Source organism: Scomber japonicus, chromosome 15, assembly GCF_027409825.1.
Source record: "Scomber japonicus isolate fScoJap1 chromosome 15, fScoJap1.pri, whole genome shotgun sequence".
Taxonomy (NCBI): domain Eukaryota; kingdom Metazoa; phylum Chordata; class Actinopteri; order Scombriformes; family Scombridae; genus Scomber; species Scomber japonicus.
This window is the reverse complement of record NC_070592.1, coordinates 7595124-7667212: the sequence shown is the minus strand read 5'-3', so window position 1 is coordinate 7667212 and position 72089 is coordinate 7595124. Positions and strand designations below refer to the sequence as shown.

Genomic DNA, 72089 nt, shown 5'->3' with positions numbered 1-72089 from the left:
TCACATACAAATATGCAACTAGAATTATGCTCATATTCACTTAACATGTACTACTCTAAACTATAGCTGATAGTTGAGATACTTAATATTGGTCACTGTTATGACAAATAAAAATCTGATAATTTGCTTCAGTTTACTCTAAAAGTACAGATATTTGAGATGTTTCATATTGGATGCTGTCAAATACAAATATGCAATGCACTTGAAACTAGAATTATGTTCATTTTCACTTAACATTTTACATCATTAGTAAAAAGTGAAGGAACAGGGGTTATAAAAAATAAGTGACTCTCAGAGGAAGGAAGGAAGGAGAGAAGGAAGGAAGGAAGGAAGGAAAGGAGTAAGGACAAAAAGAGGAAGGAATTTAGGAGAGAAGGAAGGAAGGAAGGAAAGAAAGAAAGGAAGGAAAGAAAGGAGTAAGGAGGGAGGGAGGAAAGGAAGGAAGGAAAGGAAGGAAGGAAGGAAAGAAAGGAGGAAGGAGGAAGGAAAGGAAGGACGACAGGAGGGTTAATCACATAATTAGGAAGACAAAACAAGTAAAGAAGAAGTTTAATTTCAAACATAAACCTCAGTATACCTTCCTGAGGTCCAGTTTCCTGGAGGAAGGAAGGAAGGAAGGAAGCAAGGAAGGAAGGAAAGGAAGGAAGGAAGGAAAGGATTAAGGAGGGAGGGAGGAAAGGAGGAAGGAAGGAAGGAATGAGTGTCCTGTTGCCTGGGCCGGTCTGTGAGTGTGTGAGCAGGATTAGGTGCAGGCAGTTGAGCACCTGTGCAGCAGCGGCAGCAGCAGCAGGCTTGTGAGGGTATTTCTGGAGGCAGATTGTCCTCGTGGCTCAGTGAGCCGGCCGAGCAGCGACTTCAGTAATAAGGATTCATTATCTACCAGAGTCATGAGAGGAAGAGAGTCTCCTCTACTCGCTGCTGCTGCTGCTGCTCAGATCTGCTGTCTCATCATGCATCAGTTTCTAACCCCGAGGCTCCGGACCCTCGATGCTGCTCACCTGATCCTCAAATGACAGACTCTCAAATAATAATAAAAGGCCAGCTCGGAGGTTTCAACTCCTTTACTTTGAATTGTTCTTATGTGTCAAATTGACCACCGTCTCTCTTTTGACTGTTCCTTCTTTCCTTCCTTCTTCCGCTCCTCCCCTTTTTCTTTGCTCCCTCCTCCTTTCATCCTTTCCTTCCTTCCTTCCTTCCTTCCTCATTTCCTTCCTTCCTCCCTCCTTAATCCTTTCCATCCTCCCTTCCTTCCTCCCTCCCTCCCTCCTTACTCCTGTCCTTCCTTCCTTCCTTCCTTCCTTCCTTCCTCCTTTCCTTCCTTCCTCCCCCCTTAATCCTTTCCTTCCTTCCTTCCTTCCTTCCTCCTTTCCTCCCTCCCTCCCTCCTTACTCCCTTCTTTCCTTCCTTCTCTCCTAAATTCCTTCCTCTTTTTGTCCTTACTGCTTTCCTTCCTTCTTTCCTTCCTTCCTTCCTCCTTTCCTCCCTCCCTCCCTCCTTACTCCCTCCTTTCCTTCCTCCCTCTCTCCTTAATCCTTTCCTTCCTTCCTTCCTTCCTTCCTTCCTTCCTTCCTTCCTCCTTTCCTCTTTTAAGTAGATTAAGTTAAAGTATGCCGCTCATATTGATCTACACACAAACATTTAAAATCAGCTTATCGCTCATAACTCATTTTTTGTCCTAAATATAATTTTTCTCACCGTGAAGATATTAAATGTTGTATGTCCCAAGGTTTTCGGTGTGACTCGGTGGTGAAAGTGAAGGCGGAGTCCCAGCAGGAGCTCAGCAACAATGCATGATAATTAGCTCTCTGTTGTGATCTGCTTTCTGTCCCGGGCTCTCTGGACCGTGACCTTTGACCTCGTCCCACAAGACAGACAATCAATCTCCGCTGGAGGCCAAACAGCCCGTCAGTCAGTCGGCCCTCCTTTTAAACACGACCCGTCCCCTGTTGAGATCAGCAGCCGATGAATGCTTCAAAGAGAGATTGGAGGGGAGAGACGGAGAGATTGGAGGGGAGGATGAGAGCTGCTGGTCGGAGAGACTGAAACAAATGATAAAAATGATTAACAGGATACTTAAACTGAGAGGAGGGAGAGAGTAAAAGTTGGCTTTGTGGGGTGAAGTCTGTAAGATTAGATGCGTATGTGAAGAGAGAGGTTGTAGTTGCAGTCAGTTATTGGTAAAATACATCATTTAACCCAAAATTTAACCACAGAAAAGTAACTAAAAGTCAGATAGTCAACATTTTAGCTGCAGAAAGTCAGACTTAGCTGTGTTTGATGCAGGATTTTTAAAAAAACAAGTAAAATAAACACTTTAGGCCCTTTGAAATGGAGTTTTGGGAAATATACATAGGTGTTATCTGCTTCCTGGTGGAGTAACAGTTGCCTAGCAACAAGTAGAACCTCCAGGAAGTTACAGCTCCTAGCTATGAAATAGTTAAAAATATAACCTATAAACTCCTTTATTGTTTTTGTGCACTAAAATAGAGACATAACATATTTAGTGAGCTCTACAGGTGCTGCTAGGTGTATTTTGTGACCTTTGGACAGAGCCAGGCTAGTTGTTTCCCTCTGTTTCCTGTCTTTATGCTAAGCTAAGCTAAGCTAAACGAAGCTAAGAGGCAACTACCTGTGTCTCCATGCTGCACAAACACAACACAGGGGATTAAAAATAGAATAAATAGATGAAATAATACTAATAATAATGAAGAAATAAACTAATTAGGACTAAAATAAAACATTTTAAATTTAAAAGTCAGTTTAAGAGTAATCATGTTTTTTAAATGGGATGTCAAACTTGAAATGAAATACTGACAGTGTTGCAGACAAAGATGTGAAATGTATGAAATCTATGAAGGTGACAAGTGAGAAAAATGTATAATTATGTGCAATAAATTAAATATAATGATAAAATTATGTGGAATAAGTAATACAATGATGTAACAGTGGAGGTTAAATTAAATTTACAATGTAATAACCATAAAATAATAACCATAAACATGTGAGAGTGACATATAACTTAACTTTGTACTTCAATAATTTTTTAAAAATGTTTCTTTTCAGCAGATTAAACCCATGTAAGCAAATCTATTTGGACATAAATCAATGTTGGGGAGAAAATAAAGCCTAATTGTCTCTATAACTGTGAGAATATATCACATTATCTAAGATTTACCTCACTTAGAAATCAGTTTCATCCTGCAGATGTTTAAACAAACATTTAAGTATACAGTTTAATGTTTTAACCCTTTACATACTGTTCATATTCTGACTTATAATTAGTCTTTACACTATTTCACATTAATAAATCCCACATCGGTCATTAATATATGTTTGATTAATCCTTAATGAAGCTGTCAGAGAGTTAACTGAGTTCATTCTATTTATTCATTACTATTTTATGGTTCAGGAGAATATTTTATAGACTATAAAGAATAAAATATGTTTGAAATGTGTTGTTTTTAAAGATTTTGAACATTTGCATATATAAAAATGTGTATCAGCTGCACAAAATGTTTTTAAAAACATGCATTTTATTTCCATTTTTGTATATTTGGGGTCATATTAGGAAAAGTACAGCTTAAAGAAATGTTAATGGGTGTTTTTACAACTGTCAAATGTATAAAATGAGTCAAATTCAGTTAAAAGAAACATTCACCTTCCACTTTTTCCAACATTACAACCCTCCAGACGGACGACTCGATCAGTCTAGACAGAAATGTGTGTTTACATTTTTTTTCTGTAAACAATCCTCAGGGAAACACTCAATTATAAAACCATTACGGTCTCACACGCCAACCCCCCCTCCAACCAAACCCTGATGAGTCTCGCGAGAGTTTGCAGAGTCGGATCCTGAGCTGGTTTGTGTGGTGCCTCTTTACGCCAGCAGAGGGCGCCACAGTCTTAATGTAAAATAAGGTAGAAGTGAGTTGAAGGTTTTGACTCCAGCAGATTTTACTGGTTGTAAAGTGATGATTATATAGAAACAGGGTGGAGGAAAAGCAGCTCCTCAGGCTGTATGTTTGTTTTAATGAGCTTCAGTCTCTTTGTGGGCCTCAGACTGAAACATTAAAGCTAGTTTGGTCACATTTATGAGTTTGGACCATGTTGTAAATCTGTCCATTAATGACTGCAGAAGTATGGAGGCAGACTTGGGTTAAAAAATACCAACAAAAAAAAGGCTCGAAAAATGGGAAACAGTTTACATAAAAGATTTAATCTGTAAAAAAGCTGTGAGAAGTTATTAGTTTTAGAGCTTCAGTGGCGGAAGGAAGAAGGAAGGAAAGCAAGGAGGGAGGGAGGGAGGGAGGGAAGAAGATGGAAGGAAAGGAGGGAGGGAGGAAGGAAGATGGAAGGAAAGGAGGGAGGGAGGGAGGAAGGAAGAAGGAAGGAAGGGAGGGAGGGAGGAAGAGAGGAAGGAAGGAGGGAAGGACGGAGGAAAGAAGGAGTGGGAGGAAGGAAAGGAAGGAAGGAAACAAGGAAGGAAAGAAGGACAGAGGAAAGAAGGAAGGAGGGAAGGACGGAGGAAAGAAGGAGTGGGAGGAAGGAAAGGAAGGAAGGAAACAAGGAAGGAAAGAAGGACAGAGGAAAGAAGGAAGGACAGATGGAAGGAAAGGAGGGAGGAAGAAGGAAGGAAAGGAGCGAGGAAGAGAGGAAGGAAGAAGGAAGGAAATGAGGGAGGAAGGAAGGAAGAAGGAAGGGAGGGAGGAAGGAAGAAGGGAGGGAGGAAGAAGGAAGGGAGGGAGAAAGGAAGAAAGGAGGGAGGGAGAAAGGAAGAAAGAAGGAAGGAAAGAAGGGAGGAAGGAAGAAGGGAGGGAGGGAGAAAGGAAGAACGAAGGAAGGATGGAGGAAAGAGGGAGTGTGAGGAAGGAAAGGAAGGAAGGAAAGGAGGACAGAGGAAAGAAGGAAGAAGGAAGGAAAGGAGGGAGGGAGGGAGGGAGGGAGGAAGGAAGGAGGGAAGAACAGAGGAAAGAAGGAGTGGGAGGAAGGAAATGAAGGAAATTAGGGAGGGAGGGAGGGAGGAAGGAGAGGAAGGAAGGAAACAAGGAAGGAAAGAAGGACAGAGGAAAGAAGGAACAGTCAAAACAGACGGGGTCAATTTGACCCGGGAGGACGAAACAGGTTCATTCTGCTGGGAAACAGTTCACACAAAAGATTTAGTCTGTGAGAAGTGATTAGTTTCAGAGCTTCAGTGGCGGTTTCAAAAGATTTAAACTTGGAACTCGTCAGGTTTGGCATTATTTTAATCATCAATGAATCATTTCAGCCATTTTTTAAAAAGCAAAAATAGTCCAAACTTCTCTGGTTCCAGCCTCTCATATCGTCTCTCTGGCTGGTTTTTCTTAGTTTTCTGTGATCGTAGCTGAATCTCTTTGGAGTTTTGAGACTGTTGGCTTTAAAGCTGCAATAATAATTAAATGAATAACAGATAAATTGATTGACAGGAAATGAACTGGCAACTATTTTCATCATTGAATAATCGTTACAGTCTCTTTTCTATTTAAAGAAGAATGCCAAATACTTGCTGGATGTAGAGGATCAAACTTAAACATGATAATAAACTGAATATAGTTGGATGTTGGATTGTTGATCAGACAAAAAAAGGCATCTAAAGACATTAAAAGAGGAATTTTCTTCACATTTTACAGACAAAATGAATAACTGAGAAAGTAATTGGCAGAATAATCAATAACGGAAAATAATGGTTAGCTGCAGTTTTTGTTGGATGGACAAAAGAAATCAATTTGAAGATGTCACGAAGAGCTTTCAGAAGCCATGATTCATATTTCTCCCTTTATTTTCTGACATTTAAGAGACCAAATGATGAGTTAATGAATGGAGGAAATATCTCAAAGATGTTGAAAACCTGTTTTTTTTTTTTTTTTTGGTATGTGAAGAAAAAGAAAAAACCTTTTAAAAATGAGCCTTTATATAATAATAATAATAATAAAAAATGAAGGCTGGAGTCTCAGTGTCAAACACAAGGTCTGAATTTCTAGACAAACTCGAGCCGTAAAGAACAACAAGCAAAAAAAATGTAGTGTGGGGGCTCAAAAACACGCCTGTGATTCAAAGTCATGACGCAAAGCTAGAAGATAAACCCACATCACGAATGAAATGAGATTTGCCAGTCTGGTGAGTAATTCAAACTTCCATGTCGGCAGAAGTTACACACACACACACACAAAAAAAAAAAAAAACAGAAGAAGAAGAAGAAGAAAAAACTGGAGGTGGGTGGATCACGGAGGTGTCATCCCGGACGCAATTATCATAATTATTGAAAAGGTCTCAGGGATTTTGTCGGGGCACTCATGATGACTAATGCAGCAATCTAAGAAGGGAAGTATATTTACTCTGCTGCTGCTGCTGTAATCACACACAACAACCGAGCCCTTAAAACGGAGTAAAATGTGAATATTAAGAGCCACATTAACAAATTGGGAACCCTAAAGCTGAGTGATGTTTAAATTTATTAGGTTTTTATAAGTGTATGCACGAGAGAAGACAAAAAAGACTCCTGTAAGGCCTTTTTGTCACAACTGTCTCCAATCATGGGTAGTAAAATACAGATTTAACCCTCCTGTTGTCCTCGAGTCAAGGAAGGAAGGGAGGAAGGAGGGAGGAAAGGTGGGAGGAAGGGAGGAAGGAAGGAAGGAAGGAAGGAAGGAGGGAGGAAGGAAGGAAGAAGGAAGGGAGGGAGGGAGGAGGGAAGGATGGAGGAAAGAAGAAGTGGGAGGAAGGAAAAGAAGGAAGGAAAGGAGGGAGGGAGGAGGGAAGGAAGGGAGGAAGGAAGAAGGGAGGGAGGGAGGAAGGAAGGAAGGCAGGGAGGGAGGGAGGAGGGAAGGACGGAAGAAGAAGTGGGAGGAAGGAAAGGAAGGAAGAAGGGAAGGAGGGAGGAAGGAAGGAAGGAAGGAAGGGAGGGAAGGACAGAGAAAAGAAGGAGTGGGAGGAAGAAAAGGAAGGAAGGAAACAAGGAAGGAAAGAAGGACAGAGGAAAGAAGGAAGGACAGACGGAAGGAAGGAAGGAAGGAAGGAAGGAAGGAAGGAAGGAAGGAAGGAAGGAAGGAAGGAAGGAAGGAAGGAAGGGAGGAAAGAAGGAACAGTCAAAACAGACAGGGTCAATTTGACCCAGGAGGACGACGTCCATGAGAAAAGACAGAAAAGACTCCTGTAAGGCCTTTTTATCACAACTGTCTCCAATCATGGGTAGTAAAATACAAATTTAAAAAAGAGGAATACAATAAAACCTAAAACCCCTCCATGTGCCTGTTACGTGCAGAAGTGAGGATGTTTATCTCTGAGTGGCTTTTCTTTCATAAAATGTGCTTATGTGGACTTTGACAAGTGCAAAGTACTTGACATGCTGTTGAAGCGTTGATAAAGAGGCAGGACGAGGCTGCAGGCTGTCAGATACTAAAAACCTGCAGCATGAAAACAGATTTAACTTCAGCCGACATCTGTGTGTAGAAATGTCCTAACCAGTGGCGTGCACAGACTTCTTGAAGGGCTGGGGCGAGAAGAAAAAAAAGGGCCCATACAGCACGTTCTCGCCACTGAAGAGGGCACTTTAGTGTGTTTTGGCTCCCAAGAGGGCACCTTAGCACTCGTTTTGGCTCCCAAGAGGACACCTTAGCACTCGTTTGGGCTCTCAAGAGGGCACCTTAGCACTCGTTTTGGCTCTCGAGAGGGCACCTTAGCACCCGTTTTGGCTCCCAAGAGGGCACCTTAGCACTCGTTTTGGCTCCCAAGAGGGCACCTTAGCACCCGTTTTGGCTCCCAAGAGGGCACCTTAGCACTCGTTTTGGCTCCCAAGAGGGCACCTTAGCACGTTTTGGCTCCCACCTTAGCACTCGTTTTGGCTCCCAAGAGGGCACCTTAGTGTGTTTTGCCAACCAGGAGGGCACCTTAGCACTCGTTTTGGCTCCCAAGAGGGCACCTTAGCACTCGTTTTGGCTCCCAAGAGGGCACCTTAGCACTCGTTTCGGCTCCCAAGAGGGCACCTTAGCACTTGTTTTGGCTCCCAAGAGGGCACCTTAGCACTCGTTTTGGCTCCCAAGAGGGCACCTTAGCACTCGTTTTGGCTCCCAAGAGGGCACCTTAGCACGCATTTTGGCTCCCAAGAGGGCACCTTAGCACACGTTTTGGCTCCCAAGAGGGCACCTTAGCACTGGTTTTGGCTCCCAAGAGGGCACTTTAGCACTCGTTTTGGCTCCCAAGAGGGCAGTTTAGTACGCATTTTAGCTCCCAAGAGGGCACCTTAGCACACATTTTGGCTCCCAAGAGGGCACTTTAGCACTCGTTTTGGCTCCCAAGAGGGCAGTTTAGCACTCGTTTTGGCTCTCGAGAGGGCACCTTAGCACGCGTTTTGGCTCCCAAGAGGGCACCTTAGCACTCGTTTTGGCTCCCAAGAGGGCACCTTAGCACGTTTTGGCTCCCACCTTAGCACTCGTTTTGGCTCCCAAGAGGGCACCTTAGTGTGTTTTGCCAACCAGGAGGGCACCTTAGCACTCGTTTTGGCTCCCAAGAGGGCACCTTAGCACTCGTTTTGGCTCCCAAGAGGGCACCTTAGCACTCGTTTTGGCTCCCAAGAGGGCACCTTAGCACTCGTTTCGGCTCCCAAGAGGGCACCTTAGCACTTGTTTTGGCTCCCAAGAGGGCACCTTAGCACTCGTTTTGGCTCCCAAGAGGGCACCTTAGCACTTGTTTGGGCTCCCAAGAGGGCACCTTAGCACTTGTTTTGGCTCCCAAGAGGGCACCTTAGCACTCGTTTTGGCTCCCAAGAGGGCACCTTAGCACTTGTTTGGGCTCCCAAGAGGGCACCTTAGCACACGTTTTGGCTCCCAAGAGGGCACCTTAGTATGCGTTTTGGCTCCCAAGAGGGCACCTTAGCACTCGTTTGGGCTCCCAAGAGGACACCTTAGCACTCGTTTTGGCTCCCAGGAGGGCACCTTAGCATGCATTTTTCAACAATTGGGCACACCACTGGTCCTAACACCTTTTTTCCAGTAGGTGACTATTATTATTTGTCCACAGTCACACTTGCAGCTGTACTTTAACACAGTGGTTATTTGAGCTAAAGGTTAACGTTGCCGTGCCGACACATTCATTATGACAAATGGCAACATGCGGATATTTAGCAGGTGTAAAGTTCACCGTCATCATTGTAGTTTGGTGTTTGCGAGCTAATGGGTATGATAATGAGTAATAATGTGAGCTAATTAGCAGTAAACACTAATTACTTATGGGACTCATATCATTAGTTTAGCAAATATTTGGTCATAAAACAAACTACTTGGCACATTTTGACTTTATGTTTGCACTAATTAAAAATTCAAATCCACCCATTGTTGAGATATAGTTTAGGTTTGTCACTGTAACTACTTGCTGGACGACATATTGTCATTAGAAGATCATTTTTATAGCACTGATATAATGATAATATAATGGGATTGGAGAGTAGGAGCTCCTCTTACTGCCATTATGTTAGGGAACAAAGTTATTTACCTTTAACCCTGCTGTTGTCCTCGAGTAAAGGAAGGAAGGGAGGAAGGAAGGCAGGGAAGGAGGAAGGGAGGAAGGAAGAAGGAAGGGAAGGAGGAAGGAAGGAAAAGAGGAAGGGAGGGAGGAAGGAAGGAAAGGAGGGAGGAAGGAAGGAAGGAAGGAAGGAGGAAGGGAGGGAGGGAGGGAGGAAAGAAGGGAGGGAGGAAGGAAGGAAGGAAGGAAGGAAGGAAGGAGTGGGAGAGAGGAAGAAGGAAGGAAAGGAGGGAGGGAAGGAGGGAGGAAAGGATGAGTTATTTGCCTCCTCCCTCCCTCCCTTCTTCCTTCCTCCCTCCCTCCCTCCTTTCCTTCCATCTTCCATTGTCCCTCCCTCCTTTCCTTATTCCTTCCTTCCTTCCTTCTTTACATTTTGTTCATAAATCATGATAAATGGTGTTTTGACTTCTTCCCAAAATCTACATGAACTAATAAATACATTTTTAAATGAGAGATAAATGTTGCTTTATAAGAAATTATCTCTCTTATAAATCATGTCAGTATCCATGAGAAACACCTGAACTTAGACACTTACCCTAACAGCTGAAAACATTCATTAGAAAAGTCATCAAATGTAATGAGTTACATTACTTATTACATTTTAAATAGAGTAACTAGTAATATGTAACATAATACATTTCCAAAGTAACTTTCCTGGCCCTGTTTATACATAGAAGCGATTCAGTCTGAACCAAAGTGGTGAACTAATCAACTGACATCCCCAAAAATAACTTTTAAAACAGTGTTTGGTAAATTATTCCAACTTTAAGTCTTGATTTGTCAAATTATTCTCAAATAGCGTTGGAGAAGGTATAAACGAGTGAGTGGAAGAGAAACGACAAAAACCCGACGTCCATTTTTTACCTTTTTTAATGAACCCTGATTATTGTTTAATTACAAATGAAGATGAACAGATAGAAGAGAAAACAAAAGAAGTACAGGTGCTTTCCTCCATGATACAAACAAGAGTCTCCGTCTCTCCTGTGGAGTGACAGCTCACCGCTCAGGTGGACATGAGAGGAGAGACAAGACGACCGAAATAGAGGACACAAAGGGGGGGGGGGACGCGTTTCAAATAATACAATGGTTAAACAGTACAATGCTTTTTTTTCTTTCTTACAGAATCCTCCAAAATGAAAAAAAATATATATACAACATCCAAAAAAAAAAAAAAAAAAATGAAAACAATAGATTCCCCCTCTGCTGTATATCATGTGGGGATTATGTGACCCTCCTCTTGTCCATGGTTTAAAAAAAAATAAGCGTAATTTAAAAAAAAAAAGAAAAAAAACTGCCCTGAAGCTAGTTTGAAGTTCATGGGGGGAAAGAGTGCAAATAAAAAGAAAAAAAAAAAAAAAAAAAGGAGGGGGGACAAATTCACATAAAACCAGAAATTCATGGAGAAGAGGGCGGGCCGTGACAAAGAGTGTACAAAATAATCATGTTAATAATATAATAATTACAAGAGTAACAGTAATATGTCTGGAAAAATACAGAAGAAGAATGAAGAAGAGTAGCATCGATGAGAAATAAAAAAAAAAAAAGGGGTGAAAATATCAACCCGGCTGGGAAAACAGTTATTCTCTTGTTTTTCTTTTCTTTTTGTGTGTATGTGTGTGTGTGTTTTTTTTTAAACTGAAGCCACGACAGGTGAAGAGGAGGCGCAGGTGTAACAGTCGTCATCTTCATCTTCATCAGACACCTTTAAAACTTGACAGGGCTACATCTCGCTTTTAAAAAAGGTCCCTAAAGTGCTTTTTTCTGGTTGTTTTGTTTTAAAAAAAAGGACAAAAAGTAACTTTGACCCCCCTTTTTTTAAATTTAAATAAAAGAGAGGGATGCTGATAAAAGTTAAAATCCAGTTAAAGCACATAAAAGGGAGAGATGTAAAGTTTTTTTGTGTTTGATGAAGAAAAAAGAAAAAAGGAGCAGTTCAAAATGACAAGTGTGTACGTTAAAGACGCAGACTGGAGCTGGTTGATTCACTTTCTGTGTGTGTGTGTGTGTATGTGTGTGTGTGTGTGTGTGTGTGTGTGTAGCTGGCATAACCATAGAAACCGCACATTCACACACACACACACACACATTCACCGGTGCACGTACACACACCGAGCACAGAACAGGCGAGTCAGATTATGGGAAGTCCCTCTCTCTCCACTCCACTCTGAGGTTTTGTGATGCCATTTCCTCTCTTTCTCTATATGTGTGTGTGTGTGTGTGTGAGAAAGTGTGTGTGTGTGTGTGTGTAGTTTCTATGGTTATGCCGTCTATTCCAGAGAGACTGTGGGGGCGCCTGATGTCACGTGTGATGTCATGTTTCCCTTTATACTCGCCACAGTAAAGCTTCACTCTAACCAGGAGAGAGAGAGAGTGTGTGGTGTGTGTGTGTGTGTGTGTGTGTGTGTGTGTATGGGCAGGGTTCAGACCAGCCCATAGACACACACACACACACACACACACACACACACACACACGCTCGAGTCCACAGTCCACGCTCCAACCAAAGTCCAGCCACCATATCACCAGCTGTGGGTCCTTGAGAGGTGACGCAAACCTGCTGCTGCTGCTGCTCCACATCTGTGTCGCTCCAATCAGAATCCTCCCTCGTTACGACCTGCGCCTCCACTTTTTTTTTGTGTGTGTGTGTGTGTGTGTGTGTGTGTGTGTGTGTGTGTGTGTTTAAGCAGATCTGGGTCAAACAGCGGCTGCAAATAATTTAGGAGTTTAGTTTCCAGGCGGGTGGGTTTTCAAAGTAAAAGGAGAGCCAACATGTTTACAAAGTGAACTTAATTTACCTTTTGTGTGGCACCGACTCTTCTGTTCTTAAACACCCCCCCCCCACCCTCCTCCCCCTCACCCTCCCCTCTCTTTCTCTTACTCGAATTGTGGTAAACCCCACCCGGCTGATTTGACTCCAGTGAATTTTATAAAACAAACACGCCGACTAACTAGGTAAATACAGTTTGGACCCAGGTCTGGTTAAATGTTCACGCTTACTCATTTGTCCTGTCCCTTCCCTCCGTCCCTCCATCCCTCCGTCCCTCCGTCCCCCCTGAATACACAATAACTGTTGTTTTTTTTTTTTTTTTTTAAATGTGTGTGTTTTTTTTCCACTTTTTTTTTTTTTTTTTTTAACAATATAAATATAAAACTCTGATACCGGCGGGCTTGGTCATTGCAGCTCAACGGTCAAGAGAAGGCAAGGGGTGAGAAGGCAAAGGCTTGAATTATATAACTGGTAATAATAATAATTATAATAATAATAATAATATGCCCCATTTGAATATATACACATCTTTGTTTACCTTTAAAAATAGTAGGAGTTTTTTTTTCCTGATTTGTATCAAATGACCATATTGAAATATAATATTTGAATTCAATATATATTTGAATAAAATATATATATGTGTAGATTTACTTATTCTGTATCTCTTTATAAAAACAAAAAAACAGAAGGCATATATGTGTGTGTGTGCGTGTGTGTGTGTGATAAAACGTTTTGCTGTGTCGGGTCGGGGGGGGGTTAAATCAGGGACTTTTTGTTAAAAAAAGGCACAGGGTCTTATTTGGAATTGTTCATTAAAATGGGCGCAATGTCTTCTTTTTTTTTTTTCCTTTTTTTTTTTTTTACACTTTTAGAACTATTATGAATAAAATGTCATAAAAATAAGTTTGTTTCTTAATATCTCAGTGAAGATTTGCCTGAGTTAACCTTGATGTTTAACATTCATTAAATGGTTTCCTGCTCTCTTTCTTTCTCTTTCTCCCTCCCTCCCTCCCTCTCTCCCCTTCTTGACAAATCAGTTTGCTTCAATTGTTGCTTCTCAGAAAAAAAAAAAAAATCACATGAACAGATTCAGCTATTATCTCCAAAAAGGAAAAAGAAAAGAAATAAAAGCCCTCAGATCACTGCAAAATGCCCTAAAATACTGTCCACGTCCTTAAGAGGCACGAGTGTCCTTTGACAGAGAGAACACAGTCTTTTAAACACGAGGGGAATGCAGACGAGAGCCGTTGATCTTTAATGTTTGAGGGAGTAAAAAAAAAAAAAAGAACACTATAAATGCCCTCAAACCACCAAAAAAACAAACAAAAACCCCTCTAACCCCCCCCCGCCCCCCCCTCAAAGATTGTGCGAAGTCACCCAACGGACACTAATAGCTGAGAAACACCCCTCCTCTGTATCCGTGACCGTTTCACTCAGCTGAGGCCTGGCTTCGTGTCCACACACATCCAGAAAACGAACCTCTGTGTGTGTGTGTGTGTGTGTGCGTGTGTGTGTGTGTGTGTGTGTGTGTAATTACAGCCTTTGCTGGTTGCTGCTGCTGCTGTTGCTGCTTCCTCCTCATCTCCTCACCGAACGAGAGAAGAAGACAGAAAAAGGGAGAGAGAGAGGAAAAGATCTGGAGCGTTCCTTTTTTAAAGAGACCCCCAGAGAGGCGTTTGAGTTTTAAACTGTACAGTAGGAACTTTCTGCGTCCGATTCAATCCGCTGGTTTAACACATATCGATGCAGGTCAGAGAGGTCAAAGTCAGTTCTTCTCTCTCTTCTCTCTCCTCCTCCTCCTCCTCCTCTTCCTCCTTGGGGATTAAGAAAAGATGTACAAGTCCACCCCTCATTTCATTATACGTCTTTATACACTGTAGTGAGTGAAGGAGCTGAGGATGAAGAGTCCCACTCAGTCTGGCCCTGATGCAGCCTCATAGTGTCCGAGTTGCTTCCTGGAGAAAAGACTGTGATTGGAGAGGGGGTGGAGGGGATGTAGGGGGGGAGAAATCCCTCTTCAGTCTTTTAAGATCCATCAGTGAATCTGAATCTGTGTCTGAGGCTCTTTTTTTTTTCTCTTTTCTTTTTTTTTTTTTTAAGCTCATCGCCCCCTTCATCTTGTAAACGACTGCATGGTGATGGGTTGCAGACAAGAGAGGCACTTCTGTAAAATCTCTATCAGGGCTGTTTAAAAGTGTTTTTTTTGTATTTTCTATATGTTATTTTATTTTATTTTTTAGTAACATCAGGATCTTGTCTGTTATGTTGAGAACAAAAAAAGGAGAGGGGGGAGGGAGGAAAAAAAAAAAAGAGAGCCAGGAGTGGAGTGGGTCATTAAAACTCATTTCAATTTTTTTTTTACTTTACTGTACAATTCAGGCCGCCACATCTAATCCCATTAACAAAAAAAAAAAAAAAAAAAAAAAAGACACAATCTGGGCACAGGTGTGATTGTGAGGCGATCCCCCCCTGGCAGGCTTACTGGCACTATGAGGGTGAGGAGGCATTTAAAAAAAAAAAAAAAAAAAAAAAAAAAAAAGGAAAAAAGGCAGTGTGCAATTTCTAAGGCGATATTAAGAATACGCTCCCCTCTTTAAAAAAAGGGCTCTAATTTTTTTTATTTTTTAAAAAAGGGACAAAAGTTTCTATACAGGCTAAGTTTGGTTAATTTTTTAGTGTTTTAAGTCACAGCAGAGAGACTCTAGACTGTCTGCTGTGTTCATACCTTGCAGCACACTAGAGGCTAACACAGGCACATGTATGTTTTAGGATTTTTTTACATAGATCATGATGCCTTAATTTAGAAATGTAACATATGTAGGAAGATATCTGGTTTCTGTGGAGTAATTTAAGGAGCTAGTGGGGCTGTGAGGTCAGTAAAAAGTGTCCAATAACTCCTTTAATTAAAGCACAAAAAGCATCATTTCATACATATGATACATGAATGTGCTCAAACACACACTCGACAGTAAGATCAGAGTGTTTAGTTCATCGGCTGGTTTTCCCATCGAGCTCTTTCTCTGACGTCATGAGAGAAAACACTGCTGACGAGAACCCACAAAGGCATTATGGTCTATATAAAACTATTAAATCTGTTAACAAGACTCCCAGAGGTGTGTGTTTTGTGTCTAAGTAGGATCCCCTGTGTGTGTGTGTGTGTGTGTGTGTGTGTGTGTGTGTGTGTGTGTGTGTGTGTGTGAAGCTCAGCAGCCAGTGTTTTCCAGAGACAGCTGTGCCGTAGCTCTCTGCAGCTCGGAGCTCGCCCTGCGCTGGGTGGGAGGCGGTGGCAGCATCAACCCCAAAATAACACCTCTTCCTCCTCCTGCTCCTCCTCCGCTGCCGCCGTTCTCCACCTCCCCTCCTCTCTTCCCCTCCGCCTCTCCTCCCTCCTCTCCCTCGGCCCTCACTTTCTTATCCTCGGCCTCGTCCCTTTCGCCGTCCGCCTCCATCTTCTGGTCTTCGCTCCAGCGGCGTTTAAAGCGGAGTTTGAGCGGGATGCAGCGAGTGCCTCCGGGGCTGATGGGAGCCGCCTGACCCGGCTCGCTCTTCAGGTTGAGGAGCGGGAAGGCGAGGCTGCCGCTGCCGGGGGTGGCGGGTGTCTTGAAGACCTCCTCGTCATCGTCGGGGTCTTCTTCGGGGTTGCCGTGCGGCGGAGGTGCGGACGGGCTGCTGCCGGTGCCGTTAGCTTGGTAATGGTTGTTGAGCTGGTGACGATGGTGGAGAGCCGTCGGGGTGAAGATGCCACCCTCGTTGTGATTCATCTCGTCTTCCTCGCTTATGTCGGTCACCTCCACCTCCTCTTCTGACTCGATGTCTGATATAGGCTCCACCTGGAGAGGAAGAATAAATTACAACATGAGCGCAAGTTTAATTTAAGACTCTGGCCACTAGAGCTGAGCAATACATCGATATATCGTGATATTTTATATATATATCGTCTTAGATTTTGAATATCGTAATATCCTGATATGGAATAAATGTCTTTTCCTGCTTTTAAATGATGCATTATAGTAAAAATGTCATTTTCTGAGCTTAACCCCTCCTGTCGTCCTCCCGGGTCAAATTGACCCCGTCTGTTTTTTGATTGTTCCTTCTTTCTTTTTTTGCTTCCTTCCTTCCTTCCTTCCTTCCTCCCTCCCTCTCTCTTTCTTTATTTTTTCATTCATTCTTCCTCTCCTCCCCTCTTTCTTTGCTCCCTCCTCCTTCCACACTTCTTTCCTCACTTCCTTCCTTCCTTCTCTCCTTACTTCCTTCCTCTTTTCCTCCATCCCTCCTTACTCCTTTCCTTTCCTTCCCCCCTTCCTCATCCCTTCCTCCTGTCCTTCCTTGACTGCTTTTATCCATTTAGTCATTATATCCACATTACTGATACAAATCTCATCGTTTAAATAATTTATGAAAGCACCGATAAACATCCCCACAATATTCCCAATAGATCGATATCGAGATATTTGGTCAAAAACATGATGACATTTGATTCTGCTCATATCGCCCAGGTCTAGTGGCATGTAGAGATGCACCATCCTGCGTGTCAGATGTCTCACCTTGATTTTCGGCGGCCCTGCAGCCAAGCCAGATCCTGTAAACAAGGAGGACTGACCGGAGGAAGAGGAGGAAGAAGAAGAAGCCAGTGAGCTCCCCGTGTCCCTCTGCTTGCGCCCGAGTGGCGGCGGCTGCAGTTTGAACTTGAACGGCGACGGGTGCTGCTGCTGCTGCTGCTGCGCCTCCTCCCTGTCTGCCGCCTGCTGACTCAGCGAATGAGAGAGCGGCAGGCCGTGGAGGTGGTGGGCCGCCGGCTTCTCCGGAGTCGGGCGGTGGGGCTGAGGGATGACAATGTTGGGGTAGTGGAGGAAAGCTCGGGGGCTGAGGTGGTAGTTGTAGACGGACTGGGTGTGGGCCTGCAGGTAGTGCTTCATATCCTCCGGGTTGAAGGAGAAGTGGGAGCCCAACATGGGAGAGGACAGGGACGGGGAGGGGGTGTAGGACAGGTGGGGGGTAGGGGTCATGGAGAGGGCTGGGGACAGAGTGGGGGCCAGTAGACCTCCGGGGCCAGGCAGTGGGGAGACGGGGAATGGGGACAGAGGATCTGGGTGGACTCTGTGGCCTGGTCTGGGGAGCCCTGCTGGGTTAGGGCCTCCGCCGTAGACCCTGAAAAGAGAATCATGAGGCAGGCGGGGGGGCAGCAGACCCCTGAAGCCTCTATCGGGCCCTACGCCTCTTTCCTCTGCTCCGACAGCCTCTTCTAGCTCCGAGTTGGTGGAGGTGCCGTCACTGCAGTCGCTGACGGAGCCGCGGGCCATGCGGCGGGCGACGCTGCTGAACATGCCCGGGCTGCGCAGCTCCTCGCTGGATGAGAGCACGTCTGAAGGCGTGGAAGGGGGGAAACGGAAGTGGGTGCCTCCGCTGGGCACAGGAGGGGCACTCTGGGGAACACCTCGACCTGAGAGGGAGAGAAGGGATGAGTTAGTTTTAAATTGTTGGGGACTATTTTCAGCTGCGGATTAACACACTTTAAGTTCTGTAGTGAGTGTTTCTCGCTGCAGGAAGGTTTAAATAGGAGGTGTACGGCAAAGAGTGATATCTAACTATCAAATTTTGGCTGCATTAATAATACTTAAAAATAGCAATCTCATCAAATGCACAAAATATGACATTCAAACACTTACATACTGTTCATATTCTGACTCATTATTATTCTCGACACCAATTCACATTCATAAATTCTCCGTCAGTCATTATTAATAAATCTTATGAAGAAAAAAGACATTCAAAATCACTTTTTTTATGGTCCAGGAGAACATTTTTGTAGAACATAAGTCATATTTGTACATTTGCATATAGAGAAATGTGCAAAAAATTAAACCAAGATGCATTTTATTTCCATTTTTGTATACTGTTGGTCACATTAGGAAACATCAAGCTTAAAGGCAATGTGTATATGGTGTTTTTACAGCTCTCTAAAATGTAATAACATGTCAAATTTGACCCTGAACAGTATGTAAGGGTTAAAACCAACATCTATTTTGCAGAATCAAGTGTCCTTGTAGCTCATTATAATCCACAGAGCATGCTGTCAAGTTTTTAAATGGGTGATTTATCTGCTTTAACAGTGATATAACTGTGTGGATTACTGTTACTGACTATAAATGTGAGCACTAGAAAATAAATACCATTCACTGCTTCTGTATTTAGGGGTGCAGGAAGACATCTTGAAACACTTTTCTACTGTATACTAAATAAGTAAGACAATGTTTTTATATAAATATAGATTTAAATTTCCAAACTGACCCTTTAAACTGAAACTAAAAGGGAAACTTAACTAATGTTGTCTCTCTCTCTCTCTCTCTCTCTCTCTCTCTCTCTCTCTCTCTCTCTCTCTCTCTCTCTCTCTCTCTCTCTCTCTCTCTCTCTCTCTCTCTCTCCCTCTCTCCCTCTCTCCCTCCCTCCCTCCCTCCCTCCCTCTCCCTCTCTCTCCCTCCCTCTCCCTCTCTCTCCCCCCCCTCCCCCTCTCTCTCCCCCCCCCCCCCCCTCTCTCTCTCTCTCTGCCAGGGAGACTGTGGCACTGCAATAAATTCTTGGCATACGAGCACGTGCCAGAATTAAATACTGGAAAAGTCGCTCTTACTGCCATTACAAACATGGGTTGGGTTCCTCTGTTTTTTCCAGTGCCGCTCTGTGTGTGTGTGTGTGTGTGTGTGTGTGTGTGTGTGTGTGTCTCTCTCTCTCTTTTTAAAAAGCGCACATCTCACAGCCATGTGTGTCAGCAGCAATGACAAGAGAGTAGAGGAGAAAAATTGTGTGTCTCTGTGTGTGTGTGTCTCTGTGTGTGTGTGTGTCTCTCTGTGTGTGTGTGTGTGTGTGTTTATCTAGCGTGTACGCTCGTGAGAGTCTGTGTTTGCGTATCAATCCAGATTGACGTGGGCATGTGTGTGTGTAACCATCGTATGAAACCATCATATCACAACATGTCAGTGTGTGGGCCACATCACACGGAGGCTATAATTAAAGTTTTGTGCTGCACTTATGTCACCCAGTATCCAACGCTCCATATGGGCCGTGTTTACACTGGGTGGCCGGGACCAGAACGGGAGACGGCTTTTTTTCGGAGGGAGGGAGAGAGAGAGGAGAGGGATAAACTGGTACGTGGCACACTGATGTCTTTAGAGGACGATTTGTTCTACTACGACTCGGATGGTATCAAGTCGAACATTTCCAGCCAAAAATCGAGATTGAATCGAAATGATATGAATCATATTTGGTTATATATGACGTACTGTGTATGTACTGCTCTACATATGAACCTAATTCAATAGTTTATGGTCCATAAATTGGTGTAAGTCTTTAAACAACTGAATAATCTTAGGCTGCGTTCACACTGTAGGCCAAAATCCGATTTTTAGCCCATCTAGATTGGAACCAGATGCTCTTATGAAGTCTGGACAGTCATAAATCACATGAGATCCGATTTTTGCAAACCAGATTGAAATCACCTTTGGGAGGTAGTTTCAAATCGCATGTGTCTGAGTCTGAACATCTCCAAACACTCACATCAGATTTGACTGTCCGTGACGTCTCTCTACGTCTCTACGCTACGTCACTCTATGTGACACCAGACCTGCGCTTATTCCAGTTGTTGTTGCTAGGTGATATCACTGGAGGCTACGGAGGACGTAAACATCAGTCCATGGACAGAGGACCAAACCATATTCTTAATCTTTGGGGAGATGGCTCGGTTCAAGAGAAGCTTGAGGGTTTGTTGTTGCTAACCCTAACCCAATTATATGACATCACACAATACACGCTAGTTGACGCCTCCGCTCTGACAACGTTGCCACGGCAACCTGTCAGATTGGTCATTTATGTGGCCCAGTCTGAACAGAGGAATCAGATTTGCCTGCAGTGTGAACGCAGCCTAAGTTATCAACATTTTTTGGTCTCTTTTGCTCAAAAAATCGTTGTTGCTAATGATGTGCTTTCTTGTCTAACTGTCAAAAATAAGAGATTATCATTGGCTCCATGTGCAGCTGCATAATCGGAGTGAAGCAGCATCTAACTCGCCTTTTTTTCTTAAACAAGTGAACAGCATCAAAATAAAAGCTAGTTCTCCAGGTGTTTGCTAGTCTTGGTGTCAATGGAGCACTTTCTGGCACTTTCTTTGCATTATATTGGTACAGTTTTTGGTGTATTTTAGTAATAATTAGTGTCTTTTTTCATATGGATAATTAAAAGATGACTGTGGATGTAGCTAACCTCCCAAAAAGGATCAATAAAGTATCTATCTATATAAAAAGATGCTTTGTGGGTTTTTCTTGTTGTAATTTACAGCTGCATTTTATCTCAAAGTAATATTCAGACACTTCAAATCCACCGATGCATGAAGGCCAAAAACCTTTCATCTGTCCATGAGCTAATGGTCCTTTCAACAAGTTCCTGCTGGTAAGTGTGATTTCATTATTTTTTATTGACTGTAAATAACATTTCGGTTGCTGAGGGACGTCATCATCATCAGGACTACAGGCGGTGCGGATGTTTAAAAACCAAAATGACTTCAACAACTACTGCTGCTTTCAAATGGTGACAATTTCTAATAATAATTCACAAGTTAATCATTTGAACTACTAAACTCTCTGCCTAAGTACCTGCTTTATATATTAAAACAACTCTATACATGATAATAAAGTCTGAATTCCTCCATTTTGACCCTTACATACTGTTGAGGGTCAAATTTGACCCATTTACAACATTTTAGAGCTTTAAAATCACCATATACACATTTCTTTTAGTCAGACTTTTCTTAATGTGATCCACAAGACAGGTGAGGAGGGGTCATGTGGTAATTCCTAAACCTAGAACAAATGCTATGAAAAAAACTGTATTTAGGTATGCATTTATGTTATATTGTAATTGTAATTGGTTGTATTTATTCTAACATGGACCCCAGGAAGAGTAGCTGTTGCCTGGGTAACGGCTAATGGGGATCCAAATAAACTAAACTAAACTCAACAGTTTACATAAATAGAAATAAAATGCATCTTTTTTTTTAAATTTCTGTGCAGCTGATACACATTTTTATACATGCAAATGAACAAATTTGACTTTATATAATATAAAATGTTCTCTTGGACCATAAAACAGTGATTATGAATGTCTTTTTTTTCCTCAAACAGAAGGATTAATCATACTAATGACTGAATTTATGAATGTGAATTAGTGTAGATGTTAATTATGAGTCAGGATATGAACAGTATGTAAGTGTTAAGGTGTTAACTTGTGAGATTGTGCATGAAACTAACAACCGTGTGTGTGTGTGTGTGTGTGTGTGTGTGTGTGTGTGTGTGTGTGTGTGTGTGTGTGTGTGTGTGTGTGTGTGTGTGTGTGTGTGTGTGTGTGTGTGTGTGTGTGTGTGTGTGTGTGTACGTACCGGTGCCCATGTCGATGAAGGGGTAGTTGACCAGAACTAGTTTGTTGAAGTTGAACTTGTAGGTGAACCTCTTCCCTTTGGTCTTGTGAAGAATCCTTTTGTTGTAGTAATATCTGAGAAGAGAGAAGCATCAAACACAGTGTTATCTCTCAGCGGTCGATTTATCAGAGTGTAAAAAACACCAAAAATCTATTATTCTCCTTTAGAAAGTGAGACGTGAGCTACTATGTCAGGCGTGTCAAACTCATGTTCATTCAAGGGCCACATACAGCTCAATTTGATCTCATGTGGGCCGGATCACTAGAAGGAAGGAAGGAAGGAAGGAAGGAGAAGAAGAAGTAGAAGAAAGAGAATACAGGAAGGACAGATGGAAGGAAGAGAAGACAAGAAGGAAGGAAAAGAAGGAAGGAAGGAAGGGAAGACAGATGGAAGGAAGGGAAGAAGGAAGGAAGGGAGCAAGGACAGATGGAAGGAAGGAAGGAGGAAGGAAGGAAGGAAGGGAGGAAGGGAGCAAGGACAGATGGAAGGAAGCAAGGACAGATGGAAGGAAGAGAAGAGAAGACAAGAAGGAAGGAAGGAAGGAAGGAAGGAAGGACAGATGGAAGGAAAGGAAGGAAGGAAAAGAACACAGGAAGGAAGGAAAAGAGAAAGAAGGAAACTGGGCCGGATTGGACCTCTCGGCGGGCCAGTTCTGGCCCACGGGCTGCATGTTTGACACCCCTGTACTATGTGGATATTTGGCAGCTTTTTTGGCTTTCAGTGTCACCGGCCAATCAATTCTCACACTTCCTGTCAGCTAAATGTGAATTATAACTTATATGAGCAGAATACAGAGGATGAAAATATAATAATAAGAGCCATTAGGAGGCTTTAAATCATTGAATTGAACTTTTATTTTAACCACTAAGAAGGAACATGTCTTATATCTTTATGTTTTTTTTTAAATGTTAAAAGCAGAAAAGCAGAAAAGCAATGAAATAATAGAGAAACGACGACGCAGCGGCAGCTCAAAAAGCACAACCTGCATGACAACGCTCAACAATTAAGACGAGCCGCTCACAATGTGGTTAAGACTCCCGACTCTCCAACCGTGATTACTTAAGGAAGTGAGACAGCCGCTCTGATTGAGCCGTACTCAGGCGGCTCCATTAGTAAGAGTGCATTAGTCATCGTCCATACACAGAGCGATGTAGAGGAGTGAAAAGCGAGCGCTGACAGCTCATCTAAACGATGATAAAATGGCTCCCTGTGACTCACTGATAGCCTCTGGACTGTAGCGCATTCATATTTCTTTAGATAAAACCTTCTAAATCAATGACTCTCATTCAGCTGTGAATGGCAAAGTGTTATTCATGCTTTCCACCGGAGAGCCTGGCGAAAAGAGGAGCTGGTTGGTTGGTTGGATGGATTTTATACATTGAAATAATGATTTAACCCTCCTGTTTGTCCTTGAGTCAAGGAAGGAAGGGAGGAAAGATGGAAGGAAAGGAGGAAGGGAGGATGGAAGGGCGGAAGAAAAGGAAGAAGGAAGGATGGAAGGGAGTAAGAAAGAAGGAAAGGAGGAAGGAAGGAAGGATAGAGAGATAGCTGGAAGGATGGAAGGAAGGCTGGAAGGAAGGATGGAAGGGAGGAAGAAGGAGGAAAGGACAGGAAAGGAGGAAGGAAGGAAAGAAGGACAAAGGAAAGTAGGAAGGGAGGAAGGAAAGGAAGGAAGGAAGGAAGGATATAGCAGGGAGGAAGAAAGGGAGGAAAGGAAAGGAAGGGAGGAAGGAAAGAAAGAAGGACAGAGGAAAGAAGGAAGGGAGGAAGGAAAGGAAGGAAGGAAGGAAGGAAGGGAGGAAGGAAGGGAGCAAGGACAGATGGAAGGAAGAGAAGACAAGAAGGAAGGAAGGAAGGAAGGGAGCAAGGATAGATGGAAAGGACATAAATGTGGTTCATTGGTAGTAATATGAAGGTAAAACTATAATATAACATAAAAAGGTGATTAAAGAATAGAATTACATATCTGAGAGTTGATGAATGTTTACACGAGGATAATATCCCGACATTAAAACCCCACCATTTCTTCTTCAAGAGGGATCAGACTAATTTTAGGACGTATATGAAAACAATATTTAAACTCTGCCAAGTCACAAACCAACATTTAGGACCTTTGGCCTTTCCACAGAGCTAAAAAATGATCAAACTGTTAACTGTCCATCTGTCCTTCCTCTCTCCTTCTCTCTTTCTTTCTTTCTTCTCTCTTTCCTCCCTCCCTCCTACCTTCCTTCCTCCCTCCCTCCTACCTTCCTTCATCCCTTCCTTCTTTCCTCCCTCCCTCCTACCTTCTTTCCTTCCTTACTTCTTTCCTCTGTCCTTCCTTCATCCCTTCCTTCTTTCCTCCCTCCCTCCTACCTTCCTTACTTCTTTCCTCCGTCCTTCCTTCATCCCTTCCTTCTTTCCTCCCTCCCTCCTACCTTCTTTCCTCAGTCCTTCCTTCATCCCTTCCTTCTTTCCTCCCTCCCTCCTACCTTCCTTCCTTACTTACTTCTTTCCTCCGTCCTTCCTTCATCCCTTCCTTCTTTCCTCCCTCCCTCCTACATTCCTTCCTTACTTCTTTCCTCCGTCCTTCCTTCCTCCCTTCCTCCTTTCCTTTCCTCCCTTCCTTCATCACCCTTTCTTCCTTCTGTTGTTCCTTCCTCTCTCTCTCTCCTTCCTTCCTCCCTGCCTTCTTTCCTTTACTCCCTTCCTTCCCTCCTTCCTCCCTCTCTCCCTCCTTTTCTTCCTTCTTCCTCCCTTCCTTCCTTGACTCGAACACAACAGGAGGGTTAAACAAAAAATAGCTAAAATGAGAATAATATAAAATGTTGAAGCTATAATATTTCTGAGATCAGTGCCAACCCCAGCGGTGGACATAATATTACTCATAAAAGGACGGAGCGGAGCGGTTCACGGCTGCTGTATCGTTGCCTCAGTGTGGACAGATATTAGTCACTGGAGTTTGGTACAATAGAGAGCGGAGTACAAGAGGACCGGGTGAACCAGGACCCCCTCAATGACTCAATGAGTGAAGGGCTCTCTTCTGATTCTGATTGAGCCGACTACTACGCACACCCACACCTTCACATGTAATACAGAGGGGGAGCGGACACACACACACACACGTTTTTATGTAAGGTAACTTGTGGGGACATTACATAGACTTACCTGAACCTGAACCGTAACTACTGACCCCAAAAACCTTCTTTTACCCCCAATTAATGGGTCATAAGTCTCAAATGTGTCCCCAAAAGTAGGCTAAGTCAAGACACACACTCTCTCACACACACGTTTTTATGTAAGGTAACTTTTGGGGACATTACATAGACTTACATTCATTTCCTGCAGACGTACTAACCACTGACCCCAAAAACCTACTTTTACCCCCAATTAATGGGTCTTAAGTCTCAAATGTGTCCCCAAAAATAGGCTAAGTCAGGACACACATAAAAACATGCGTGTGTGTGTGTGAGAGAGAGAGTGTAAGGTAACTTGTGGGGACATTACATAGACTTACATTCATTTCCTGTAGACTGAACCTGAACCCAAAAACCTACTTTTATCCCCAATTAATGGGTTTTAAGTCTCAAATGTGTCCCCCAAAGTAGGCTAAGTGAGGACACACACACACACACACACACACACACACACACACACACACACACTTTTATGTAAGGTAACTTTTGGGGACATTACAAAGACTTGCATTCATTTCCTGCAGACTGAACTTTAACTACTGACCCCAAAAACCTACTTTTACCCCCAATTAACGGGTCTTAAGTCTCAAATGTGTCCCCACAAGTAGGTTAAGTCAGGACACACACTCACACACATTCACCACAGCTACACACAACTGGTAGCACACACACACACAAGCAAGCACCTACACACACACAAACACAAGGGCACAGTGGAGTTATAAACATGACTGAGGTTACATAAGACGTACTAAAGGGCGCACACACACACACACACACACACACACACACACACACACACACACACACACTAACAATAACATACAAACACAGACGGACATTTTTTGAGCATTCGATCATTTGAATAATAAAATCACATGTATGAGACGTGTGTGTGTGTGGTGGCATGCAGAGGTGGAATAAGTGATGTAATCCAGTAAACACCAGTAAACATACAAACACACATATACCATACTGGGGAAAAGTTGTGTATTAAAGGTTGTGTATTTTGAATTTCTGTCATTATTGACTGGTTAAATGGGTTGATAATCAATAAGGAAATAAAGTTTTAAGCCAATATGTTAAAGATTTGATGGTTTTAAGTTTTTTAAATGGCAAAATGAGCTGCTTTCCTAGGTCTTATATGATAGTACCATTAAATATTGTTGAGTTTTGGACTGTTTATTGGTCGATTTTATAGTTTAATGGACACCACATTGTGCTCTAGAGTATTAAGATGATTGATTTTTATTATTTAATGATGTTTGTTCTGATGAAAGGTCAAACAAATGGTCAATTAATCAAGAGAATATATGACAGATTAAACGATAATGGAAAAGTAAGGTATGTGCAATGCCATTAAAAGTATATTTTTTCCACTTTAAAATATTTCGGTTAAAGTTTAAAAAGGGAAAAACTCAAACTAGCAAGCTAACAAGTCCTCAAGAATTTTGTAAAAGGTGGAAATTAACAAGAATATGTTTATATATGCTGGCAAAAAAGAGAAAGGTATAATTAAAACACTAATACTATAATAAACATTTATTACAGGTGGTTAAAAGCAGTATTGACAGTATCAGACCTGTATATGTAGTAAAAGCCGAGGGGGGGTGGGGGGGTGACATAATGTTCACTGTGGATGTCCCTTTAAACAAGGCGGGGGGGAACGACTCCGCACATACATGTGAAATGAAACACACGCACGCACACACACACACACACACACTCCAACAGTATTGAGTCAATATGGGACGGGCCGTCTCACATACCGGGCCCAGGCTCGCTGGAGGCCTCCGGCTCTTTGAAGACCATTTGAACTTCCTTCAAATAAACTAGAAAGAAAACTTTGACTGTATAGACTCCACCTCTGTGTATCGAACACACGCGCCGAAGCTCCGCAACACACACACACACACACACACACACACACACACACACACACACAGATTTCCATGAATGAGCACACAGATGCAGGCAACACACTCACTTCAAAAGACTCTGAGAAGCATCAATCAAACACTAGAGACATAACGTTCTTCTTAAGACTTTAACATAAATGAATGGCTGCCAATTAATTTCTAAAGGTTTAAAAGCCACAAAAAAGACACACACACACACACACACACACGCACACGCACACACACACACACAAGCTGCTCCTTGATATAAAATACTCATAACTGCTCCTGTATCAAAGTACTATCAAGCCCTTTGGTCTCATTTCCCTTCTTAAGGATGTTTTATATCTAAAGTTGGAGATCAAAGTTGTTTTAGGGGGGTTTAAAGGACTTTGATCTTCCTCTCCAGACACAATAAGATACATAAATCAGATATGTTCCCAATAAATATACCAAAAGTTTACCTTCTTAATAGGCAACTAAAGCTAAATGTACATTACAAGACCTTTATAATCTTTAAAAATCACTCGGAGTCAGTCGGCTTTAACAGTCCTGCAGTGTGAGATACTCAATGATTATTTTCTGTCTCGGTCAGGTCTGGAAGTCATCTGTGACCGCAGGATCATTTCAAACTGTTTTAGTTTTTGTCGGGAGTCTTTGGGGACGAGCAGTGTGACGCAACAGCCGATGAATGAGTTGAAAACAAAAGACATAAACGGCTGGGAAGATGGTGCAATGGAGCAGCAGCCGTCAGGAGGAACGCTTGGTTGGTTGTAAATTAAATGTTATGGAGTTTTGGGTTGTTTATTGGACGTTTAGTGAAGCTAAATTGTACTCTAGAATATCGAGATGAGCATTTTCAGATCTAACAAACAGTCAATTAATCAAGAAAATAATAAAGATTAATCAAAAAATGAGCCTGTTTGAGCATTTTTAACGTCACCTCAGACATGTATCGTGACAGGAGGGAAGAGAATAAGAGGCAGGGCGCGACTGACGATGCCTTTCAACTACTTGGTGAGTAATTCAGTGTCCATTTCTCAGAACTTAGAAGTAGAAAGTTGATGTCAAGTGTCAAATATGAACACAAATACTAGTGCTAACACCTCGCCCTAACAAAAAAAACCCCAAACTACCTCATGAGTTAAATCATTTTCAAGCTTGCTGTTAGCTAAAGTTAACTACAGAACTATTTACCTCCTCAGCATCGATTATTTTGGGGTAGAGGCACTCTGCGTTGCCATGGCGACTTGGCATTAACAGCTTGAGGATCCTTTAAAAATCCTGTGATGCTAATGTCTGTCATAAATCGCCTACTGTGCGCCCAATTTAATCTAAAAAATCTCGATTAATTACGACGCATCAAAGTTAAAACACACATTCACAGGACTCTTTAGATACCGTGTCCACAGCCTGATCTGCTTTCAACTACTTGGTGAGTAATTCAGTAATTCATTTCTTATAACTTAGTAGAAAGTTGATGTCAAATGTCAAATATGGACACAAAATACTAATGGTAACACCTCACGTTAAAACATATTCAAGCTTGATGCTAGCTAAAGTTAGCTAAAGAACTATTTACCTCCTCAGCATCGATTATTTTGGGGTAGAGGCACTCTGCGTTGCCATGGCGACTTGACATCAACAGCTTGAGGACGTAAGCAAGTCCTGTAAAAAGTCCTGTGACGCTAATGACTGTCTGTCTGTCATAAATCGCCTACTGTGCGCCCAATTTAATCTAAAAAAATCTCGATTAATTACGACGCATCAAAGTTAAAACACACATTCACAGGACTCTTTAGATGCCGTGTTCACAGCCTGATCTGCTTAAAATATATTCTTATAGTTAGTACGTTCATAAAAAGGTTAGGTGTTAAATAAATAGAGTGTTAGTCGTCATGTAAGAGAAGGTCGTAGATGACAACAACAACAACAAAAAAAAAGGTTTAAGCTACAAAGTAGACACAGATGGGCTGGAGGAGGGCTGACATATCACAAGGTGTTAAGTGTATGTGTGTGTGTGTGTATGTGTGGGTGTGTGTGATAGTGTGTGTGTGTGTGTGTGTGTGTGTGTGTGTGTGTTTTGACGAGGCAGGCAGTGTAACTAGTCATCATCACCATGGCAAACTATAACCCACACCAACCTACAACACAGGAGGCGACACCGATGACTGTAGCTGTGTGTGTGTGTATATATATATATGTGTGTGTGTGTGTGTGTTTGTGTGTATGTTTGTGTACACCACGACGAGAGACAGAACAGACTGGCGGCTAAATAAAACTCTGCAGCATCCCACATGTGCTCCACGGAGGGCGAAGGTGTGCGTTTCTAAAATCAGCCGTCACCTTGGAGTTTTAGCACGCACGACTGCACAATTCACGACCTGCTTCAACACTGCGTATCTTTATCTTCCTCTCTCTCTTAATTAAAGCTCGGATTTAGAAAAAAAAAAAAAAAAAGTGTGAGAAATAATTAAAAAAGATGAAGATTTTAAAAAAGTCAATCTCGGAGGTCAACGACGTTGTATAAAACCCGATTCTAATGAGGAGAAACGAAGCTTGTGTGTGTTGCAGTGATGCTTTATGTAATCTATTATCCAACAAAGGAGAGAAATTGGAAACATTTTGTGAGTCTTGTGACAGAATTTGAAGAGAGAGGACAGAGTCAGAGCAAAGAAAGAAAGATAAAAGCAGTTTCATCCTCCTTTTAATCTTCGGTTCTTAACCCTCCTGTTGTCCTCGAGTCAAGGAAGGAAGGGAGGAAGGAAGAAGGGAGGAAGGAAAGGAGGGAAGGAAAGGAGGGAGCAAGGAAGAAGGAAGGAGGGAGGAAAGGAGGGAGGAAAGGGGGGAGGAAAGAAGGAAGGAAAGGAGGGAAGGGAGAAGGAAGGAAAGGAGGAAGGAAAGGAGGGAGGAAGGAAGGAAGGAAAGGAGGGAAGGAAAGGAGGGAGGAAGGAAGAAGGAAAGGAGGGAGGAACGACGGAAGGAGGGAAGAAGGAAAGGAGGGAGGAAGGAAGAAGGAAGGAAGGAAAGGAGGGAGGGAAGGAGGAAGGGAGGAGGGAGGAAAGGAAGAAAGAAGGAAGGAAAGGAGCGAAGAAGGAGGGAGGGAAGAAGGAAGGAAAGGAGTAAGGAAGGAAAGGAGGGAGGGAGGAAGGAAAGGAGGAACAAGTCAAAACAGACGGGGGGAGGACGACAGGAGGGTTAATGTTTAAAATGAATCTTCAGCTTGTTTTTACACCTTGGACAGGAAGTGCAGTATTTCAGGTATTCTATTACTTTCAGTTCATCTGTGAAACATTTTAATCGATATCAGACTCCGAGGTTTTATCATCATTCTGACAACACTAATATTACTCTTGTAGATAATGTTACTATCTTGTGTTTCCAGCTGGTTTTATTGCTTGTGTACATACTTATTATTTATTGTTCTTTATTCTTTTTATTGATGCTCTCTCTCTCTCTCTCTCTCTCTCTCTCTCCCCATCGTGGGACTACGGCTCAGTATCGTTTAAAAAATGATGAAACCAGCTCCACTGAAGCACCGTTAAAGTGACACTGACACCAACTGAAGACTTCATTTGATACCCATAGTAACAGGCGTGTAAGTTTAGCCACACTTTAGAGCGTTTAGGAGGCATCTTGGCTGCTGAACTGCTAAACGTGCTAACTCTAATTCACCACGACTTCACCGCCACACACGAGTCGTAGTCACATGTGGCATTAAATCGAAGAACACTTGGGTTGATTGGCTGTGAGCGATATGGTGATATAAGACTAGTTCTATTATTTGCCTTTTACCCACTTTGACATTATTCTGCTCTCCCTAGGTGTAACTGGCTACTTCGGCATATTGTAATATCGTGATATGACATAAGAGTTTCTTTTCCTGGTTTTAAAGGCAGTATTACAGTAAAATGATGTAATTTTCTGAACTTACCAGATTGTTGTAGCTGTTGTATGATTTGCCTTTTACTCACTTTGTCATTACAGCCTCATTACTGATGATTATTTATGAAAAATGACATGGTGTAAATATTTTGTGAAAGCACCGACAGTCTAAATGTATTGAATACCGATACCAAACCCTACGTGGGACTAATAAAGGATTATCTTATTTTACCTTAAAGCAGAGTGTCCAAAAATGAACTTTTCTTGTCCACCAGTGAAATGGCTAATGAGTGTTCACATTTTCCGAGCTAATCAATAGATAATTATCATGTTTTTGTGGCTAATGAGTGAAAAAGAAAATATTTTACCAGCACACACACACACACACACACACACACACACACACACACACACACACACACACACACACACACACAGAGCTATCATTCACTCCATTTGATGCACTTTTCCAAAATCAGTCTCCTGTGCTTCACTGAGTTTATTTATCACAGTTCATCGGGAGTTCAGGGCAAACACGATTCCAGTTGCTGTAACTTAAGATCGCTCACGGTGCACCCATCTGGGCTCTCTGCCATTAACCAACTCTTCTGGTTTTTGATGCTTGTTAAAAAACACACCTGACCTAAATATTAGCATCCGTCGGGACTAACCTGTCTAAGCGCAGGTATTACCTTTATCACACACGCTGAAGCTGTGATCTAAGAAAAGCCTGTTTTATTGTCATTGGTGTTAATATATCAACGAGTCTTATCTGAACTGGTTAATGTGGGTTTAAACTGGGTCTATCATGGCTTGAAGAAAAGGTTTTTTTTATGGGAGAGCATACAAGGGTGATTTTAGAGCAACCACGAATGTCTTAAACCTATAATTTAGTCTAAATCTATTGCAAATATTGGAAATTTTACGACTCATTTTGTAAGAATGCAGCTTTTTTTTTTTACTCGAGATAAACACGATCATAAAAAGAGACTCCTACAACCACTTTCTGCTCATTTCAAATCACAAAAGACACTAAAAACATGATTAGAAAGTCTCAATTTGATTAAAAGAGTGGCTATAAATCTTAAAAGCAACACTGCAACAATCAGTTTAAACGTGGAGCATGGAAACTATACAGAGCGTGAGATCACAGCTAGCGCTATAGCACATATGGTTTCAGATCTGCGTCATGTGTGAAAGCTGACGACCAGGTGTGTTGTCGACAGTAAATGTGTGTTAGTCAAACATACGTGACTGCAGGAAGCTTAAAAAGGAAGCAAAGGCTTTGACACTTCTGAATAAACTGTCACGTATTTAAGTGTGGAGGCGTCATCTCTCGTTTTTATATATCTCACCTTAGCGCTCGGCTGAGTTTGTCGTAGTTCATCTGAGGTTTGCACTTCCTGGCCCCCCACAGGCGAGCCACCTCGTCCGGGTCCTTGATGACAAACTCGCCGTAGTCTCCCTGCCAGGCGATGACGTCGTGGTACTCCTCTTTCCTCAGCAGCTCCAGGATGAAGTGCCACAGCTGGATCTGCCTGGAGCCCGGGCTCGACTCGGGTTTGTAGGCCCACTCTGGGAAAGCAAACCCTAGGATTAGGATGAGGAAGAGGAGAGGGAGAGGAAGAGGCATTCAGGTGGATGAACGTGAACAAGTGGAAACTCTAGGTTGAATCCAGTGTTTTAATCTTTTTGTTTAGCTCATGTTTTTTGGATCTAGAGTCGCTAATTATCTCCTTCTGCAGCTGTTTTGATACGAGGGTCAACAACACAATAGGTGCAAAGTGTTCACAGCTAATAGTTGTCAGATCTTTATAGAGCAGTTCACATGAAAGCAGTCAACTGGCCACTTTTTTTTTTTGAGTGTGTGTGTTTGATGGTTGTTTTTTTGATCTGTTGGGAGATATGTAACACGGGGGTTTGATTTCAAAGACAGAGAAAAAAAAAGAGTTGAGAAGAAGAAATGGAAGAGCAGCAGTGGATTCGTAAAAGTAGAGCATCTGTGACAGGATACAAGTCTTGAAATGACCAGGTGCTGCACGATTAAGGATGAAACTTTGGCTGAAATGAGTAAAAATTAAATCTGAAACATGTTTCTCTCTCTATGGCTTCGGTGCAGAGTGTAACGCAGAGCCTCCAGCAAAGCCAGCGATGAGCATTAACAAAAAAAAAAAAAAAAGCAAAAAAAAAAGCCAAATCTGTTCCCACAGACCGCAGTCATATCAAAACTTCACTACTATCAGCATCAAAGACGGGAGAATCTGCACAGTTCAAACAGACGAACAGGCCTTGACCTATTTGTACAGACAAAATATACGCTATGGTTTTATAACTGTTATCAGAAAACACACACACACACAGAGAAACACACACACACACACACACACACTATTATCCAACAATTAAAAGCATAGGCTTTGTGTTGTAAAGCAGTGGGTGGCAGTAAAAGACTCAACACCACTTCAATACAAGGCCAGGCTGGCTGACAGACTGAATAGCAAAGGCATAGTGACACACACACACACACACGCACACACACACACACGCACACACACACACACACCTCATTAAGACCAGATGTGCCTTGGCAATCAGGCTGAGATTTGCTGAATTGTGTGTGTGTGTGTGTGTGTGTGTGTGTGTGTGTGTGTGTGTGTGTGTGTGTGTGTGTGTTATGTAACAGTAAAGAAACACACTATCCTAAATACCAAGGTTACAATCGGTTTCCCACACTCTACAAAGCTCGTCATATCTATACAACAGTGACAGTGAACTGTTAATGACGATATGCTCAAGGTTAACAGACTATAACACCTCCGTGATGCGGCCTGTTGCACGCAGCGAGACTCGATCACAGCGATGCAGCACCCAACCTGTTTATATGTTACATCTGATGACAAAACACTCTGTTAAAATATCTTTATTGGAACCATAATCTTTTATTTTTTAAACTGTATCTTTATTGTCTTGGCGATGATGTGTGAGAGGAAACTGTTTTTTTTTTGTTTTTTTGGGGGGGGGGGTCCCTCATACCCTCCCTCCTTTCTTACTCCTATCCTTCCTTCTTCCTCCCTTCCCTTCTTTCTTTCCTTCTCTCCCTCCATCCTTCCCTCATACATCCCTTCCTTCCGTCCTCCTTCCTTTCTTTCCTTCTTTCCTCCCTCCTTTCTTACTCCTATCCTTCCTTCTTCCTCCCTTCCTTTTGTCCTCCTTCCCTTCCTTCCTTCCTCCCTCCCTTCTTTCTTTCACCTATCCTTCCTTCTTCCTCCCTTCCTTTCCGTCCTTCTTCCTCCCTGCCTTTCCTTCCTTTTTCCTCCCTTCCTTCCTTTCTTCCCTATGTCCTTCTTTCTTTCCTTCTCTCCCTCCCTCCTTACCTCATACCTTCCTTCCTCCCTCCCTCCTTTCTTACTCCTATCCTTCCTTCTTCCTCCCTTCCTTTCCTTACTTCTTCCTCCCTTCCTCCCTTAACTCGAGGACAACAGAAGGGGGGGGGGGGGGGGGGGGGGGGAAGCACACACAAAAAAATTAAGAGCAGATGAAAAAAAACAACAAAAAAAAGGGATAAAGATAAGACATAAAAAGCGAGACAAAAAGTTGTAAAAGAGTTGAAAAAAAAAAAAAAAAAAGAAAAAAGAAAAGACGACACACTTGCCAACAAATCCCATACTTAAGTAAACTGTGTCTGAATATGGGGCCCAGATGGCCATTATGACTTTTCCACTTACACAAGAAGTGCTCTCGTCTGCATTGTGGCCCCATTGTGATTAAATATACTCATGAATAACTTAGAAAACGACTCCAGCTATGAACTATTGGAGGAGATAGTTAATTAAAGATTATACAACAAGCCTTGATATTTACTTTACTGTAAAAAAATAAATGAAAAAGAGGAGAATCTGAGCAGCAGCAGCAGGAGCAGTAAGCAGTAAGCGACTCCTTCATAGTGAAAAAAAAAAGAAAAAGCAGCGACTGGTGGAAACAGATTTCTAGCTCGAGTTTTTTTTTTTTTTTTTGTGAAGCTGAGTGGACGGCAAACTACAGAGTGAGTCACGACATTCCTGCCCACATGGGTGGTGCTTTCTCAAAAAAAAAAAAAAAAAAAAGAAAGCTTTACACTCTGTCTGAACTACATTTCCAAATCGCTGACTCTGCTGATATCTATCGTAATTCAACGGCTACGTTCGATCGAATTATGACCACAATGATGCGTGCACATTTATAGTCCCGACTTTTAATCGAGCATGTTTTCTTTCAAATCCAGATACAGATCAACATAATATTTGTAATTTAATACCACAAAATAAAGCAGCTCAGCCTTTTTTATTTTAACTATGCACCAAAACTATGAAATCCCCCTGCCTGAGGATAGAAGAGATGCAAGCTCTGCCTTTTTTTTTTTTTTTTTAAACGATAATTGAAAACTCATTTACTCAACTATGCTTTTAACTATCACTCTTCTCTTTGTTTGAGTCTTATCTTTTACTTGTTTTATTGTTCTTATGATGTCCCTTTTTTTTAATAATTAAGCTTTATTGGCATGACGGATCAGAGAGAAGAAGATTACTGACATTAACAGATGATTATAATTAAATGTTTACCACTGAGTTTTGAGAGATTATTGAGAGATCATATTTCAAATTGACCCCGTCTGTTTTGACTGTTCCTTCTTTCTTCCCTTCCTTCCTTCCTTCTATCCTTCATTCCTCTCTCCTTCCTTCCCTCCTAGCTTCCTTCTGTCCTCCCTTCCTCCTTCCCATCTTTCTTTCCTTCTCTCCCTCCCTCCTTCCCTCATACCTTCCCTCCTCCCTCCTTTCTTACTCCTATCCTTCCTTCTTCCTCCCTTCCTTTCATCCTCCTTCCTATCCTTCCTTCTTTCCTCCGTCCTCCCTTCCTCCTTTCCTTTCCTCCCTTCTATCCTTCCTTCTTTCCTCCGTCCTCCCTTCCTCCTTTCCTTTCCTCCCTTCTATCCTTCCTTCTTTCCTCCGTCCTCTCTTCCTTTCTTCCTTCCTCGCTCCCTCCTTTCTTCCTCCTATCCTTCCTTCTTCCTCCGTCCTCTCCTCCAACTTCCTTCCTTCCTTCTTTCCTCCATCCTCCCTTCCTCCTTTCCTTTCCTCCCTTCCTCGCTCCTTTCCTTCCTCTCTCCCTTCCTCTGTCCTCCCTTCCTCCTTTCCTTTCCTCCCTTCCTTCCCTCCCTCCCTCCGTTCCTTCCTTCCTATCTGTTCTTGCCATTTGTTGCCTCTCTTGTTGGTTATTTATTTAACTGCATTGTTTTTAACCCCCTAGTATTTCACATTTGTTTTATTTGACCTGTTTTTATTTATTTAATCTCTTTGTTTCTTCATTGTCACTCTTCACAAGCACTCTTGAGTTACACCCCCCCCCCCCCCCCCTCCCCCCTCCTCCCTTTGTATGATAAAGGTGCTACATAAATAACAAAGAGGAAGCAGTAGTGATGTCAGATTGTTACAGAAATACGTAAGTGACTCAAGTGGGAACATGTCACCACAACAAAATAACAATTGGTAAACTAAAGGGAGGAAAAAACCCACAAGAGTGAAATATCAAATGTTTACGACGGAGCGCCGCCACGATACAACAAAAAGGTCAAGAACGACTGGAGTGACTAAGCTAAGGAATGTGACGTTTCATGTCCGCGCTATCAGAGACGCTTCATGTTAGCGAGCAAAAACTCAAAAACTGCCATGACGTGTTTCCTCGAGATAAATAATGGATCCACTAACCTTTCCCCTCCTTTCTGTCCCTCCCTCCCTCCCTTCCTTCCTTCCTCCGTCCTCCCTTCCTCCCTCCCTCCTTCCTTTCCTACCTTCTTTCCTCTGTCCTTCTTTCTTTCCTTTCCTTCCTTCTCTCCCTCCCTCCTTCCCTCATACCTTCCTTCCTTCCTCATTTCTTACTCCTATCCTTCCTTCTTCCTCCCTTCCGTCCTCCTTCCTTCCTTCTGTCCTTCTTTCCTTCCCTCCCTCCCTCCTATCTTCCTTCTGTCCTTCTTTCCTTCCCTCCCTCCCTCCTACCTTCCCTCTTTCCTCTGTCCTTCTTTCTTTCCTTCTCTCCCTCCCTCTCTCCTTCCCTCCTTTCTTACTCCTATCCTTCCTTTTTCCTCCCTTTGTTTCATGATCCTCTAACCTTCCCTTCCTTTTTTAGGATAGATTTAACAGCTTTAATCTGTAATGTTTTAGTCTAATGGATATCCCTAATTTGGCATTGTTTGTTTTATTATTATTAGTAAAGCGGAAAAACGCGGATCCTTACATCTTCTGATCGCTATAGCAATTAGAGGGCGTAATCTTTAGAGATAAGCATGTTTAATATTTACTTTTATTCGTCTCTTATTTCAAACTCTACAAGTCCACAAGGTCAAATAGTGTGTGTCAGCGCTGAATAATGTGTTTCTTTCAATGACTAGGCACTGCAGGGCTTATTATTTACACATTGGGACTTGATGTATTTAAAAAAAAAAAAAAAAAAAAATGAATGAGCTAAATGTGACGAATGGAAGAGGAGTGTCACTCTTTGTATTTCACATCTTGTAGGTTTTTTTTAAGAAGTTGTGTGAGCATGGGAATTTATTACAATATTTGGGGGAGGAGGGGGGAAAAAAATACTAAAAAAACTGACTTAATAAACTAATGTGTGACTTTCAATCTCCAAATGTTCTGGCTGTTTAGTTTCACGACTTCTTTTTATCTTAAAAAAAAAAAAAAAAGGGGGTGACAGATTACACATTCAAAAAAAAGAGGGGGGAAAAAATAAAAAATCACGAAAAAAACAAGACCAGCTGATGACTAATAAACCACATGCTGCTATCTGATCTCCTACCGTGCTCGGAGAGTGAGCCAGAAGACAGACAATCTGTGGCTGTGATAGTTGATAATAGCCATTTGAAGGCAGATTACTAATATGGACGGGAGGGTGTGGGGAGGGGGGAGGGGGGGGATACGCAGCATATGATTCATACAGCACCACAATAAGGCTCTTGTCATTTGGGGACAGGTTAGGCGTTGTGACACAGACACAACACCCAGCTATAAAAAAAAATAAAAAAAATTAAAGAACAGGGGGTGGGGGTACAGACACAGAACATGCAGTACACTACTTTAACTTACACATGACATGAGCCCACACACACACACACACACACACACACGAGTGGATTAAATCAAAAGTGGGCGAGCTTAATATCTCTCTCTCATACACACACACACACACACACACACACACACACACACACACACACAGGAAGTACACAGACACACAACACAGGTTAGTGGGGAGAGGTAAGTGGGTTCATGCGTGGGTGCATAGAGCACACAGACAAAGAACACAGGAATAGCAACCATGCCCACCGCCGTGTGTGTGTGTGTGTGTGTGTGAGTGTGTATATGTGTGTGTGTGTGTGTGTGTATGATAGTGTGTGTGTGTGTTGCAGATGTCCCTGCTGACTCATAGCTTGTTCGTTTGTCGTTCAGCTTTCACAGATTCCGCCTTTTCTCCCCCTCAACACTGCCGCCGCCGCTGCTGCTACTGCCATCTCTTTTCTTTCTTCCCTTTCTTTCTTTTCTTTCTATTCTGTCCCTCCCTCCCTCACTCGATCGCTCTGCCTCTCCTAAGACACAGTCTCCTAGCAACAAAAGCTTTTTAGCTCTAAAAATAAACGGCCGAGTCACGACAAACAAGACAAAATATGATTCAATTACAGAAACTTGCCAAAAAGAGTTTAGAGTTTGTTTTTTTTTCCACCGGCGAGGATCCAAGCGGAGCTGCGGCGTTTGAAAAGGAGGGGTGTGATCTGACCAGCGGAGACCTCTCGCCTCAGCGCCCGCGTCACTTGTCATATTGTGTTTACAAAGTGAAGGACACACGCTTCCCCGTCCCAAAAAACACTTTAGAGGAGCAAGTTTTTAAAACCCACTCAGATCAATACGTAGTTAAAATAAACAGACGAAGCTCATTCATTTATACTCTGGAGCTGATTTTAGGAGGCGAGGCGGCGGAGTGTTGATCATCAGCGACAGAGACCAGAAAGTCAGACGGCACAGCTGATAATGTGGCATCCTGACAGATGAACAACTGAGCGTCCAGTTGGAGGTGCATCTGTTACAGCTGCTGGTTAATGTAACGTGAGTAAAAACAAGAGATTAAACAGACAGTGAATGGATGGCAGAGACGGAGAGCGTGAGAGTGTGGGAGAGGAGAGGAAGGAGGAGAGGAGGAGGAAGGAGGAGGAGGAAGAAGAAGCAAATGTTGTTGAATACAAACTATCGAAACTAAAAGAAAGCTGTCATGTTTTGGTCATCTTGGCCTTTAGGAGAGAGGAGGAAGCAGCTCCTGTGTGTCACTGTCTACAACCAACTGAGAGGCTAGTCATCCTTATTTCCCCTTTAAAAAGGAAATCCTCCTGTTAGAAAGTTTCACACATGAGATTCCTCATATTCTTGAGAAGGGCTGCACCTGATTGATTATTTTCTGGACTTATTAGGTTCACAAAATGTTATAAAATGGTGATATCGGTCTCCCAAACACAAGATGACCTCTCTTTAAATGTCTTGTTTTGTCCACAACTTAAAAATATTCAGTTCATTGTCACAGAAGACTTGAAGAAACTAGAAAACATTCATATTTGAGAAGGTGGATGCAGAGTATTTTGACATTTATGTAAAACTAAATGATCATGTTAAATAGATGGGAGATTAATTTAACAGTTGGCAACCCATTGATTAATCAGGTGCAGCTCTATTCCTGAGTTCATGTATCTGTAGCTACTATAGAGACGCTACTCCTTTGCTTCTCCTTTTTGGAAAATAGTCTAAATCTAATTATTGTGAATGTGAAGCTTGACTTTTATGGAAAAACTTCATGTCGCCAGGCCGAGTTTTTACAGATTATAGTACATGTGCAGCTTATCAGCACTCACTCCAGTCAAGTGTTAGATCTGATCAATCAGCAGCGACTTTACACTGCTTGTTTTATAGCTCCTTCAAATTAAAATCCCTTTCACACACACATGTGCACTAAATTTAGCTATCTGGATATTATTCAGAGTTGCTGTTTTTGCGAGAACGTAAATGTCCAAATCAGTTGGGCCGAACATGAAACGGACGTCACCCCTCCTTCCCATATCTCCAGTACAAAAGTCTGTTTAACGTCCAACTGAGCCCATGTGTGGATTACAGCAGCTTGTTGTTTGGAGAATTCACAGAGAGAACAAGCAAGTGGGAGAGTGTGTGTGTGTGTGTGTGTGCGTGTGTGTGTGTTGGTGATGTTTCTATCACGCGGCTGGCTGCTGGAGAAACGCAGCGGGTCGGCTAAGCTGCTGCATTGTTTTGACTGGGCCTGAACGCTGAAACGCTCGTGAAGGCTAACGCTAATGAAGGAGAGAGAACTTCCTGTGATTTCTGGTAAAAAATAAAAGCTGGATTATTTTTGGTGAAAAGCTGAAGCATACTGTTAGAGTCATGTTTTGCCCTCGTGCACCCCTCCGAGTGTTTTCAGTAGGTGAGATTGGGTCTATCCTGTTGTGGGTGCTACGACAATGTTAAGACCTGTTTCTGCGGACATTGTGCAGAGTTCACATGGAGAGAATAGCTTCATAGTTTAAGGATAACAGGTCTGCATTCGGAGCAACAAGTCGAAGAGGAGGAGGGAAAAAACTGAAGCAGAAAAACACAAATGCCTTTGTACTATCTGGCAAGCTCGACTCCAGACAGGAAGAATTTCTGATTGTCAGGCGGAGGTGAAACACACCATTTCAGGCCTCGCTGGATTCTATATATAGCCAAGTACGAGGTTGAAAAACTCATTATACTATTAAGCCTTGCAGTCCCAAGCCACCTGCATTCTCCCGTCCAAAAGAAACACAGGATCTGTGTAGCAGCAGCAGCAGCAGCCAGTGGGTGAGAGAGAGAGGGGGGAGAGGGGAGGTAGGGTTTAACACGCAGATCTGCTTTTCTTTGGGACTCTGACGTCACCAAAGTTGGAAGAGTGCTCTTAATAACCGATAGCCATCACTGGGGTATTGTCCTGAAGGCCTGCAGCCACTGAGACTAAACACAAACTAGCCCGTCTCCTTTACGTCCCTCACTGTCCAGCAAGTTTCTTTAAAATGCTACCCCCCCTCCCCAGCCCCCCTTCCATCCATCTATCCCCCCGTTTATTTTTCCCTCCCTTCCTCCTATTCTTTGCTGGGTCTATATTTAGCCGTTGGAAAAGGTCGGTCTGTGTCTGTCTGCCGGGTAATGATTCAGGGGCACTGTGACCGATGCATAGAGGTAGCAGGCCCTTGCTAAATGGTTTGAGGGGCTGGCTGACTACTGAGATCTGGATGGCGGTGGTTATCAGACACGGGATCGGGCGATAGAGAAAGGCAGGAAATAAATGGGTACAGAGCAGGAAAAGGGGAATCTCCGTTTGGGCGTAAACAGCACTGGCATGTGCAGAAAGTTAATTTCTGCGGAAAAACATGCAAATAAAAAACAAATGGAAAAAACCCACACAAACACTGAACTGAAAGACTTATTTGGTGGCTTTAAAGCACACACATTTGCCTCATATAAAAACAAATTTCACCTCATGCTTATATTGAAATCCTGCAATATATACAATCTAAAAGTTTAAGATGATAGACTCAAACGATCCAAGCTGGTTGCCATACTTCGTTAACTACCGGGATACGACACCAGGATCACAACAGAGAGTCTAACACTGTCTCATCGAGGAGACGCGAGCCTTCAAACTACTGTTTAAAAACCTGCTGCTCCGCTCTGAGCTGATCTCATAATTACCCTTAAAGGATGGAGTTTAAAATTCGAGGAGCCAGTCTGGCTTAAAGCCGAGGGAGGAGTCAGCGAGAAACAGACAGAAGACGGAGGACGGAGGGGAAGGAAATCAGGTGGAAAAGGTAAAAAGGAAGAGCAAGGAGGAGGAAGATAAGTGGAAGAGAAGGGCAGAAGGAGAAAAAGAAACAATCCCTGCGGAGATCAAAAGGGAAAAGGAGGACGGCTGTCCGCAGGTGCGCGGCGTGAACCCTCACCTCGGTTCTCACATGATCTCTCCGTTACATAAGGCTCACAGAAGGAAAGACTGATAGAGACAGAGTGGGACAGGAAGGAAAGGAGACAGGGTTAGCAACAAGGAAGGAGGGATAAAAACAAAAAGATAAAGATAGAAATAAAAAGTCTATAATAGAAAAGAATAGAATAAAAAAAAACCTCAAAACAATTCATTCATGTGTTCATTTCCCAACCAAGGAACAAAGATTGAAAAAGCACTATGGGGCCAAAAGGAAAGAGAGAATGACTGCATATAAAAAGGAAACAAAAGAAAAAGGTGTGTGTGTGTGTGTGTGTGTGTGTGTGTGTGTGTGGTTTAACTAGACGAGCTGAGAAGTGTATAATGACAGCCACTCAAACACCAAAAGTAGATAAAGACTACAAAAAATATATATATAAAGATTAAATGTGTTTGTTTCAATGGTCTATGTGAGTCTAGTCAAAATTGGAGTTGAAGTTTTTAAAGTTTAAAAGCTCAAATCTACAAATTTCTGTGGTGAAACTAGAGACTACATACTTTATTTTTTAGTGGCAAAGCTGCCAGTTGAAGATATGTTATTAAACTATTGTCTTGTCCTTGGGTCGATTTTGGCGTTAACTCAAAAATGAGGTATCATTTCATTTAAATGGAGGTCTACTGACCATAATATCCCTAAATAAATATGTATAAAACATGTGGTGATAAGTCGGAATGAAGTTGGCTGAAAAAAAGGTCTGACAAAGAATCGGGTGATAATCAATACCTTATGTTTTATAAATAGACACGCCGAGTCAATTTTGACCCCTGAGGACAAAAGTTGCACGGCCGATGGAAAGATAACGAGGGTTAATGACTTACACTCGTGTTGATAATGATAAATAATGCCAGGCTTGTTGGCGAGGTTTGGTAACACAGACACTGAGCCTTTAAGTAGCCATCAATGAAGTAGCATTGTATGACTTAGGATCAGCCCACTGGTTCCCTCGGGGATGACGTGGATGCTCAGAAACCCATCTTCCGAGTAGCTCATGCTGTCAATGATGCTTCCCGTAGACGATGAACAATCCAAACATAACAAAAGGCCTCACCATTTTAGGATGAGCAGTTTAGAGGAGTACAAACGGCTACACTGCTGCACACTCTCGAGTCGGCTAAAAAAGAGTTAAGACACAGCAGAAATGAGGGAGTCTGACTGTTTGCCTCAGCAGTTAAAGCCTTGGACTGCAGAGCGAAGCCTTTAAGTGTATAAACCCTCTCCTGCTACAACTGAGACAGCTAAACTCCTCTAATCTGTGACACGGCGGACGCCTGAACCCTGCCAGACAGAAACCTGTCGCGTCCTGGAGAACTCTGCAGCACGTTGGAGGCAGCCAAGACTGTGATTAAGCCAGTCGTGGCTCGGAGTGTGAGTCTCTGTGTGTGTGTTTAAAAGTCGGTTATTATACTCCGATATGAGGCGAAGCTCTGGGTGCAATCAGCATCAGACATCTGAGGCCTTAAACAGTTGATTTAAGGATGTCGAAATCATGCTACTGTGGTCACTCGCTCGTGTCATTTAATGGATGCGCTGCAAATAAAACGTATAATTAAAGTGTTGGTGGCTCCCAGAGGGAAGACAAACCGGCTGAGTAGATTAGATGTGGGAAAGCAAGCAATCTTGACAGGAAAGGATTATCACTGCACTGTTAATGAGAAACAAAATCCTAAACAATCACATCACTGATGAGCTCAGAAGTCAACCTTCTATCTGCTAATCTGCAGCGCTGGCTCAAAAAGGAGCCAAGGTTGGAGCCTTATCAGTTTCAGGCTCTATGTTTCCCAGAGAGGAAGACCTCATACATGAACGTACGCAGCTCTGCAACATGTCTGAGCACGCTTCCCTTCCAGAAAATGACAACCTTGTAAAAGACTCAGCTGTAATAATGAGCTCCCGGCTATCTGACTGCATCACTGGGAGATCTTGAGCTTACTTCCTCGAGTCGGGGCGGTATTTCGAAGGAACTGTGTGTATGTTTGTGTGCGCACATGTGTGAAGTATGTAAGAGAGGCAGAAATTAAGACAGCAGAAAGACTGAGATGATTATTGTCTCTGCGTGGACGTGCACTGAGGCAGAACTGATGCCGTCGGTCTGTTGCACAGCAACACACAGCGCTGACGTACGTATGCATGTATGTGCGCTCTCAAACACACACCTAACTCTTACATGTTTATGATACGTCGTCTGTCTGCAGGAAATAAGGTCGGCTGACACCCTGCAGAGTTAAGTCAACCAATCTTAAGCCCAACAAACCAGCTAATCACATCAAACTGAGCAGCCGGCTGGCAGAATGAACACGGAGACCGTCGTTTAACCGGAAAGCCTCCACTCACCCGCTGTAAAGAGGAAGTTTCTCCTAGAGCTGGGCAGAATCAACTATCGACTATCTGTGCCTTCACAAAATATTTATGCAATGAGATTTGTGATAAAAAATCTTCAGTTATGTGGATGGAAGTGGATAAAACTGTCTCTTAAGCTCAGAAAAAGAAAGACACTTATTCCATATCACTATATTACGATATTCAAAATCTAAAGACGATATCTATAAAATATCACGATATCAAGATAATATCAATTTATTGCCCAGCTCTAGTGCCCCCCCCCCCTTTCTTTTGGGGGGTTGGAGGAGAAAGGACACCCCTGCTGTTCAACAGAAAGAAAACTGATAACGAGACCCAATACATCTGGGGAAGGAGGAAACATAACCACAAACCAGAGCTAATCCCCTTTTTTTTCACTGAGGGAAATAGATGTAATCAATCTCAATGTTTCTTTTCCCACAGATGCATTTACATGAGGCCGAAATGACATAATCAGATAAGGTGTGCTTTTCTTCCACCGCTGCAAATGCTGAGAAATAACAGATCTGACAAGCCACATCGTCCTCGATCCAGCAATTCCATAACTAAACTTTCCTGGACTTTATTGGCGCGTTATGCTGACTATTAACGAAAAATAATCCATAGAAAACACACATTTAAGAAGTGAAGTTAGAACCTGATAGCGGCCCCGCAAATGGAGCTGGAGTGATTTGCTGAGTTGCGGTGTTGTAAAAGGGGGCACCTCAGAGTGGGAGAGTGAGCGAACGAGAGAGAGAGAGAGAGAGAGAAAGAGAGAGAGAGAAGATAAATATCTGCATTTAAATCTGGCTTCTGTGTTGTGGTTTGGTCGCCAGACTACTTTCATTTTCCTCCAACACACACACACACACACACACACACACGAGCGCTGAGTAGGCCAACGTTGAAAATTTTGGTGACTTCAGTTTGGACGGAGACATGTGAACACAATCCTGTGCACGCGTACATGAACACAACCACTTACACACACACACGTGTCACCACAGACCAGAATAGGCCCCGTAGCTCCAAATCCAGGGAGCTGGATGAGTGACTCATTCTTGTAGTTCCTGCCAATCAAATTTCATCTCCTCCTTTCAAACCCCCCCCTCTACACCCCTACCCCCTCCTCCTCCTCCTCCTCCGCTCCCCTCTTCTTTCTAGCTCTCTTTCTTTTCCCATAATGCAGCTTTCCTTTCAGCATCTTTCCACACAGACAAAGAGGCTCCACAGTTGATTACAACTACAGGGTTTTCCCTAGGTTTCTGGAGGACTTAGGTGGTGTGGTTGCGGTTGAAGTGGGGGTAGCGGAGGAGGGGTAGGGGGTGGGGGGGTTTAGTTGTGTGGTTTAGGGGTCCTCCCCTGAGAAAATTTGATGTTATTCGACTAAAAAACTTTGCCTTTGCACATAATTTTGGGCTATTATCATTACATTACTTGTAGTTTTTCACATTAGACATTTGCAAGAAAAAAAAAAAAGTTAAAAAAGCTGACTGATGACGTAAGCACGATGTCCCAAAGTGACGTTTAAACTTTTTTTTTTTTAGCCGTATAAAAATCATAATCATAAAAAGAACGCTGGTTTTATAGCGGCTTATACTAAAGGGATTTGCTCATCCTCCCAAAGTCACGGTGAAGCCACTAACCAGCTCTAACTGAAGTGGTGCGCTGCCAAAAAACTTCCCCGGGGTGGAACTTAAAAATCTAGAATTATTGTTTTCCGCACGTCGCAAACGCAAGTGGATTACGAAACCCATTTTTGACGTTGACGGTAATTGTTTGGGCCACAAAGTCTGTGCCCGTTACGATTTTAAGGGGATGAGCACACGTACCTCGGTCAAACACAGAGAGGACAGAGGAGAGGACAGAGAAGCTGGTCGTCGTGACTATAAATGAAAGTTCCGGAATACTTCGTTTTTAAAAATCAACAACCTTTCTGAAGTCATAAAACTCATCATCATAGCAGATCCAGTGCCTATTTATATTACCAGAAAGTGTCAAGAGCAAATATTAAGACAGGAATGTGCATATTTGTGAACTGATTATTGCCTCCACAAGGATTTCTCTTCTGGATAAAGACTCACAGTACAATGTTGGTTATGAGAACTTTTGGTAACTGAAATCAAATCAAGTTGTTTGTTGTTTTTATACTTAACCCCAAAATCTGGTTTTTACAATCTTTCCAATATATGTAATTTCCATCTCAATTTGGATGAGGAAAGACTAAAACAATAGGCAAGAACAAAAGGAGAAACCTCAGAAGGACCACAAAAGGAGGAATCCCCTTTTTTTTCAGGATGGAGAAGCATTCATATTTTAATCTGTAGGATATAAACCAGGGGTGTCAAACATGAGGCCCGTGGGCCAGAACAGGCCCGCCGAGAGGTCCAATCCGGCCCAGTTTCCTTCTTCCTCTTTTCCTTCCTTCCTTCCATCTGTCCTTCCGTCCTTCCTTCCTTCCTTCCATCTGTCCTTCCTTCCTTCCTACCGCTCTTCCCTTCCTTCCATCTGTCATTCCTTCCTTCCTTACATCTGTCCTTCTTCCCTTCATTCATTCCTTCTTCCCTTCCTTCCCTTCCTTCCTTCTTGTCTTCTCTTCCTTCTGATCTTCCCTTCCTTCCTTCACTTCTTCTCTTCTCTTCCTTCCATCTGTCCTTTCTGTATTCTCTTCCTTCTACTCCTTCTTTTCCTTCCGTTCTTCCTTCCTTTTAGTGGTCTGGCCCACATGAGATCTGTATGGGCTGTATGTGGCCCCTGATAAGCAGTCCGGTTGGGTTTCTCCAGGTTATTGGGGAGATCTGCTCTATTATCCCGAGTTCAGCTGTGTGGGCGGCATCAGCAGCCGGCAGAGTCAGTGTCAGAGCTTCAGTGTGAGACACTTCGACATCTCATAATGACACATGCCAGTTCAGCTGGTTCGAATAAAAATCAAAACTAGTTTAAACTTGTAACACTGGACCGGATGAACAAAAACCGGAAACTGACTCAACTCCCTCTGGAAGAATTTTACTGACAAACTCATCCAATTTAAAAAAAACAAAAAACATAAAAATCAGCCAGCGAGGGACTTTTTCAACAAGTGTGATGTCTGGGAGCGTTCGTCAGCCTTTCCTCATTGGCAGAGCCACCGCAGTCTTAATTCCTCAACTCTATTGCATTAAAGCTGGATCTTCTAGTCTCTAGACTGAGTGGCTCGCTCCCTGTGTAAAAACATTAAAGACAGAGGCTCGACGGCGTCACCGCAGGGAGATGGCAGCCCCAAATGAGCCCGCCGCGCTCGCTCGCTGTAGTGAGAAAATTAAAAGAGTGTGTCTGTGTGCGTGTGTGTTAATGCAAGACAGACATCACCCATTTTCATGCCATGTGGGGGGTCCAGGCCCCCTAATAAAGTGTGCATGCTGTGTGTGTGTGTGTGAGAGTGAGTGAGTGAGTGAGTGGGTGAGATGAGTTAGTGTCTGAGAGATTGACTGACTTTCACGTTTCAATAAAAACAGAGACGCGGCTCATTCATCACTGCCGTCGGCCCGGGGATTTCAAAACAACCGACGGGACACCAAATGGGTCACAAATCTACTTCACATGAGTTAACAAATGAACGAGGGTAGGGGAGCTCTTTCAACTTAATCAATTCAACATGTTAAGTAATATGTTATTCATTGGTTAATGATGCAGCATTTACTCTGATTTAGATCATTTATTTCAGTGAGCTCTTTCATCGTGTCATCCGAGGAGAGGCAAAGATATACAGACGACGGGTGACGGATTTAAGGAAAACCAGCACAGGCGTGAATGCTTGACCCCTAACAGTGAGGAGATGTCTCTGTTATGCTGTGAGGGGGGGTTTAGGGTTAAGGGACACCCCCCCCCCCCTACATCCACAGGGAGCGAGGGGAGTTGCTGAAAGGATTGATAAGTATGAAAGTGATGTGAATCACACGCTACGGCCTTCAAATTCACCATATCTCAACACGACCCAACAACTATGGGAGATTTTGGACTGATGTGTGAGACAGCGCTCCAACACCATCATTAAAACACCAAATTAGGGAATATCTTTGGGAAGAAATGTGTTCATCCCTCCAGTAGAGTTCAAAGACTAAAGAATCGATGCCAAAAGTGCATTGAAGCTGTTCTGGTAGCCCAATTCCTTGCTAAGAGACTTTGAGTAAGTTTTTCCTTTAATATGTCATCCATCTGTACGTGTAGGAGCCATTTATTTATAATTTGGGTTAAATATAATGTTCCAAACACTAAAGGCTGATTTATACTTCTGCATCGGAACGACTGCATACCTACGGAGTACCTACGCAGAGCTCTCTGTGTCGACGCAGACCCCTACGCCGTAGCCTGACGTGTACCTCCAAAAAATCCTAAGTACGCGTCACGGCAACGCGGACCGCAAGGGCTGTGATTGGACCGGTCAAAGTGTCACTTCCTCCGGCAGTTGCTTTATTTATTAATAATGAACAAAAGGTGTTTTCGGTTATTAGCGCACATAGCGCAACGCTACATGCTACATGCTACTGTGACTGGGAGATAAACAAGGATACAGATAGAGACTCCCCTGAAAACACAGACACACACACACACACACACACACACACACACACACACACAGTCCCCCAAGCAACATGTTCTCTCCACGCAGAACTTCGAAAGGACAACGACGGCATCGCTCTGACGCAGAAGTATAAATCAGCCTTAAGGGGTATAAATAAATATAATATAATAGAAGCGCTAGAAAAAGTAAATTACAACATATTAGTGTAAAGCAGCTTTAAAAACCAGGACTAATTTTACAATATCTAAAATATGTAAGACGATATTTAAACATTCATAAATATCCATAAATCTGCTTAGAAATAATATAAGAAAGGCTCTTCCTCTTTAATCAACTCATCCCTTTTAACATGTGGAGAGGAGATGTTTGCTGCAGCCTGTCGTCTCTGTATTATGGTGTCTGTGTGCAAATGTAGGGATGAGAGTGTGAGTTTGTTAGTTAAGGGGAGAAAAGGCCGACTGTATGCGTCTGAGTGGTGAGGGGTGTGAAAAAAAAGTTCTTTGGCAATTAGCCTTCAAGCTAGCAAAAAACTTTTTAGTGTTGAAATACCCTCACACACACACACACACACACACACACACACACACACGTAAACAAATAGATAGCCGCAGAGTCCTGGAACAAGTTATGACAACCATGAGAGACCGAAAACCCCACAAGGTTCCCAAAAGACCAACAAGTGAAGCACACAAAACAAGACAAGAAAGGCTGCGGTCTGCTGAGTCAATCACTTTCCCTCGATTGCTTTTTTCCCCTCTCCGCACTCTGAATACAACACAACTTCCATTGTTTGACTATATTTAGTCAAAGCATTGCATCACTCACCTTTAAGATATTCGCAGCATGTCATAGCAAAGCTGTGACGGATCAAAAAGGGATCAAGACCCACCGATCTGATGTGTTAAATCAATATCAGAGGCAAAAAAATGTACCTTACTAAGTGTTAAGTATTTTATGCATCTATGAAACTTCACTGATCCACATTTAATAGATTTATATTAATCAGCAGCTTATACTTTTTTTTCTTGGGCTGTTATGATGATGATGATTTTTTAAAAACAAACATCACCAAAGACTTACTCTACATCAGGGGTGTCAAACTTTGCGGCCCATGGGCCAGAACCGGCCCGCCCAGGGGTGCAATCCGGCCCACTTTACTTCCTGTCTTCTATTCCTTCCTTCCATCTGTCCTTCCTTCTGTCCTTCCTCCCTTTCTTCCTTCCTCCCTACCTTCCTTCCTTCCTTCTGTCCTTCCTCCCTTTCTTACTTCCTTCCTACCTTCCTTCCTTCCTTCTGTCCTTCCTCCCTCTCTTCCTTCCTTCCTTCCTCCCTTTCTTCCTTCCTTCCTCCCATACTTCCTTCTTTCCTTCCTCCCATACTTCCTTCTTTCCTTCCTACCTTTCTTCCCTCCTTCCTTTTGCCTGTCTTTCCCTCCTTCCCTCCATCTTTTTAATGATCCGGTCCACATGAGATCAGATTGGTCTGTATGTGGCCCTTTAATCAAAATGAGTTTGACACCTCTGCTCTACATACATTTTCAAAGGCTGCATTGATGAAATACATATTATTATTATTATTATTATTATTATTATTATTATTATTATTATTATTATATGACTGTGTTGGCTAAGCAATGGACATTTTATTACACTTTTAACTAAACTAAATTAAAAGGAAAGCAGCCTGGGAAATGAGGAACGATGTCTTGTTAGGAAACTTTTAGCAACTGGAGTTAAAAATACTGTTGTTTTGTGTTTTTTTGGTCTGGGAAAAAAAAAAGGGACAGAGCCATGCATGCACTGCTGAAGTGATTTGGCAACGAGATGTAGAAGAATGTGTACTGTCACTATGTATTTGAAGTATTTTGGTGCATTTGAGAGGATAATAATAGCGAGAAGAGACTTATTCATCTCATAAACACAATAAATTTGATGAGGTATGTTATTTATCTGCTAGGCTAACAAACACACAAAGTGCAGCTAGTTTTATGGTGCTCAGAAATGACTGAAAATTAAACAGGAAATCACCTTTTTCACAATATAAGAAAAACTACTCTCAATGTGCATCATACATATGTTAAATAATTACTTTTTACACATATACACACACACCCAAGAAATCAAGCTTAACTGTTTTTCTAATCATTTACACCAATTTTAGAGTTTAATGAGTTAATGAATTCAAATTGCTGTAGACGTACTTAACAAATTGAATATCTGCTGTAAAGTAATGAATAAATAAATTAAAGTTAATATTTTATATCCATGTGAGAGTCCCAACACTTGAAACAAACACTGGTCCACACAGAAATCAGTCACATTTACATACTAATGTTAAAGTTTTAATCCCAGTATATTCAGGATGTTTTTCGTTTGACTCTCTGCTGCCTTTTAAATTTCTTTTGCATATAAATGAGCATTTAGAAAAGTAATTCGGATCATATTTGTAAAAACACGTCAATATTTGAAATGTTTACCGAGGAAGGGCTATTAAAAAATTAGCTTGGCGTTTCTAAAAGTTGGATATTTCACATTTTTAATCAAGCAGTGTGGGCTGAAAATGCAGGTGTAATGCCAACAAGTGTATGGGCAGGAAAAGTCTGGGTTGGATCAACCTAGTCCAAACAACCACAAAACCAAACTGTGCTCTCTCTCTTTTTCTTTTTTTCCCCCCTCTCTCCAACCTGTTGGCAGCGTTTTCTCCCTCAGTGGCTCTTGAGGTGGTCACTTTTTGAGAAAATATATCCAATGTATTTTGCATCACTTTACAACTGGTTTCTGAGTTAGCTGAGCTTTTTTTTTTTTTTTTTTTTTTTTATGCTGAAGACTTTCCACTCGGTTCACGTTGCCAAAAAATGCCACAGCTGGATTTTAATGTGTTTCAATGCTCCCATTTCAAAAGTTTAGTAAAAAAGAAAAAAAGGAAAAACATAACCTAGATGTTTCCACCTATGGTTTTCTAATTGCCAGAACATAACCTGGCAAGCAATATCCTCCTACCTCAAAAAGAGACAACCTCAATAACATTTCGGGGGTATTTTCTGCGCTGACAGCAACTACACTGTACAAAGGCAAGGGTAATACACAAGAACCACACCTAGTCCGCCCCCCTATATCCCTTCTGCTGTGTGTAGCAGGCAGATTCACATCTTGGTAGAAGCCAAACCAACCAGGGAAACCCTAACCCCTCCCTCCCTCCCCCCTCTCATTCTCCACGAACCACAGATTATAGCCATAACACACGGCTCGGCTCTCCGCACCTCTTTCAGTTAGGATGACTCCAGCCAAAACAGCCAGAGACCGAGCACAAGCCAGCCTCTACACCTTTTGTATCTCTCCAAAAAAAAAAAGAAGGGATCCAAGGGCAGATTCTGTGAGAAAATATGTTTCTTCTTTTTGATGAAGAAAAGCTTAACCCTTGTGTCGTTCTCCCGGGTCAAATTGACCCCGTCTGTTTTGACTGTTCCTTTTTTCCTTCCTTCTTCCCTCTTTCTTTAATTTTTCCTTCCTTCTTCCCCTCCTCCCCTCTTTCTTTGCTCCCTCCTCCTTCAATCCTTCCTTGCTTCATTCCTCCTTCCTCCCTCCTTACTCCTTTCCTTCCTTCCTTTCTTCCTCCCTCCTTACTCCTTTCTTTCCTTCCTTCTCTCCTAAATTCCTTCCTCCTTTCCTTCCTCCCTCCCTCCTTACTCCTTCCTTCCTCCTTTCGTCCTTACTCCTTTCTTTCCTTCCTTCCTTCTCTCCTAAATTCCTTCTCTCGTTTCCTTCCTCCTTTCCTTCCTCTTTTCGTCCTTACTCCTTTCCTTCCTTCTCTCCTAAATTCCTTCCTCCCTCTGCTTCCTTCCTTCCTTCCTTCCTTCCTTCCTTTCCTCCCTCTCCTTCCTTCCTTCCCTCCCTCCCTTCCTGAGGACAACAGGAGGGTTAAAAAATCTCACCCAGGAGGCCGATTTGATATATTTATAAGTCAGATGAGTAAATTATGCAGGGCAGAGCTTATTCATCAAATAGTCTGACTATATCTGCAGAAGCTGGCTATTAAACATTAAATAGATGACCTCAGAGGGCAAGTTCATGCAAAAGGAGATTGGTAAAGCATGTGACCCTTCAACACCAAAGCCGGAAACCAAGTATCCTGTCAGGTGTTTCAGAGATATCTGTCCTGCGAGCAAAAAAGCCTCTTTCTTATCTGCTTGGCGGAGCGAGTAGTCGGTTCCACTTGACCTGCTCTGTCCTTTCATCTGCCCTGATGGGGGTTGACTGTCAACACAGATTCACTCAATCATAAATACTTGGAGAGATACGAAAAGCAAACAGGACTGGCTGACAGAGAGACGTTTTAGGTTAATGATGAGCCGCTTGGATTAAAAGAAAAAAAAAAGAGGTGCTTCTTCTTTCCCATGCTTTCCAAATGACAGCACACACAGATTAAAAAAAAAAGGAACCAGCACTTTGTTTAATTCGAGCTTTTGTTTCTGTTTTCTGAGATAAATACCTCAAAGTGAAACTACATGGAAGATTATACCTCAGAAACACTTTCATAATGATCTTAAAGTAGTGGTTTTATGCATTGGGGGGGAAGGCCTGAAAAACCGCTATTGTGTATGTAGACATTGTGACATCACTCACTCGTTACTGAGAAATTTCCAACGCTGTAAGATTGACAGCTATTGAACACCAACATGAATGTCGGCCTCTCAAATCCTAAAGCAGAGGATTTTATTCTTAACTCGACCACCTGCGTAGAGATAAACTCATCACTGAGCCATTACAGTAGCGCTGTCACAATATCCGCAATACTGTAATATAGACAAGCTAAGTCTGACTGTCTCCCGAGTTTAAAACACATCTGTATGAATGTTTTATTTAGGTTATATGTTTAAAACTTTCTCAGGGTCACCACACGGCTGAGCAGGCGGCCATTTAAACCTGCGAGGTAAAGGAGCTTTCCACCAATTATACAATCTAAAAAACGGTGCAACAAGTCAGACTTAAAAAAAAAAAGGTGAAGTCTGGCCTCCTGCTCCTTAATCTAAAGGAGAGGATAGCTGTAGGTTGTACCAAGTGATCCCACACATACATGCACTTTGACACTTTGGTGTGTTCATGGTAGGGCTGGGCAATTAATCGACTTAATCTTGCTCATGTCAGTTAATCGTGGTGTTCACTGTTGCCATGACAACAAAGGTTCCATATCTTTAAAGGAATTTGAAAACTTGTCTCCGGTGATCATTTTAACCCAAACTATGATCTTTACATAGTTCTAATCAAGTAAACTAGACATTAACCACAGCTTCCTTCTCTCTTTCCTCCCTCCCTTCCTTTCTCCCTCCCTCCTTTCTTCTTCCCCTCTTTCCTTCCTTCCTCTTTTCCTTTCTCCTTCCCTCCTACCTCCCTTCCTTCCTTCCTTCCTCCTTCTCTCTTTCGAGGGAAGGGCCCTCTCTCCCTTTCCTCCCTCCCTCCCTCCTTCCTCCGTCTTTCCTTCCTTCCTCCATCTTTCCTTCCTCCTTTTTAACCCAAACCATGATCTTTACATACTTCTAATCTAGTAAACTAGACATTAACCACAGCGTCACACCTTAAAACATCTTTATTTTCACTCCCTAAAGATCCTCGTGTGTGAGGGCAGCAGTGGAAAATACTAAACAGAAGAAACTGTGAAAATACATAATTGTTCATCAAGGGTGGAGATAATCGTTCATTAATCGTAATCGAGGTTAAAATCGCCCAGCTCTAGTCCATGGCCCTGAACGCTCTCCAGATTTATCATTGTTTTATTATTTCCAAAGACAAATGAGTCCTTTTTGGCACACAGTCACTCATCATTACCTCTTCTAACTCTTATCTCTAAACTAAACTTTCCTTTTTATCTTCTTCATCATCCTCCTTTTCATTAGTGTGTTTTTTTTGTTTAGTTTTAAAAGTTTGCTCACTCCCTGTAAAGTATCGCCACATAATATCTCCAACAGTAGCTAGCAGCAGCAGCGGGCTGGCGGCAAGCGACACTTCAGCAGAGTAGTTGATGTCTTGTACGGTAAACAGTGCCACAAAACTAGGATACCTCAAGACAGTCTGTGGCTGGCGCTCCTGTGTTTATGCATGTGTGTGTGTGTGTGTGTGTGTGTGTGTGTGTGTGTGTGAGCTCAGCCCCGCCCACCGCGAAGCACCGACAAAGACAGCAGAGGACAGAAGCTGCAGCACGAGCTTGCCTGCAGCAGCACGCCCGTGACACCAAAACGCGGCTCAGACTCTCACAGCATACTTCTTTATAGCACGACTACACTGAAACAAAGCAGTTACCCTCCGTGTGTGTGTGTGTGTGTGTGTGTGTGTGTGTGTGTGTGTGGGATAAACCTTCCGAGATTTATTTAGCCACACGGAAAAAAAAAAAAATCTTCCCACGTTTCGGGGAGCTTGGCAAGTGTTAATTTCAGACCCTGTTCTCCACTAGAAAGAAGAAAAAAAAAAAACCCCTCCTATTGTTATTGCTTTTCCACCTGCGTGTACGGCCCACAGCTGAATTTTACAAGTTCAAGCTGGGTCTAAGGGCGCTGATAAAAGTCATCCTGGGAAATATGGAGAGAGGGAGAGAGAGAGAGAGAGAGAGAGAGAGAGAGAGAGAGAGAGAGAGAACTTGCAGCAGCGGTAGAAGTAGACGAGGCTAGGTAGACGTCAAGTAAAGTATTTACTCTATCGAAATATAACTTGTAGGGCAACATTACTAACTGATGATTCCTCATTATACCGCAGAACAGGATGGATTTATGTATTTCATATCTGCTACAAAACAACCTGCACCAGTGCCTTTAGGCTAGCAAGGTACTTATAATCCCAAACGTCTTGTTATGTTCCAGTTCAATGACATAAACAAGTTATTATTCCTCCATCATCTGTCCATCCATTACTATTCTATCTGCTTGATATATGAGTGTCAGGGTATCAGGGTGTTTAACATACATCTACCAGAATGCCAAAGAAAAGAAGCAGGACAATTGAAAAGGTGCATTAAAAAAAAATAGGGGTCAATCATGTTTTTTGTGTCCATGTGGTTTAAAAAGGGGTTAAAATGTGAATGTGTGTATGTAAAATGTGAAAATAAATGTATAAATAACTTGCACACACTCATTTTTTATGGACCCAGCATCAAATTTCTGCTTTTAAAAAGGATTGTGGCAAAAATGTCTAAGTGGTGTAACCATAAAAACACTAAATTCTCAATAAAACACCATATCAACTAGTTTGGTATGATATTACATTATAACTTTTATATTAAATAAAGATAATGAAATACAATTGACCTAAATATTACATTTAATCTGGAGAATCACGGAGATCAGGAAACATTTATTTGTATAAGTCCGCTTAAATCCACTGTAGGTGGATAAAATAATGAATATTAATCATTCTTTTGTGGCTACACCATTTGACATTTTCAGGTGTCCATTCATTTTCAAGTAAGTCTTTGTATAAGTCCACTTAAATACACTGTAGGTGGATAAAATAATGAATATCTATCATTCTTTTGTGGTTACACCATTTGACATTTTCAGGTGTTCATTCATTTTCAAGTAAGTCTTTGTATAAGTACACTTAAATATACTGTAGGTGGATAAAATAATGAATATCTATCATTCTTTTGTGGTTACACCATTTGACATTCAGTCTTACTTTTGGTTTAAAATGGTACAAACTTGATGCTGCTTTGAAACTTTAATATATTTTTGAATTTCTCACCTTCCCATCCCTTATTTATCACTGACCCATGTATAGACGTATATAATATAAAATAAAATAAAGATCAATAAACAGCTACAGAAGCTAAATGAGACTAGAAATATAAAAACAACCAGTCAAGTTGTAGTTTACATCCACGTCCAGACTCACATAATATTTATAAAAGGTGTATAAAAGGTAGTTTATAAAAGGATTAAAATGGAAGTTATCACAATATTGACGTATGTGACTAATTTCCAGTGAGAAACATGATGTCATCACTTCATTTTATCCTCTTAAACTTTGTCATATTTAGTGTATAAATTATTGAGTTATGGATGAAATCACCTTAACTTTTAAACTACCAAAATCTAATCAGTTCAATCTTGAGTCCATGAGGATGTTTGTGCCAAAATTTGAAAGAAATTCCCCTGTTTCTGAGATATCTCTTTAATAAGAATCAGATGGACGGACAACGTGAAAACCTTCTTTCTGGTCGTGGCTGACAGTCAGAGGTATAATAAAAAAAATATATATATAAAGCTGGTATGAAACTAAATAAAGCACATCGCCTCATTTTATCTGTATTTCAAGGTTTCTTTTAACAATTAAATGTCCACAAAGACACCCACAAACACCAAAATGATGAATATAACTTTTTTTTGAAGGACGGCTGCTGGCAATGTAACTCTCTTGTCGATTATAATTACACCACCTTTACAAAATGGATCCTCTTTTTATATTATATATATATGTTTTTTTCCCTCTCTCTCAAATGAGTAAAAGCTGCAGGCAGGAACATCTATTAACACTCAACTCCCAGGCTGACCGTCAGGCTTTCCTGAGCGTGAGGCCCTGCTGTTTGTTTGGCCAGCATGCCCGAGCTCGTGCAAACCTGTTGTCTATTCTCTTAGCTTTGTGTGGGGTCACCAAAAGCCACTGTACATACACACTTCCAGGAAAAGAGGCCCCCGCCGCCGTAGCATCGAGAGACGATCGTGGCAACGCTGACCCCGGGGCCGCCACTTGACAACACACCAGAGAAATGCAGACGTCACTCGGGCCGTAGTTTTTCCAGAGTTTGCTTGCCCGGGCTCGGCTCAGTTGTAATCAGGAATGTGATCAGGTCAACCTTTGCACTGACCTAATCACTCACTGCAACTACATAATAGGAGGAAAACCAGGGAAAAGGTACATCCTGTGCCATTTAGGAGGGGTTTTTTTTTTTTTGGGTTATGGCATCCCCCCACCCCCCCCCCTTAAATAGATTAATGATTCAGTCGCAGGTTTAGTATCTGTAATAAAGACGTGAAACTTGATACCTGAGCTCAGCCCGCATCCTCATGTTTATGGCCTGATGTGACTGAGCTTTTAGGAAAATAATCAGACACAAAATGTCATTTTAGTTATGCCTACTTTAAAAAAAAACACAAACATGTGCTTTTGGAAATTGCGAAACTCTTTGAACTCCATTAATACTGAATAAGGCCTTCAAAAAAATGAAGGTACGGTAGCTTATAATAGCCAGTAGCTCATCTTACTTTCATCTTTAGTGGCAAAAACAACAACATATGACAAAACAGCACTTCTACCAAATGCACAAAAGAGACTGTTCTTTACTTGCCGGCACCTTCCTCTCAAACTTTCCCCCGAGACAAACAACTTGGCCTCGACTTGTAGTGTAATTGTGCCGTCTCTTCCACTGGTGCCAGCAGCATAATTCAGTATAGTGGTGAGACAGTAACACAACACAAGTCCTTCCCAAAGGAAACTAACGGCATCATTTTTTTTAACAAAATGAGGCCTTGCTTCATTAGCTTTTGGTCTAACCAGTGTTATTAGAGCTATTTGAATCTGCATTAAAAAAGAAAAAGATGTCTAGTTGTTCTTCCTGTAGTTACAATAGTCTGAGTCAACTGCCCACAAGCCAAATGGTCTTCCTCAAGGGCAATTTGGTGTCGCTGGTAAAAGTCAGACACTCACTTTGTTGTGACCACATCAATGTCACGTAAGAGGCACGCAGTGACAGACATATGGGGGCACACACACACACACACACACACACACACATTTAAGCTTACAAACACATAAATATACTCTGCAGTCATAAACAGCAGCCCTGCCCTTACCAGACTTAACACCAGCTAATTGCTCATGTATGGCTCCTTTCACTCCACACACACACACACACACACTGTAAACCCCCCCCCCCACTAACATATAGAGAGAGACACAGCGCACCGGCCTGCTGGTCCAGGCCCGTCTACAGCTGTGACGTCTCACATGTGGCGCGTTGTTGATATAAGGAGTAACACAAGTGGAAAATTGGAGCTGGTGGGGCCAGACTGCTCACTTCCTGATAGGAAGAGAGTGGAGTTTGACCCATATATAAATATATATATATATATATAAATGAGTATAAAGAAGTCAACAGACTCCCAACACCACAGGAAATACAGACAAAAGGACTGTGTGGCTCTGTTTATGAAGTAATGTGGATACAGGTCAGGGTTGCCTAATAAGAGTCCCTTGATATTAGTATGGGAGTCTTACAAAAAAACTTATTGTCACATAAAAACGACCTACATCATACTGATGTCACTGCAGAAAACAGCTTAATTTAGAGCTGTGACTCACCACTGAAAAAAAGAAGACTTTATTCCAAGCCCCAAAAAACTGAGGGAGGTTAGCATAAATCACACAAACGCTGAAAACTTGATTTAAAAGCTGAGCAGACAAACAGCGTGAACTCATTTAAGCCCAACAGCATGACAAAAGCAGAAAAAACACTTATTAATAATAGACAAAAAAAAAAGAGAAAAGGAAAAAGGGAAGCTATCCTCTCCTGCTGCTGCTGCTGCACGATGGCACATGTTTTAAAAAACAAGGTGGTCTACTTTCAAAACCAAAACGGAAGTGAAGCGTAAGCATGTTAATCTGATCCTCTGGATAATGGAAGTCATTAGGAGAGAACACAATGTTCAGATGTCTAAAATAAGCTACAATGACAAGCTAGCCTGTGGGGTGGCCTAAAAACGAAAGGGGTCGCCTACTGTTACAAATGTTTATTTTAATGTTTATGACCACAGGAAGAGAAAAGCTATTGTCTGTGTGTTACATGGTGTAAATCAGAGGTGTTTAATTGTCCAATGTATGCTGAGTATAATGTGCAGGAGGAGCTTTGTGGTCAAGAGCAAACATATTAGTCTCATGGTGTTAAGTTGTACTCTCACCTCACATATCATAGGTTAAGTATGTTGGGACAAAGGCTAAAACTAATGAGTATGACTTTATGGATTCATTCTCAATCATTCAATTGGTTGTTTAGGCAATAAAATGTCAGAAAATGGTGATAAATGTTTCCAAAAGTCCTCAGATGTCTTATTTTTTCTCAACCTAACAGTCAATAATCCAAATATATCCAGTTTACGGTCATTAAAGACTAAATAAAACTGAAAATAATGACTTTTTAAGAAGCTAGAATCAGAATTATGCCACTTCCTTCTTCAAAGAAAATGACTCAAAATGATAAATCGAAAGCAACTACTGGATTAATCATTGTAGCTCTATGTTGGGACTTTCAAAATAAAAGAATCTTACATACAAAGCCCAAAAAAGAAACCCACAACTTAATAACATCCAAATTTATGTTAGTAGCTTATTTTCCTCCATCCTAAAAAAGATATATTTCTAATCCATGTGTCTAGAGAAACGTATGACGTGAAAAATATATATCAATATGTTGGGACCAAGGCTAAAAGTAATGATTATTTTCTTTATGGATTCATTCTCAATCATTCAATTGGTTGTTTAGGCCATAAAATATCAGAAAAATGGTGAGAAAATGGTGAAAAGTCCTCAGATGTCTCATTTTGTCTCAACCTAAAAGTCAATAATCTAAATATATTCAGTTTACTGTGAAAATAATGACCTTTAAGAAGCTAAAATCAGAATTATGACACTTCCTTCTTCAAAGAAAATGACTCAAAAAGATAAACCAAAACCAAACTAGCTGACCCTAACTACTGGATTAATCCTTGCAGCTCTAAATTGGGACTTTCAAAGTAAAAGAATCTTACATACAAAGCCAAAAAAAGAAACCCACAACTTAATAACGTCCAAATTGATGTTAGTAGCTTATTTATTTCTAATCCATGTGCCTTGAGAAACCTATGAGGTGAAAAAGATTAGCCTGTGTGAAAGTCATGACATAATGGCTTGGTGATATAAAGTTATCTCAAGCAGCGCAAGAGATCAAAGAACAAAAAAAAAAAGCCATATTTCAAATTATGGTGTTGTGTTGCGGTGCGGCATTCCCCTGTTAAACGCTCCATTATGGCTATTGGAGCGTTGCCTTCCCAAGATTGCCATACAACATTTCTGAGTAAATTGAGTTTAAGAGCACCTAAATACACAATGAAGGAGAAACATAAGTTTCAATCGGGAAAATCATAAGTTACAGATGGAAAATCATCATCATTTGATTGACAAGTAAAACGGCACCAACAATGAGCGGAATTTCAAATGGTAGGGTCTAAGATTTCTGAGTTATAACCAGTCCGCTCTCCACTCAGACTGTTAGCCGAAGTGTCTGAGAACAATACAGAAAGGACCATAAAGAGGATTAAAGTCATTTTTCTTTACCTTTCGGTTCGGTTCCCTTCTAAGATTTGCTCAAGGAGAAGTCTCGCTCTGAAATCTTGCGAGAATTAAGTTAAAAATCGGCAAAATACTCCGACCGTGACATGAAGTTATGGCCGGTCTACGTCTTTATATTCTCTCAACTCTCGTAAGCGTTCAGAACGAGGCCGTTATTATAACAATCTGATGCTGTCGGTAGTAAAAAATATAAGCACATTTAGCGGACGTTGTTTATATCCTGCTCAAATTATCATCTTTATATATATTTATTTTGTGTGTTGCTTTTTTAAAATAATCTTATTTTTTGCCCCCCCCCTCTTTCCCACACAGTCGAAAACTGAAATCTGATATGTAAACTTCTGTATTTATTTATTTACTTTTTGGGGGCGGGGTTTGTCCTGTAAGTATTTCTGTATGTTTCTTTTTTTTCTTTTTTTAGAGATTTTTTAGCTTTTTTTAAATAATCTTATTGTTTGTTTTTGCCCCCACCCCTTCCCTCTCTTTCAATGGTATTGCCCAAACTGTCAACACGGAAATTTGATATGTAAATTGCTGTATTTATTTATTTACTTTTTGAGGGTGGGTGGGGGGGGGGGGTTGTTCCGTAAGGGTTTCTGTATATTTATCTCTTTTTTTTTTGTAGATGTCTTTATTTGACAGTAGAGAGACAGGTTACAGGAGAGAGAAGGGCGGTGTGACATGTAGAAAGGTCCACCGGCCGGGACTCGAACCGGGGTCCGCTGCGTATACGGCATGCGCTCTTTAGGGGATGGGGGTTTTGTTATGTAAGTGTTTCTGTATCTCTTAAAAAAATACATTGAACAATCTGAGGCCGTCAGTAGTGAAAAATAAGCACTCTTAGTGGACGTACATTGTAGGGCTGGGCCAAAAAAATCGATTTTTATATTAATCGCGATTTTATTCTGGCGATTTTTATTTATTTATTTAATTTCTTTTTTTTCCTTTTTCTTTTTATTTATTTTCTAAAGACCAGCTTAATGTAGCAGTTATCAAGTGTTTGGTTCAACCTGTTCTTGTTTAAGGAAAGAAAATCACAATAATTGAAATATAAAAATCGCAATACTTGTTTAATCAGAATCGCAATTTAAATCTTATCGGAACCCAAAAATCGTGAGAGAGAATCGAATCAGCACAAAAGCATATCGGCCCAGCCCTAGTAGTACACTGATGAGGCGCAATTGCCCCACAGGTTTAAACTGCAACCAGTTCTGCAGCTACCGGAAGAAGCGCTTTTGTTCACTATTGGACTCATTTCAAAAGCCGGTGTCCCCGTTAGTCACTTAGACACAAACTGATAGGACAAAAGAGTCCACGTAGAAAAATACCTGAACTCCCCCTTTAACTTCACACCACACCAGTATGCTGATACACTTGGATCCAGTTTTTTTTTTGTGCGTATGTCAAACAGAGCAGCAGTTACAAAGTGCCTTACAGGAAACAAAGAACACATTTTGTAAACAGAATTAGGGAAAATATGTTTCCTGGTTTATTTTTAGGATTAGACCTCAACGATCCAGGCAGCATGTTATCTGAGAGAGACACTGAACTCAACCACGACATTATCAAAACTTAACACTTACAATGGCAGCGATGTTCTCTATCCAATCATATACAGACACTTTCTACCCTTTTTCACTGCAGGCTGTGATTAAGTGATTTACATTCAAGCTTAAAATAATCAATCACACTCTTTTCTGTCAGTTCCTTGACGTAAATGTGTCAAATCCTGCATAAGCTATATAATTAAATGGATATACTTAATGCTATGCTCCTTTATCATGCACAGTAATGTTATCTGTGTGCAAGCAGCGCAGCACATCACCTCTTTTCAATTTAAAAAAAAGGAGAGTTTCACAATCTTTTAGGTGCTCAAAATGAATATTTAAACAGGTTTTTGTTGTTGTAATCATTCCTCCTGTTCATACTGGCCATCACAAGATAAATAACTTTATAACGCACTGATGATGTAACAGTGCAAACATGTATTTAAAAGTTTATCTGAAGCTAATGTGAGTCAAATCAAGTAACGTTACAGTCTTTTTAGTGCCAAAGTCCTTCATTTTTGTTATTATACTTCCACCACAACTCAACAGGGGAATACAAAGATGCTAAAAAGACTGTACTGGATATGAGTAACTACTAAAGCCTCATATAAAAGCATCATTTAAAAAGGGGGATCTTTTAATAGTCAGTATGAACAGGAGGAATGATTACAGTAAAGGAAAACCTCTCTCAGTGTCCATTTGGGTACCTGACTTAAAGAAACTGTGAACTTTTCCTTTAACTAGCTCTCTCTCTATAGCGTGCTTCCTACAAGATAGTTTAAAAATCTGTGAAACTTTCTCTCCTATATCTCCCCTTCATTTGCATCCCCAAGACTGTGGCCTCAGTGTTATTGTGGGGGTGTGCTACTATACTATCAAGGCTCTGACCTCTTGCAGCTCCTCACTCGTTGATACACGGCGTGTTTATGTCTGCGAAACTCAACCAGAGAGGGTTCAAGGGTCACATACAGCACACAGTTTGATCTCAAGTGAACCAGACCAGTAAAAAAACCATTACATAATACCTTGTAAATAATATATACTACTACTATAATAAATAATTTATTTACAAAACAGATGTCTGGGATGTTTGGTGCGATTTCAACAATGTTCTGTAGAGACTGACCGATATATTGATCAGCTGATGTTATCGCCGATATTGACCTAGTTATATAGGGAGCATTTAATGTATATTTGTTCCTTTTTCTTCAATCAAGTGTGTTTTACTGTTTTAGAGCACTGATGGCATTTTATTCAATATACTTTATAGTAAAATTATAACATATATATATTGACAACCACATTTAAAAAGGAACCAATGCAAAGAAAATGTATGTTTATGTATATTATCTTTATATAGGCTGTAAAATGATCAGCTGACAAATTGATATTGGCATTTTTTACTCTTTAATATCGGTATCGGCCCCAAAAATCCAGTATTAGTCAGACCCTGATATTCTACTTCAGTCTTTTTCAGGTTATTTTTTAACAGAAGCTGCTGATTGGTGTTTAATATATAAATGATTATTTAAATGCAGCCACAATATATATATTGGTGTTATTTTAGTGTATTTATTTTGGTCATGGTGGGGAAAAAGCCCCTCTGAAGCAGCATTTTAACATTAAGTAGTCCAGTAGAAGTAGTAGTAGTTTAACCTGTATCATACTTTGCAAAGTTATCCCATTTGGGGCCGGATTCTGGCCCTCGTACCTTATGTTTAACACATTTAATCTAAATGAAAACTCGTCTTTTTAAAGTGTTAAAGCAAATCTTTAAATGCAATGTGATCGCAGTCAGGGTTTAAGCACACTGGCTCTGATCTGAGTCCAGTTTTTTTTACTACTGATCCGGGAAATTGGTCTATAAGTGAAAGAAATGAAATAGAAATAAAGTTTAAAAATAGCCTACTTTACATGTTTTATTAGATTATCCTCGGTGAGATATTGTAATGGTTGTAAGATAACACTCGCTTATAATAACAACAACAACAATAAGAGACAATAACAACTCTCTCTCTCTCTTAAGCGCCATAATGTTGTCACACTTTTCTCTGCAGCGGAGTTTTTCCCAGTGTGTTAGCATGCTAACGACTGAGCTAGCCGCCGAAGCTAACCTCTGTTGTTTTCATTTTTTAAACAGAGAAGCGTCTTTAAAAAAAAGTTCAAAAACATTTAAAAATATATGACTGTAACTATTGTGAACTTACCCGAATCCGTCGAGGTTTTCATCTTTGTTGTCGTCGTCGTCTATGAGTCGTTTAAGTCACTTTTTTTCTTCTTTTTTCTTCCCTTCTTCTTCTCTTGTCGTCGACTGTGGGTAACTTTAGAATGCTAGCCGGAGAGAGTTAGCCGCTAGCTGTTAGCTGCTAACCGCTACTTCCACTCCTTTCAGCGGCGTGTTAGAACGAACCTTCCCCGGAATACGCGTTCGATTTTCGGCGTCGTTTTCAAAGTTCGAACCCCCCTCCTCCTCCTCCCTTCTATCCACCTTCTTCTTTAACTTTTACTCACTAACTTTGCATGTGGTACAGCTTTGCATCTCAAGTTTTTAAAAAATGTTTTGTTGTGTTTTGCAATGTAGAGTATTCAAATAAAAAGTTGCCCTCCTCTCTTCTGCAGGAGGGGTAATAGTAGTGGTGGTGGTGGGGGTAATAGAGTCCACCCCAGTGTCTGAATGGCGGAGGCAGGTCGGTCAACACTTTAAAAAGCAGAGGAATGCGAAAGAGTCTAAAATTTCATCCCGGTGTCGCATGGTCGATTCCTCCTCCACATCTTCATCACCTTCATCTTCATCATCATCCTCACAGAGAATCCAAAACAGAAGAAGAAGAAGAAGAAGTAGCAGCGGCGGCGGTGCAAATCCCCCAAAAAAAACTAATAAAAAAAGAAGAAGAAAAAGAAGAATAAGAAGGGAACAAAAGTAGATACACTGAAGCCAACTCTGTTCTCTCCTTTCTCCTGCACAGACTTTTTCTTTTTCCACTCACTCACTCACTCACTCACTTCGTGTTCTCTCTCTCTCTCTCTCTATTTCTCTTTCAACTCGACCCCCTCTTCTCTCTCTTTCCTCCTCCTTCTCTTCTCTCTTCCTCTGGCGGGGTGTCGTGTTTCTCTCTCCTCCTGCCACACGGGGCCGCCCACGCTGACCCACGGAGGGAGGGAGAGAGAGAGGAACTCAACGCCCACTTGTTGCCAAAGATCGTCTATGTTTTAATGGAAGATAACTTTTCCTTTTTTTTTTACAAGCCTTATAGCCCCAACCAGAGAATACATTTTTTTAGGATTTTATAAATGCTGAAGCAAAATTAGGGGAATATACTGAGTTTATTTTGCACAGCAGTAGACCTAATTTATTATTTCAACTATAAAAAACATAGATTTAATAATGCAAACTATATGCTTTACACACTTTGCATGCTTTGACACATTTAACCCATTAAAGTGAATTTGGGTGGTGTGTGTTAGTTCTATACGTGCAATAAAAAGACAATAATAGTAAAAGATATAGTAATAAACAGTTACATTATGCACAAGATAAGATCATTAGTTGCTGTTTTTTGAATCTATATATTTGATATCTGTGCAATATCAATCTCAGCTATATTATTATTCAACACAATATTACTTATTAATAGTACTTTTTTTTTTTTACTACTAATACATCGAGGTATTTGGATTTATTTACTCTGAAAACCAAATGGACTTATCAATATATCATATAAAACTATTAATATCAACTATAAGAACTACACATTTACATTTGTGATTGATCTACACATTATTTATTATTATTATTATTATTATTATCATTATTATTATTATTATATGTCAGCAATATGAAAACATGTCCACATAAAAACAAAGAAAACAAAAATTTAAATAATGAATTGATTAATAGTGGCTGATTACTGTTGTGTCTGTATAGGAGCTGATTAATTGACTAATCATATACACTTTATCTTTAACCCTTTGTAAGTCTGCTCAACCGTTAGATGGTAGAGATGATATCTGATCAAAAACAAAATCTATTGAACCCATTTAACTTTTTGGGCAATCTTTACCACTTGTATGAGGTATGTAATGCACAGACACACCATCAGATTGTGTTATGGTTGCCATGGATACAGGCTGTGGCAGTGCTGCTGACATAAGAGATCCTGCTGGAGACATTTTTGAAGTTGAGTTGAATTTTTTTCATCTTGAACATGAACAGAATGAGTCTCTAACATGTTTTTTTAAAAAAAGATTTTGATCAAATGAGGTCTGTAGAGGTCTGTAAAATTAACATTTAAGGTAAATTAGAAGCAAAATCCATGTTTTATCCTCTCATGGCCACAAAGAAGTAGTAGAGGAGCAATGTGTGTTGGAAGACTGAGACATAGATTTTTACATTTTGTTGAAAGTGGAAGAAGTTTGGATACAGTGTTCAAACTATGGGAGAAATCATTATGAAACAGTGAAATAAAAATAAATAAATAAATGGTTTTAATTGTGAGTGAAAGCATGACTAGTTCAATATATAATGTTTCATGGTGTTTTGTTGTTTCAGCTTTAAGAGCTTTAAGTTTAAAGTGCAGAGTATCATCACGTCTCCCATGAATGGATTTAATGCTAATGATCATCAAAGACAGTATAAATTTGTTATATATATGTTGGCATGGCCTCAAATAAGTAGGAAAAGCAAAAACAAATGATTTTTAAAATATAGCACTTTCTTGGTGTGACCTACAAAGGGTTAAAGTGTGTCAATAAATTGCAAACATTGATACTAGAAACTATAAACAACTTTAAATGAATAAAATACAAACCACTGTGTGAAAAGTGAAAACCATGGTGCATATTGTATTATTTTACGGAGTGAGTGATCTTCAAAATAGACGATCTTTGCAGAGGACCGGTGGCTGCTGCTGCTGCTGCTACATCCAGTTTGTCGTCCTGCTCGCTCCCGGTTTGGCGCGTCACTGCGTTGCTGTGGAGACCCGTTACGGCCGCCGGTGATGAGAGGCGCCGTGTTTACCTGCAGCCAGGGAGCCTCCATCCATCATTTATACACAGGGAAAGGAGGAGAAAGGAGGAGAAGGAGGAGAGGAAGAGAGGAAGGAATGAGGCCAATCAACAGGTGCTTTTGTCCCATAGGAGAGGATGGATGGATGGAGGGATGGATGGATGGATGGATGGATGGATAGAGGGATGGAGGGAGGGATGGATGGATGGATGGATGGTTGGATGAATGGAGGGATGGAGGGAGGGATGGATAGATGGATGAAGGGATGGACGGAGGGATGGATGGACGGATGGATGGATGGATGGACGGAGGGATGAATGGATGGATGGATGGAGGGAGGGATAGATGGATGAATGGATGGACGGAGGGATGGTGGATGGATGGATGGATGGATGGATGAGGGATGGATGGATGGATGAATGGATGGTTAGATGGATGGATGGTTGGATGGAGGGAGGGAGGAAGGGATGGATGGCTGGATGGATGGAGGGATGGATGAGTGGAGGGATGGATGGATGATGGATGGATGAGTTGATGGAGGGATAGATGGATAGATGAGACACTGAAACTTACATGGACCATAATTATAAGAGGACATAGCCTGTAGTCCATCAGGCGCTTATTAGCATTGTGAGCACACACACACACACACACACACACACACACACACACACACACACACACACACGTCTCTTTTCTCCCACACTCCTTTCTTCCTCTGTAATGAAGGGCCCTTCAGCACTTATATCAGCTCTGAGAGAGAGGGAGTTGAAAGAAAGGAGCAGTAATTACTCAAGAGCGTGAACTGGAGAGCAAAGGGAGCGGAGCTGTGTGAGCCGAGCAGTTGGATGGAAGGAAATGAGCGTGGATGAGTGTTTTTTTTTTTTAATTTATTATTTCTTTCTCCCTCTTTCTAATCAGTCACCATCCATCCATCCATCCATCCATCCACTCCTCCTCCTCTTCTTTCTCCTCCTCCTCCTTCTTCTTCTTCTTCTTCCATCCTCTGCCCATGCTCATTTTCTTTTGAGTGGCAGCGTGTGTGGGAAGTGAAGGCCAAGAAGTATTTCATGCGATTGTCACACTGTCACGCACACACACACACACACACACACACACACACACACACACACACACACACACACACACACACACACACACACACACACACACACACACACACACACACACACACACACACACACACACACAGAGGCACAATACAAACAGAAAACACATCTCATCACTGACTTTTCCCTCTGTCTACTCCTCTGTCGCTGTCACATCGCTTCTTCACCTTCACTTCAGCTTCTTCCTCCTTCCTCTTTGAGCTCCTCTCTTCTTCCTCCTTCCTCCTCCTCTTCCTCCTTTTTAACGCCACTTTGCATTACTCCCCTACTCCTCTGCAACATAAGGGCCCTTCATCCCTTCATCCTCCTCTGTTTTGCAACTCGTCGTACTTCTTCTTCTTCCCAAATTTTTTTTCTCTTCACCAAGGTGCTCTCCTCCTCTTCCTTTTCGCCTACACATCGCCTCCTCATCTCCTTCAAGTACTCTCCAATTCCTCCTCTTTTTTTTTTCTTCTTTACCTGAGTTCTTCTTCTTCATCTTCTGCTTGATAATTCGTCACATCTTCACCTCAAAAGTTCTCACATCCCTCACATCCGGCACTCCACTGTGTGTGTGTGTGTGTAACTAATGATTATTCATTATGAAACTCACTCAGTCTCTCAATTAATTCTTCTTTTTTTAATGTGTAACCTCAGAAAATAGAGTGAAACATGCTAATATCCTATTGAAAGTTAATTCTAAACTATATTCAGTAGTTTAACCCTTTACATACTTTCATATTCTGGCTCATAATTAGTCTATACAACATTTCACATTCATAAATCCTCCCATCAGTCATTCATAATAAATGTTTGATTAACCCTCCTGTTGTCCTCAAGTCAAGGAAGGAAGGGAGGAAGTAGGGAGGAAAAGAGGAAGGAAGGGAGGAAAAGAGGGAGGGAGGAAGGAAGGAAGGAAGGAAGGAAGGAAAAGAGGGAGGGAGGAAAGGAGGAGGAAGGAAGGGAGGAAGGAAGGAAGGGAGGGAGGAAGGAAGGCAGGAAGGGAGGAGGGAGGGAGAAAGGAAAAGAGGAAGAAGGAAGGGAGGAAAAGAGGGAGGGAGGGAGGGAAGGAGTAAAAGAAAAGAGGGAGGGAGGGAAGGAAGGAGTAAAGGAAGAGGAAGGAAGGGAGGAAAGGAGGAGGAAGGAAGGAAAGAAGGAAGGAAGGAAGGAGAAAGGAAAGAGGGAAGGAAGGAAGGAAGGGAGGAAGGAAGGAGGGAAGGAAGGAAGGAAGGAAGGAACAGTCAAAACAGACGGGGTCAATTTAACCCGGGAGGACGACATGAAGGTTAATAAAAAACATTAAAAATCAGTATTTTATGATCCAGAAATAATCCAAATTGTTGCCATTTAAATCAGCTTTAATCAATATCTTTCTTTTTTTTTAGCTGTCTGGCTTCATCTGGACTGTTTTGGATCACTCTGCGCCCTTATCGTGTCATTTTCCGCCACTGTTGTGAGAGTAAAAAGCTGTAAAAAGCCTGACTGTAGCTTCCACTACCTGCTCAGCACCACACAGACACACACAGTCAGTCAGCTGTAGACTAGCTGCTGAACATACTGGAGCATTTAGCAGCTAACAGAGCCACATATTTCCCTCAGGAGCCGGTAGGGAGTGAAAACAGAGTTAAACAGAGAGCCAATATTGGACTTACATTCATCAGATGGATAGAAACACGACTCTAAACCAATGATCATTTAGCTGGATGTGGAAATAAGCTGTTTGAACTGAATTGGTGATATTTCAGTGTGATTGTTGGGAGGTCTGCATCTAGCAAATTCTGTAGCTTTCTGTAACTGCACCTCAGTTACTACTTTCACTTTTTGTGTTCAACTCTGTGAATATCTTTAAGGAGCGACTGTGTGGAGACAGATGAATGGATAAGTACCCAGCTCACCCTGCCACTGGAAATATATTAAGTTCATATTTTACTTTTTTTTACTTTTTTTAACAATATCTTTATTGACTTTTTCCAGATACATTGACATTACATTGTCAAAGTCTCCCTTCCAAACCAACCCCTACCAGTCTTCACCCTCCCCATCCCTCCCCAACTAATCTATCACTTCTCCCACAAAAAGCAAATAAATTAAAAAACTAAATAAGTAAAATTAAAATTAAAAATAAAAATTAAAAATTAAAAATTAAAAATTAAAAATTAAATTAAATTAAATTAAATTAAATTAAATTAAATTAAATTAAATTAAAAATATAAAATAATATAAAAAATAAATAAATAATAAATAAAAAGTAAAAAGTAAAAAATAAATAAATAAATAAATAAAAAATATAAAAATAAAATAAAATAAAAAATAATAAACAAATAAGTGAAATACAATTTTAAAAAAATGTTAAAAAGGGTGGATAATTATAAGAGTGGTAAGGAGTTATCAGTTACTACTTTCACTTTTTGTGTTTGCAACCAAATGCATCACTGTGAATGTCTTTAAGCAGCGACTGTCCAAAAAGTGAGCACAGTTATCCCCGTTTGAACTATTTTTGCACTCGTGAACTTCAGCAATCAGACGGTATATCGCTTGAATTAGCTCATTTCAAGCATGTTTTTCTGTTCCGCTCTGCCGCTGACCTTTCGTTCCACCTCAGGACGTGTTGAGACAAACACCCTGAGAAAGCGAGGCGTGAACGAGGGCCTGACAACATCAGACGGGGACGAGCCGTCGTCGTCCAAATCAAATGGAAGATGTTTGACTTCAGGACAAATAATGTGGTATCCGCCGTCGCCTCTCTTAATATTTACATGTCTGACACACCTGGAGACGAACAAATATTTAACATAACCATTTTGTTCTGAGAATCCTCCACAGTGGAGAGAGTCAAAAACTCGATTTACAGGAAACTCACTGGCTTACTGGAAATATGTTTTTTCAGTAAATTATAATTTAATGCAAATTAAAGTAGTTCTCATTGTGTTAGTGAGATTTTAGTCTACAGCAACCGCACATTTCACACGGCTGTGTAGGTGGGGAGATGCCGCTGTAGAGGAAGAAACACATGAATCAAAGTATATCTCGCACAAAGATCTGCAAAAAAACAAGTAAAGTTAGTAATTAATCAACTTATTGATCTGTGAAACGTTAATGAGTCTACATCTCCACCCTTTCATTTTCATTATCTCGCTTTCTGGTTAAAAGGTTTGTCATGTGATCTTGTAGGTGTTGATTCTTTACTGAATGTATGTAGGTTTAGGATTAGGGTGCTTTGCTTCTGGGATAAAACTAGTGTAGTTTTTAATCAAATAATTATTCTTTTATAAGTTTATGACCATTTTAAACTATTAAAAATCTACTTCCCATCCTCTCATCTTCATCTAGCTTTACTTTCTGGTTAAAAGGTTTGTCATGTG

The 72089-nt window shown here is 41.5% G+C and overlaps 1 protein-coding gene across 2 annotated transcripts; it reads right to left on the bottom strand.

The window, feature by feature from the left end:
• Positions 1-14830: 14830 nt before the first annotated feature.
• erf (Ets2 repressor factor) lies at positions 14831-65659 on the bottom strand. Of its 2 annotated transcripts, none has more exons than XM_053334404.1 (5): positions 64821-65659; positions 32076-32310; positions 21723-21835; positions 16846-17741; positions 14831-16131 (listed from the first exon to the last, which is right to left on the bottom strand). In XM_053334404.1, exons 1-5 carry the CDS (start codon positions 64840-64842, stop codon positions 15505-15507), a joined length of 1893 nt encoding a protein of 630 aa, XP_053190379.1. In that variant the 5' UTR covers positions 64843-65659; the 3' UTR covers positions 14831-15504. The 2 variants fall into 2 exon arrangements, with proteins under 2 accessions (XP_053190379.1, XP_053190380.1); XM_053334405.1 differs by having other exon boundaries at positions 32076-32295.
• Between the last annotated feature and the right edge of the window lie 6430 nt (positions 65660-72089).

Excerpts from the sequence above, each read along its gene's own strand:
- erf (XM_053334404.1), bottom strand. The coding sequence starts at position 64,842 with ATGAAAACCTCGACGGATTCGG. Across the intron at positions 17,742-21,722 it reads CTTCATCGACATGGGCACCG|GTCGAGGTGTTCCCCAGAGT; the intron begins GTACGTACACAC and ends TCTCCCTCTCAG. Across the intron at positions 16,132-16,845 it reads CAGGGCCGCCGAAAATCAAG|GTGGAGCCTATATCAGACAT; the intron begins GTGAGACATCTG and ends CTTCCTCTCCAG.